Genomic DNA, 72,089 nt, shown 5'->3' with positions numbered 1-72,089 from the left:
AACGTTATATACCATTACGCTATAACGTATAATGTTATATACTATTACTATACAGCGTGTAACGTATTATTGCATTACGCTATAACGTATAACGTTGTATACCATTACGCTATAACGTATAACGTTATATACTATTACTATACAACGTGTAATGTTATATTGCATTACGTTATAACGTATGACGTTATATAGTATTACGTTATAACGTATAACGTTATAGACTATTACTATACAACGGGTAACGTTATATAGTATTTCGTTATAACGTATATCGTTATATAGTACTTCGTTATAACGAATGACGTTATATAGTACTACGTTATAACGTATGACGTTACATAATATTGCTATATACCGTATAACATTGTATACTATTACTATACAACGTGTAACGTTATATAGCACTACGTTATAGCGCATAACATTGTATACCATTACGCTATAACGTATAACGTTATAGACTATTACTATACAACGTGTAACGTTATATAGCACTACGTTATAACGTATAACGTTGTATACCATTCCGCTATAACGTATAACGTTATATACTATTACTATACAACGTGTAACGTTTTATTGTATTACGCTATAACGTATGACTTTATATACTATTACGTTATAACGTATAACGTTATATACTATTACTATACAACGGGTAACGCTTTATTGCATTACGCTGTAACGTATAACGTTGTACACCATTGCGATATAACGTATAACGTTATATACTATTACTATACAACGTGTAACGTTATATAGCACTACGTTATAGCGCATAACATTGTATACCATTACGCTATAACGTATAACGTTATAGACTATTACTATACAACGTGTAACGTTATATAGCACTACGTTATAACGTATAACGTTGTATACCATTCCGCTATAACGTATAACGTTATATACTATTACTATACAACGTGTAACGTTATATTGCATTAAGTTATAACGTATGACGTTATATACTATTACCTTATAACGTATAACGTTATAGACTATTACTATACAACGGGTAACGTTATATAGTATTTCGTTATAACGTATATCGTTATATAGTACTTCGTTATAACGAATGACGTTATATAGTACTACGTTATAACGTATGACGTTACATAATATTGCTATATACCGTATAACATTGTATACTATTACTATACAACGTGTAACGTTATGTAGCACTACGTTAGAACGTATAACGCTATATACCATTACGCTATAACGAATAACATTATATGCTATTATTATACAAGGTGTAACGTTATATAGCCCTACGTTATAACGTATAACGTTATATATCATGACGCTATAACGTATAACGTTATATAGTATTACTATACAACGTGTAACGTTATATTGCATTACGTTATAACGTATGACGTTATATACTATTACGTTATAACGTATAACGTTATATACTACTACTATACAACGTGTAACGTTATATAGCACTACGTTATAACGTATAACGTTATATATCATGACGCTATAACGTATAACGTTATATACTATTACTGTACAACGTGTAACGTTTTATTGCATTACGCTATAACGTATAACGTTGTATACCATTCCGCTATAACGTATAACGTTATATACTATTACTATACAACGTGTAACGTTTTATTGTATTACGCTATAACGTATGACGTTATATACTATTACGTTATAACGTATAACGTTATATACTATTACTATACAACGGGTAACGTTTTATTGCATTACGCTGTAACGTATAACGTTATATACTATTACGTTATAACGTATAACGATATATACTATTACTATACGACGTGTAACGTTATATAGCACTACGCTATAACGTATAACGTTATATATCATGCCGCTGTAACGTATAACGTTATATACTATTACTATACAACGTGTAACGTTTTATTGCATTACGCTATAACGTATAACGTTGTATACCATTACGCTATAACGTATAACGTTATATACTATTACTATACAACGTGCAACGTTTTATTGCATTACGTTATAACGTATAACGTTGTATACCATTACGCTATAACGTATAACGTTATATACTATTACTATACAACGTGTAATGTTATATTGCATTACGTTATAACGTATGACGTTATATACTATTACGTTATAACGTATAACGTTATAGACTATTACTATACAACGGGTAACGTTATATAGTATTTCGTTATAACGCATATCGTTATATAGTACTTCGTTATAACGAATGACGTTATATAGTACTACGTTATAACGTATGACGTTACATAATATTGCTATATACCGTATAACATTGTATACTATTACTATACAACGTGTAACGATATATAGCACTACGTTATAACGTATAACGTTATATATCATGACGCTATAACGTATAACGTTATATACTATTACTATACAACGTGTAACGTTTTATTGCATTACGCTATAACGTATAACGTTGTATACCATTCCGCTATAACGTAAAACGTTATACACTATTACTATACAACGTTGTAACGTTATATTGCATTAAGTTATAACGTATGACGTTATATACTATTACATTATAATGTATAACGTTATAGACTATTACTATACAACGGGTAACGTTATATAGTATTTCGTTATAACGTATATCGTTATATAGTACTTCGTTATAACGAATGACGTTATATAGTACTACGTTATAACGTATGACGTTACATAATATTGCTATATACCGTATAACATTGTATACTATTACTATACAACGTGTAACGTTATGTAGCACTACGTTAGAACGTATAACGCTATATACCATTACGCTATAACGAATAACGTTATATACTATTACTATACAACGTGTAACGTTTTATTGTATTACGCTATAACGTATAACGTTGTATACCATTACGCTATAACGTATAACGTTAGATGCTATTACTATACAACGTGTAACGTTTTATTGTATTACGCTATAACGTATAACGTTGTATACCATTACGCTATAACCTAAAACGTTATATCTTATTACTATAAAACGTGTAACGTTTTATTGCATTACGCTATAACGTATAACGTTGTATACCATTACGCTATAACGTATAACGTTATATAGTATTACTATACAACGTGTAATGTTATATTGCATTACGCTATAACGTATAACGTTGTATACCATTACTATACAACGTGTAACGTTATATAGCCCTACGTTATAACGTATAACGTTATATATCATGACGCTATAACGTATAACGTTATATACTATAACTATACAACGGGTATCGTTATATAGCACTACGTTATAACGCATAACGTTGTATACCATTACGCTATAACGTATAACGTTATATACTATTACTATACAACGTGTAACGTTATATAGCCCTACGTTATAACGTATAACGTTATATATCATGACGCTATAACGTATAACGTTATATACTATAACTATACAACGGGTATCGTTATATAGCACTACGTTATAACGCATAACGTTGTATACCATTACGCTATAACGTATAACGTTATATACTATTACTATACAACGTGTAACGTTATATAGCACTACGTTATAACGCATAACGTTGTATACCATTACGCTATAACGTATAACGTTATATACTATTACTATACAACGGGTAACGTTATATAGCATTACGTTATAACGTACAACGTTATATAGTACTACGTTATAACGTATGACGTTACATAATTTTACTATATACCGTATAACATTGTATAATACTACAATACAACGTGAAACGTTATATAGCACTACGTTATAACGTATGACGTTATGTACTATTACGTTATAACGTATTACGTTATGTAGTGCTTCGTTAGAATGTATAACGTTGTATACCATTACGCTATAACGTATAACGTTATATACTATTACTATACAACGTGTAACGTTATATAGCACTACGTTATAACGCATAACGTTGTATAACATTAGGGTATAACGTATAACGTTATAGACTATTACTACACAACGTGTAACGTTATATAGCACTACGATATAACGTGTAACGTTATATACCATTACGCTATAACTTATAGCGTTATATATTATTACTATAAAACGTGTAACGTTTTATTGCATTACGCTATAACGTATAACGTTGTGTACCATTACGCTATAACGTATAACGTTATATACTATTACTATACAACGTGTAACGTTATATTGCATTACGTTATAACGTATGACGTTATATACTATTTCGTTATAACGTATAACGTTATATACTATTACTATACAACGGGTAACGTTATATAGTATTACGTTATAACGTACAACGTTATATAGTACTACGTTATAACGTATGACGTTACATAATTTTACTATATACCGTATAACGTTATATACTATTACTATACAACGTGTAACGTTATATAGCACTACGCTATAACGTGTATCGTTATATACCATTACGCTATAACTTATAACGTTATATATTATTACTATAAAACCTGTAACGTTTTATTGCATTACGCTATAACGTATAACGTTGTATACCATTACGCTATAACGTATAACGTTATATACTATTACTATACAACGGGTAACGTTATATAGTATTTCGTTATAACGTATAACGTTATATAGTACTTCGTTATAACGAATGACGTTATATACCATTACGCTATAACATATAACGTTATATATTATTACTATAAAACGTGTAACGTTATATAGCACTACGTTATAAGGTATAACGTTATGTACCATTACGCTATAACGTATAACGTTATATACTATTACCATACAACAGGTAACGTTATATAGTATTTCGTTATAACGTATAACGTTATATAGTACTTTGTTATAACGGATGACGTTATATAGTACTACGCTATAACGTATGACGTTACATAATATTACTATATACCGTATAACATTTTATACTATTACTATACAACGTGTAACGTTATATAGCAATACGTTAGAACGTATAACGCTATATACTATTACGCTATAACGTATAACGTTATATAATATTTCTATACAACGTGTAACGTCTTATTGCATTACGTTATAACGTATGACGTTACATGATATTACTATGTACTGTATAACATTATATACTATCACTATACAACGTGTAACGGTATATTGCATTACGTTATAACGTATGACGTTATATACTATTACGTTATAACGTATAACGTTATATAGTATTTTGTTATAACGTATAACGTTATATAGTATTTTGTTATAACGTATAACGTTATATAGTACTTCGTTATAACGAATGACGTTATATACTATTACGATATAACGTATAACGTTATACACTATTACGTTATAACGCAGGACGATACATAATATTACTAAATACCGTGTAACATTATATACTACCACTATACAACGTGTCACGTTATATTGCATTACGTCATAACGTATGACGTTATATACTAATACGTTATATCGTATATCGTTATATAGTATTTCGTTATAACGTATATCGTTATATAGTACTACGTTATAACGTATGACGTTACATAATTTTACTATATACCGTATAACGTTATATACTATTACTATACAACGTGTAACGTTATATAGCCCTACGTTATAACGTATAACGCTATATACCACGACGCTATAACGTATAACGTTATATACTATTACTATACAACGTGTAAAGCTTTATTGCATTACGTTATAACGTATGACGATACATAATATTACTAAATACCGTGTAACATTATATACTACCACTATACAACGTGTAACGTTATATAGCACTACGTTACAACGTATGACGTTATATACTATTACGCTATAACGTATAAGGTTATATAGTGTTTCGTTATAGCGTATAACGTTATATAATATTACTATACAACGGGTAACGTTACATAGTATTACGTTATAACATACAACGTTATACAGTACTACGTTATAATATTACTATATACCGTTACATAATATTACTATATACCGTATAACATTATATAATATCACTATACAAAGTGTAGCGTTATATTGCATTAAGTTATAACGTATGACGTTATATACTATTACGTTATAACGTATAACGTTATATAGTATTTATAATATATACGTTATAACGTTATAACGTATAACGTTATATAGTACTTCGTTATAACGAATGACGTTATATAGTACTACCTTATAACGTATGACGTTACGTAATATTACTATATACCGTGTAACATTATATACTATCACTATACAACGTATAACGTTATATTGCATTACGTTATAACGTATGACGTTATATACTATTACCTTATAGCGTATGACGTTACATAATATTACTATATACCGTATAACATTGTATAATATTACTATACAACGTGTAATGATATATAGCACTACGTTATAACGTATGACGTTGTATACTATTACCTTATAACGTATGACGTTATATAATATTACTATATACCGTATAACATTGTGTACTATTACTATACAACGTGTAATGATATACAGCACTACGTTATAACGTATGACGTTACATAATATTACTATATACCGTGTAACATTATATACTATCACTATACAACGTATAACGTTATATTGCATTAGGCTATAACGTATGACGTTATATACCATTACTTTATAAAGTATAACGTTATATAGTATTTCGTTATAACGTATTACGTTATATAGTACTTCGTTATAACGAATGACGTTATACAGTACTGCGTTATAACGTATGACGTTACATAATATTGCTATATACCGTGTAACATTATATACTATCACTATACAACGTATAACGTTATATTGCATTACGTTATATACTATTACCTTATAACGTATGACGTTACATAATATTACTATATACCGTATAACATTGTATACTATTACTATACAACGTGTAACGATATATAGCACTACGTTATAATGTATGACGTTACATAATATTACTATATGCCGTGTAACATTATATACTATCACTATACAACGTATAACGTTATATTGCATTACGTTATAACGTATAACGTTATATAGTATTTCGTTATAACGTATAATGTTATATAGTACTTCGCTATAGCGAATGACGTTATATAGTACTACGTTATAACGTAAGACGTTACATCATTTTACTATACAACGTGTTACGTTATATAGTATTTCGTTATAACGTATTACGTTATATAGTACTTCGTTATAACGAATGACGTTATACAGTACTGCGTTATAACGTATGACGTTACATAATATTGCTATATACCGTATAACATTATATACTATTAGTATACAACGTGTAACGTTTTATTGCATTACGTTATAACGTATGACGTTACATAATAATACTATATACCGTATAACATTATATAATATTACTATACAACGTATAACATTATATTGCATTACTTTATAACGTATAACGTTATATACTATTACTATACAACGTGTAACGTTATATAGCACTACGTTATAGCGCATAACATTGTATACCATTACGCTATAACGTATAACGTTATAGACTATTACTATACAACGTGTAACGTTATATAGCACTACGTTAAAACGTATAACGTTGTATACCATTCCGCTAAAACGTATAACGTTATATACTATTACTATACAACGTGTAACGTTATATTGCATTACGTTATAACGTATGACGTTATATACTATTACATTATAACGTATAACGTTATAGACTATTACTATACAACGGGTAACGTTATATAGTATTTCGTTATAACGTATATCGTTATATAGTACTTCGTTATACCGAATGACGTTATATAGTACTACGTTATAACGTATGACGTTACATAATATTGCTATATACGGTATAACATTGTATACTATTACTATACAACGTGTAACGTTATGTAGCACTACGTTAGAACGTATAACGCTATATACCATTACGCTATAACGAATAACGTCATATACTATTACTATACAAGATGTAACGTTATATAGCCCTACGTTATAACGTATAACGTTAAATATCATGACGCTATAACGTATAACGTTATATACTATTACTATACAACGTGTAACGTTTTATTGCATTACGCTATAACGTATAAAGTTGTATACCATTGCGCTATAACGTATAACGTTATATACTATTACTATACAACGTGTAACGTTATATTGCATTACGTTATAACGTATGACGTTATATACTATTACGTTATAACGTATAACGTTATATACTATTACTATACAACGTGTAACGTTATATAGCACTACGTTATAGCGCATAACATTGTATACCATTACGCTATAACGTATAACGTTATAGACTATTACTATACAACGTTTAACGTTATATAGCACTACGTTATAACGTATAACGTTGTATACCATTACGCTATAACGTATAACGTTATATACTATTACTATACAACGTGTAACGTTATATTGCATTACGTTATAACGTATGACGTTATATACTATTACGTTATAACGTATAACGTTATATACTATTACTATACAACGTGTTTCTTTTTATTGCATTACGCTATAACGTATAACGTTGTATACCATTACGCTATAACCTATAACGTTATATATTATTACTATAAAACGTGTAACGTTTTATTGCATTACGCTATAACGTATAACGTTGTATACCATTACGCTATAACGTATAACGTTAGATACTATTACTATACAACGTGTTTCGTTTTATTGCATTACGCTATAACGTATAACGTTATATACCATGACGCTATAACGTATAACGTTATATACTATTACTATACAACGTGTAACGTTTTATTGCATTACGCTATAACGTATAAAGTTGTATACCATTGCGCTATAACGTATAACGTTATATACTATTACTATACAACGTGTAACGTTATATTGCATTACGTTATAACGTATGACGTTATATACTATTACGTTATAACGTATAACGTTATATACTATTACTATACAACGTGTAACGTTATATAGCACTACGTTATAGCGCATAACATTGTATACCATTACGCTATAACGTATAACGTTATAGACTATTACTATACAACGTGTAACGTTATATAGCACTACGTTAAAACGTATAACGTTGTATACCATTCCGCTATAACGTATAACGTTATATACTATTACTATACAACGTGTAACGTTATATTGCATTACGTTATAACGTATGACGTTATATACTATTACATTATAACGTATAACGTTATAGACTATTACTACACAACGGGTAACGTTATATAGTATTTCGTTATAACGTATATCGTTATATAGTACTTCGTTATACCGAATGACGTTATATAGTACTACGTTATAACGTATGACGTTACATAATATTGCTATATACGGTATAACATTGTATACTATTACTATACAACGTGTAACGTTATGTAGCACTACGTTAGAACGTATAACGCTATATACCATTACCCTATAACGAATAACGTTATATACTATTACTATACAAGATGTAACGTTATATAGCCCTACGTTATAACGTATAACGTTATATATCATGACGCTATAACGTATAACGTTATATACTATTACTATACAACGTGTAACGTTTTATTGCATTACGCTATAACGTATAAAGTTGTATACCATTGCGCTATAACGTATAACGTTATATACTATTACTATACAACGTGTAACGTTATATTGCATTACGTTATAACGTATGACGTTATATACTATTACGTTATAACGTATAACGTTATATACTATTGCTATACAACGTGTAACGTTATATAGCACTACGTTATAGCGCATAACATTGTATACCATTACGCTATAACGTATAACGTTATAGACTATTACTATACAACGTTTAACGTTATATAGCACTACGTTATAACGTATAACGTTGTATACCATTACGCTATAACGTATAACGTTATATACTATTACTATACAACGTGTAACGTTATATTGCATTACGTTATAACGTATGACGTTATATACTATTACGTTATAACGTATAACGTTATATACTATTACTATACAACGTGTTTCTTTTTATTGCATTACGCTATAACGTATAACGTTGTATACCATTACGCTATAACCTATAACGTTATATATTATTACTATAAAACGTGTAACGTTTTATTGCATTACGCTATAACGTATAACGTTGTATACCATTACGCTATAACGTATAACGTTAGATACTATTACTATACAACGTGTTTCGTTTTATTGCATTACGCTATAACGTATAACGTTGTATACCATTACGCTATAACGTATAACGTTATATACTATTACTATACAACGTGTAACGTTATATAGCACTACGTTATAACGTATAACGTTATATACCATTACGCTATAACGTATAATGTTATATACTATTACTATACAACGTGTAACGTTATATAGCTCTACATTATAACGTATAACGTTATATACCATGACGCTATAACGTATAACGTTATATACTATTACTATTCAACGTGTAACGCTTTATTGCATTACGTTATAACGTATGATTATACATAATATTACTAAATACCGTGTAACATTATATACTACCACTATACAACGTGTAACGTTATATAGCACTACGTTATAACGTATAACGTTATATATCATGACGCTATAACGTATAACGTTATATATTATTACTATAAAACGTGTAACGTTTTATTGCATTACGCTATAACGTATAACGTTGTATACCATTACGCTATAACGTATAACGTTAGATACTATTACTATACAACGTGTAACGTTATATTGCATTACGTTATAACGTATGACGTTATATACTATTACATTATAACGTATAACGTTATAGACTATTACTACACAACGGGTAACGTTATATAGTATTTCGTTATAACGTATATCGTTATATAGTACTTCGTTATACCGAATGACGTTATATAGTACTACGTTATAACGTATGACGTTACATAATATTGCTATATACGGTATAACATTGTATACTATTACTATACAACGTGTAACGTTATGTAGCACTACGTTAGAACGTATAACGCTATATAGCATTACGCTATAACGAATAACGTTATATACTATTACTATACAAGGTGTAACGTTATATAGCCCTACGTTATAACGTATAACGTTATATATCATGACGCTATAACGTATAACGTTATATACTATTACTATACAACGTGTAACGTTATATTGCATTACGTTATAACGTATGACGTTATATACTATTACGTTATAAAGTATAACGTTATATACTATTACTATACAACGTGTAACGTTATATAGCACTACGTTATAACGTATAACGTTATATATCATGACGCTATAACGTATAACGTTATATACTATTACTATACAACGTGTAACGTTTTATTGCATTACGCTATAACGTATAACGTTGTATACCATTCCGCTATAACGTATAACGTTATATACTATTACTATACAACGTGTAACGTTTTATTGTATTACGCTATAACGTATGACGTTATATACTATTACGTTATAACGTATAACGTTATATACTATTACTATACAACGGGTAACGTTTTATTGCATTACGCTGTAACGTATAACGTTGTACACCATTACGATATAACGTATAACGTTATATACTATTACTATACAACGTGTAACGTTATATAGCACTACGTTATAGCGCATAACATTGTATACCATTACGCTATAACGTATAACGTTATATACTACTACTATACAACGTGTAACGTTTTATTGTATTACGCTATAACGTATGACGTTATATACTATTACGTTATAACGTATAACGTTATATACTAATACTATACAACGGGTAACGTTATATAGTATTACGTTATAACGTACAACGTTATATAGTACTACGTTATAACGTATGACGTTACATAATTTTACTATATACCGTATAACGTTATATACTATTACTATACAACGTGTAACGTTATATAGCCCTACGTTATAACGTATAACGTTATATATCATGACGCTGTAACGTATAACGTTATATACTATTACTATACAACGTGTAACGTTTTATTGTATTACGCTATAACCTATAACGTTGTATACCATTACGCTATAACGTATAACGTTAGATACTATTACTATACAACGTGTAACGTTTTATTGTATTACGCTATAACGTATAACGTTGTATACCATTACGCTATAACCTATAACGTTATATATTATTACTATAAAACGTGTAACGTTTTATTGCATTACACTATAAAGTATAACGTTGTATACCATTACGCTATAACGTATAACGTTAGATACTATTACTATACAACGTGTAACGTTATATAGCAATACGTTATAACGTATAACGTTATATATCATGACGCTATAACGCATAACGTTATATACTATTACTATACAACGTATAACGTTGTATACCATTACGCTATAACGTATAACGTTATTTACTATTACTATACAACGTGTAATGTTATATTGCATTACGTTATAACGTATGACGTTATATACTATTACGTTATAACGTATAACGTTATAGACTATTACTATACAACGGGTAACGTTATATAGTATTCCGTTATAACGTATATCGTTATATAGTACTTCGTTATAACGAATGACGTTATATAGTACTACGTTATAACGTATGACGTTACATAATATTGCTATATACCGTATAACATTGTATACTATTACTATACAACGTGTAACGTTATATAGCACTACGTTATAACGTATAACGTTATATATCATGACGCTATAACGTATAACGTTATATACTATTACTATACAACGTGTAACGTTTTATTGTATTACGCTATAACGTATAACGTTGTATACCATTACGCTATAACCTATAACGTTATATATTATTACTATAAAACGTGTAACGTTTTATTGCATTACACTATAAAGTATAACGTTGTATACCATTACGCTATAACGTATAACGTTAGATACTATTACTATACAACGTGTAACGTTTTATTGCATTACGCTATAACGTATAACGTTGTATACCATTACGCTATAACGTATAACGTTATATACTATTACTATACAACGTGTAACGATATATAGCACTACGTTATAACGTATAACGTTATATACCATTACACTATAACGTATAACGTTATATACTATTACTATACAACGTGTAACGTTATATAGCACTACGTTATAACGTATAACGTTATATACCATTACGCTATAACGTATAATGTTATATACTATTACTATACAGCGTGTAACGTATTATTGCATTACGCTATAACGTATAACGTTGTATACCATTACGCTATAACGTATAACGTTATATACTATTACTATACAACGTGTAATGTTATATTGCATTACGTTATAACGTATGACGTTATATACTATTACGTTATAACGTATAACGTTATAGACTATTACTATACAACGGGTAACGTTATATAGTATTTCGTTATAACGTATATCGTTATATAGTACTTCGTTATAACGAATGACGTTATATAGTACTACGTTATAACGTATGACGTTACATAATATTGCTATATACCGTATAACATTGTATACTATTACTATACAACGTGTAACGTTATGTAGCACTACGTTAGAACGTATAACGCTATATACCATTACGCTATAACGTATAACGTTATATACTATTACTATACAAGGTGTAACGTTATATAGCCCTACGTTATAACGTATAACGTTATATATCATGACGCTATAACGTATAACGTTATATACTATTACTATACAACGTGTAACGTTATATTGCATTACGTTATAACGTATGACGTTATATACTATTACGTTATAACGTATAACGTTATATACTATTACTGTACAACGTGTAACGTTTTATTGCATTACGCTATAACGTATAACGTTGTATACCATTCCGCTATAACGTATAACGTTATATACTACTACTATACAACGTGTAACGTTATATTTCATTACGTTATAACGTATGACGTTATATACTATTACGTTATAACGTATAACGTTATATACTATTACTATACAACGGGTAACGTTTTATTGCATTACGCTGTAACGTATAACGTTGTACACCATTACGATATAACGTATAACGTTATATACTATTACTATACAACGTGTAACGTTATATAGCACTACGTTATAGCGCATAACATTGTATACCATTACGCTAGAACGTATAACGTTATAGACTATTACTATACAACGTGTAATGTTATATTGCATTACGTTATAACGTATGACGTTATATACTATTACGTTATAACGTATAACGATATATACTATTACTATACAACGTGTAACGTTATATAGCACTACGTTATAACGTATAACGTTATATATCATGACGCTATAACGAATAACGTTATATATTATTACTATACAACGTGTAACGTTTTATTGCATTACGCTATAACGTGTGACGTTGTATACCATTACGCTATAACGTATAACGTTATATACTATTACTATACAACGTGTAACGTTATATAGCACTACGTTATAACGTATAACGTTATATATCATGACGCTATAACGTATAACGTTATATACTATTACTATACAACGTATAACGTTGTATACCATTACGCTATAACGTATAACGTTATTTACTATTACTATACAACGTGTAATGTTATATTGCATTACGTTATAACGTATGACGTTATATACTATTACGTTATAACGTATAACGTTATAGACTATTACTATACAACGGGTAACGTTATATAGTATTTCGATATAACGTATATCGTTATATAGTACTTCGTTATAACGAATGACGTTATATAGTACTACGTTATAACGTATGACGTTACATAATATTGCTATATACCGTATAACATTGTATACTATTACTATACAACGTGTAACGTTATATAGCACTACGTTATAACGTATAACGTTATATATCATGACGCTATAACGAATAACGTTATATATTATTACTATACAACGTGTAACGTTTTATTGCATTACGCTATAACGTGTGACGTTGTATACCATTACGCTATAACGTATAACGTTATATACTATTACTATACAACGTGTAACGTTATATAGCACTACGTTATAACGTATAACGTTATATATCATGTCGCTATAACGTATAACGTTATATACTATTACTATACAACGTATAACGTTGTATACCATTACGCTATAACGTATAACGTTATTTACTATTACTATACAACGTGTAATGTTATATTGCATTACGTTATAACGTATGACGTTATATAGTACTACGTTATAACGTATGACGTTACATAATATTGCTATATACCGTATAACATTGTATACTATTACTATACAACGTGTAACGTTATATAGCACTACGTTATAACGTATAACGTTATATATCATGACGCTATAACGTATAACGTTATATACTATTACTATACAACGTGTAACGTTTTATTGTATTACGCTATAACGTATAACGTTGTATACCATTACGCTATAACCTATAACGTTATATATTATTACTATAAAACGTGTAACGTTTTATTGCATTACACTATAAAGTATAACGTTGTATACCATGACGCTATAACGTATAACGTTAGATACTATTACTATACAACGTGTAACGTTTTATTGCATTACGCTATAACGTATAACGTTGTATACCATTACGCTATAACGTATAACGTTATATACTATTACTATACAACGTGTAACGTTATATAGCACTACGTTATAACGTATAACGTTATATACCATTACACTATAACGTATAACGTTATATACTATTACTATACAACGTGTAACGTTATATAGCACTACGTTATAACGTATAACGTTATATACCATTACGCTATAACGTATAATGTTATATACTATTACTATACAGCGTGTAACGTATTATTGCATTACGCTATAACGTATAACGTTGTATACCATTACGCTATAACGTATAACGTTATATACTATTACTATACAACGTGTAACGTTATATTGCATTACGTTATAACGTATGACGTTATATACTATTACATTATAACGTATAACGTTATAGACTATTACTATACAACGGGTAACGTTATATAGTATTTCGTTATAACGTATATCGTTATATAGTACTTCGTTATAACGAATGACGTTATATAGTACTACGTTATAACGTATGACGTTACATAATATTGCTATATACCGTATAACATTGTATACTATTACTATACAACGTGTAACGTTATGTAGCACTACGTTAGAACGTATAACGCTATATACCATTACGCTATAACGAATAACGTTATATACTATTACTATACAAGGTGTAACGTTATATAGCCCTACGTTATAACGTATAACGTTATATATCATGACGCTATAACGTATAACGTTATATACTATTACTATACAACGTGTAACGTTATATTGCATTACGTTATAACGTATGACGTTATATACTATTACGTTATAACGTATAACGTTATATACTATTACTGTACAACGTGTAACGTTTTATTGCATTACGCTATAACGTATAACGTTGTATACCATTCCGCTATAACGTATAACGTTATATACTACTACTATACAACGTGTAACGTTATATTTCATTACGTTATAACGTATGACGTTATATACTATTACGTTATAACGTATAACGTTATATACTATTACTATACAACGGGTAACGTTTTATTGCATTACGCTGTAACGTATAACGTTGTACACCATTACGATATAACGTATAACGTTATATACTATTACTATACAACGTGTAACGTTATATAGCACTACGTTATAGCGCATAACATTGTATACCATTACGCTACGACGTATAACGTTATAGACTATTACTATACAACGTGTAATGTTATATTGCATTACGTTATAACGTATGACGTTATATACTATTACGTTATAACGTATAACGATATATACTATTACTATACAACGTGTAACGTTATATAGCACTACGTTATAACGTATAACGTTATATAACATGACGCTATAACGTATAACGTTATATATTATTACTATACAACGTGTAACGTTTTATTGCATTACGCTATAACGTGTGACGTTGTATACCATTACGCTATAACGTATAACGTTATATACTATTACTATACTACGTGTAACGTTATATAGCACTACGTTATAACGTATAACGTTATATACCATTACACTATAACGTATAACGTTATATGCTATTACTATACAACGTGTAACGTTATATAGCACTACGTTATAACGTATAACGTTATATACCATTACGCTATAACGTATAATGTTATATACTATTACTATACAGCGTGTAACGTTTTATTGCATTACGCTATAACGTATAACGTTGTATACCATTACGCTATAACGTATAACGTTATATACTATTACTATACAACGTGTAATGTTATATTGCATTACGTTATAACGTATGACGTTATATACTATTACGTTATAACGTATAACGTTATAGACTATTACTATACAACGGGTAACGTTATATAGTATTTCGTTATAACGTATATCGTTATATAGTACTTCGTTATAACGAATGACGTTATATAGTACTACGTTATAACGTATGACGTTACATAATATTGCTATATACCGTATAACATTGTATACTATTACTATACAACGTGTAACGTTATATAGCACTACGTTATAACGTATAACGTTATATATCATGACGCTATAACGTATAACGTTATATACTATTACTATACAACGGGTAACGTTTTATTGCATTACGCTATAACGTATAACGTTGTATACCATTCCGCTATAACGTATAACGTTATATACTATTACTATACAACGTGTAACGTTTTATTGTATTACGCTATAACGTATGACGTTATATAATATTATGTTATAACGTATAACGTTATATACTATTACTATACAACGTGTAACGTTATATAGCACTACGTTATAACGTATAACGTTATATATCATGACGCTATAACGTATAACGTTATATACTATTACTATACAACGTATAACGTTGTATACCATTACGCTATAACGTATAACGTTATTTACTATTACTATACAACGTGTAATGTTATATTGCATTACGTTATAACGTATGACGTTATATACTATTACGTTATAACGTATAACGTTATAGACTATTACTATACAACGGGTAACGTTATATAGTATTTCGATATAACGTATATCGTTATATAGTACTTCGTTATAACGAATGACGTTATATAGTACTACGTTATAACGTATGACGTTACATAATATTGCTATATACCGTATAACATTGTATACTATTACTATACAACGTGTAACGTTATATAGCACTACGTTATAACGTATAACGTTATATATCATGACGCTATAACGTATAACGTTATATACTATTACTATACAACGTGTAACGTTTTATTGTATTACGCTATAACGTATAACGTTGTATACCTTTACGCTATAACCTATAACGTTATATATTATTACTATAAAACGTGTAACGTTTTATTGCATTACACTATAAAGTATAACGTTGTATACCATTACGCTATAACGTATAACGTTAGATACTATTACTATACAACGTGTAACGTTTTATTGCATTACGCTATAACGTATAACGTTGTATACCATTACGCTATAACGTATAACGTTATATACTATTACTATACAACGTGTAACGTTATATAGCACTACGTTATAACGTATAACGTTATATACCATTACGCTATAACGTATAACGTTATATACTATTACTATACAACGTGTAACGTTATATAGCACTACGTTATAACGTATAACGTTATATACCATTACGCTATAACGTATAATGTTATATACTATTACTATACAGCGTGTAACGTATTATTGCATTACGCTATAACGTATAACGTTGTATACCATTACGCTATAACGTATAACGTTATATACTATTACTATACAACGTGTAATGTTATATTGCATTACGTTATAACGTATGACGTTATATACTATTACGTTATAACGTATAACGTTATAGACTATTACTATACAACGGGTAACGTTATATAGTATTTCGTTATAACGTATATCGTTATATAGTACTTCGTTATAACGAATGACGTTATATAGTACTACGTTATAACGTATGACGTTACATAATATTGCTATATACCGTATAACATTGTATACTATTACTATACAACGTGTAACGTTATGTAGCACTACGTTAGAACGTATAACGCTATATACCATTACGCTATAACGTATAACGTTATATACTATTACTATACAAGGTGTAACGTTATATAGCCCTACGTTATAACGTATAACGTTATATATCATGACGCTATAACGTATAACGTTATATACTATTACTATACAACGTGTAACGTTATATTGCATTACGTTATAACGTATGACGTTATATACTATTACGTTATAACGTATAACGTTATATACTATTACTGTACAACGTGTAACGTTTTATTGCATTACGCTATAACGTATAACGTTGTATACCATTACGCTATAACGTATAACGTTATATACTATTACTATACAACGTGTAACGTTATATAGCCCTACGTTATAACGTATAACGTTATATATCATGACGCTATAACGTATAACGTTATATACTATTACTATACAACGTGTAACGTTATATTGCATTACGTTATAACGTATGACGTTATATACTATTACGTTATAACGTATAACGTTATATACTATTACTGTACAACGTGTAACGTTATATTTCATTACGTTATAACGTATGACGTTATATACTATTACGTTATAACGTATAACGTTATATACTATTACTATACAACGGGTAACGTTTTATTGCATTACGCTGTAACGTATAACGTTGTACACCATTACGATATAACGTATAACGTTATATACTATTACTATACAACGTGTAACGTTATATAGCACTACGTTATAGCGCATAACATTGTATACCATTACGCTAGAACGTATAACGTTATAGACTATTACTATACAACGTGTAATGTTATATTGCATTACGTTATAACGTATGACGTTATATACTATTACGTTATAACGTATAACGATATATACTATTACTATACAACGTGTAACGTTATATAGCACTACGTTATAACGTATAACGTTATATATCATGACGCTATAACATATAACGTTATATATTATTACTATACAACGTGTAACGTTTTATTGCATTACGCTATAACGTGTGACGTTGTATACCATTACGCTATAACGTATAACGTTATATACTATTACTATACTACGTGTAACGTTATATAGCACTACGTTATAACGTATAACGTTATATACCATTACACTATAACGTATAACGTTATATACTATTACTATACAACGTGTAACGTTATATAGCACTACGTTATAACGTATAACGTTATATACCATTACGCTATAACGTATAATGTTATATACTATTACTATACAGCGTGTAACGTTTTATTGCATTACGCTATAACGTATAACGTTGTATACCATTACGCTATAACGTATAACGTTATATACTATTACTATACAACGTGTAATGTTATATTGCATTACGTTATAACGTATGACGTTATATACTATTACGTTATAACGTATAACGTTATAGACTATTACTATACAACGGGTAACGTTATATAGTATTTCGTTATAACGTATATCGTTATATAGTACTTCGTTATAACGAATGACGTTATATAGTACTACGTTATAACGTATGACGTTACATAATATTGCTATATACCGTATAACATTGTATACTATTACTATACAACGTGTAACGTTATGTAGCACTACGTTAGAACGTATAACGCTATATACCATTACGCTATAACGAATAACGTTATATACTATTACTATACAAGGTGTAACGTTATATAGCCCTACGTTATAACGTATAACGTTATATATCATGACGCTATAACGTATAACGTTATATACTATTACTATACAACGTGTAACGTTATATTGCATTACGTTATAACGTATGACGTTATATACTATTACGTTATAACGTATAACGTTATATACTATTACTGTACAACGTGTAACGTTTTATTGCATTACGCTATAACGTATAACGTTGTATACCATTACGCTATAACGTATAACGTTATATACTATTACTATACAACGTGTAACGTTATATAGCCCTACGTTATAACGTATAACGTTATATATCATGACGCTATAACGTATAACGTTATATACTATTACTATACAACGTGTAACGTTATATTGCATTACGTTATAACGTATGACGTTATATACTATTACGTTATAACGTATAACGTTATATACTATTACTATACAACGTGTAACGTTATATTGCATTACGTTATAACGTATGACGTTATATACTATTACGTTATAACGTATAACGTTATATACTATTACTATACAACGGGTAACGTTTTATTGCATTACGCTGTAACGTATAACGTTGTACACCATTACGATATAACGTATAACGTTATATACTATTACTATACAACGTGTAACGTTATATAGCACTACGTTATAGCGCATAACATTGTATACCATTACGCTAGAACGTATAACGTTATAGACTATTACTATACAACGTGTAATGTTATATTGCATTACGTTATAACGTATGACGTTATATACTATTACGTTATAACGTATAACGATATATACTATTACTATACAACGTGTAACGTTATATAGCACTACGTTATAACGTATAACGTTATATATCATGACGCTATAACATATAACGTTATATATTATTACTATACAACGTGTAACGTTTTATTGCATTACGCTATAACGTGTGACGTTGTATACCATTACGCTATAACGTATAACGTTATATACTATTACTATACTACGTGTAACGTTATATAGCACTACGTTATAACGTATAACGTTATATACCATTACACTATAACGTATAACGTTATATGCTATTACTATACAACGTGTAACGTTATATAGCACTACGTTATAACGTATAACGTTATATACCATTACGCTATAACGTATAATGTTATATACTATTACTATACAGCGTGTAACGTTTTATTGCATTACGCTATAACGTATAACGTTGTATACCATTACGCTATAACGTATAACGTTATATACTATTACTATACAACGTGTAATGTTATATTGCATTACGTTATAACGTATGACGTTATATACTATTACGTTATAACGTATAACGTTATAGACTATTACTATACAACGGGTAACGTTATATAGTATTTCGTTATAACGTATATCGTTATATAGTACTTCGTTATAACGAATGACGTTATATAGTACTACGTTATAACGTATGACGTTACATAATATTGCTATATACCGTATAACATTGTATACTATTACTATACAACGTGTAACGTTATATAGCACTACGTTATAACGTATAACGTTATATATCATGACGCTATAACGTATAACGTTATATACTATTACTATACAACGGGTAACGTTTTATTGCATTACGCTATAACGTATAACGTTGTATACCATTCCGCTATAACGTATAACGTTATATACTATTACTATACAACGTGTAACGTTTTATTGTATTACGCTATAACGTATGACGTTATATAATATTATGTTATAACGTATAACGTTATATACTATTACTATACAACGGGTAACGTTTTATTGCATTACGCTGTAACGTATAACGTTGTACACCATTACGATATAACGTATAACGTTATATACTATTACTATACAACGTGTAACGTTATATAGCACTACGTTATAGCGCATAACATTATATACCATTACGCTATAACGTATAACGTTATAGACTATTACTATACAACGTGTAACGTTATATAGCACTACGTTATAACGTATAACGTTGTATACCATTACGCTATAACGTATAACGTTATATACTACTACTATACAACGTGTAACGTTATATTTCATTACGTTATAGCGTATGACGTTATATACTATTACGTTATAACGTATAACGTTATATACTAATACTATACAACGGGTAACGTTATATAGTATTACGTTATAACGTACAACGTTATATAGTACTACGTTATAACGTATGACGTTACATAGTTTTACTATATACCGTATAACGTTATATACTATAACTATACAACGTGTAACGTTATATAGCCCTACGTTATAACGTATAACGTTATATATCATGACGCTATAACGTATAACGTTATATACTATTACTATACAACGTGTAACGTTTTATTGTATTACGCTATAACGTATAACGTTGTATACCATTACGCTATAACGTATAACGTTAGATACTATTACTATACAACGTGTAACGTTTTATTGTATTACGCTATACCGTATAACGTTGTATACCATTACGCTATAACCTATAACGTTATATATTATTACTATAAAACGTATAACGTTTTATTGCATTACGCTGTAACGTATAACGTTGTATACCATTACGCTATGACGTATAACGTTATATACTATTACTATACAACGTGTAACGTTATATTGCATTACGTTATAACGTATGACGTTATATACTATTACGTTATAACGTATAGCGATATATGCTATTACTATACAACGTGCAACGTTATATAGCACTACGTTATAACGTATAACGTTATATATCATGACGCTATAACGTATAACGTTATATACTATTACTATACAACGTGTAACGTTTTATTGCATTACGCTATAACGTATAACGTTGTATACCATTACGCTATAACGTATCACGTTATATACTATTACTATACAACGTGTAACGTTTTATTGTATTACGCTATAACGTATGACGTTGTATACGATTACGCTATGACGTATAACGTTATATACTATTACTATACAACGTGTAACGTTTTATTGCATTACGCTGTAACGTATGACTTTATATACTATTACATTATAACGTATAACGTTATAGACTATTACTATACAACGGGTAACGTTATATAGTATTTCGTTATAACGTATAACGTTATATAGTACTTCGTTATAACGAATGACGTTATATAGTACTACGTTATAACGTACGACGTTAGATAATATTGCTATATACCGTATAACATTGTATACTATTACTATACAACGTGTAACGTTATATTGCATTACGTTATAACGTATGACGTTATATACCATTACGCTATAACATATAACGTTATATATTATTACTATAAAACGTGTAACGTTATATAGCACTACGTTATAAGGTATAACGTTATATACCATTACGCTATAACGTATAACGTTATATACTATTACTATACAACGTGTAACGTTATATAGCACTACGTTATAACGCATAACGTTGTATAACATTAGGGTATAACGTATAACGTTATAGACTATTACTACACAACGTGTAACGTTATATAGCACTACGATATAACGTGTAACGTTATATACCATTACGCTATAACTTATAGCGTTATATATTATTACTATAAAACGTGTAACGTTTTATTGCATTACGCTATAACGTATAACGTTGTGTACCATTCCGCTATAACGTATAACGTTATATACTATTACTATACAACGTGTAACGTTTTATTGTATTACGCTATAACGTATAACGTTGTATACCATTACGCTATAACCTATAACGTTATATATTATTACTATAAAACGTGTAACGTTTTATTGCATTACACTATAAAGTATAACGTTGTATACCATTACGCTATAACGTATAACGTTAGATACTATTACTATACAACGTGTAACGTTTTATTGCATTACGCTATAACGTATAACGTTGTATACCATTACGCTATAACGTATAACGTTATATACTATTACTATACAACGTGTAACGTTATATAGCACTACGTTATAACGTATAACGTTATATACCATTACGCTATAACGTATAACGTTATATACTATTACTATACAACGTGTAACGTTATATAGCACTACGTTATAACGTATAACGTTATATACCATTACGCTATAACGTATAATGTTATATACTATTACTATACAGCGTGTAACGTATTATTGCATTACGCTATAACGTATAACGTTGTATACCATTACGCTATAACGTATAACGTTATATACTATTACTATACAACGTGTAATGTTATATTGCATTACGTTATAACGTATGACGTTATATACTATTACGTTATAACGTATAACGTTATAGACTATTACTATACAACGGGTAACGTTATATAGTATTTCGTTATAACGTATATCGTTATATAGTACTCCGTTATAACGAATGACGTTATATAGTACTACGTTATAACGTATGACGTTACATAATATTGCTATATACCGTATAACATTGTATACTATTACTATACAACGTGTAACGTTATGTAGCACTACGTTAGAACGTATAACGCTATATACCATTACGCTATAACGAATAACGTTATATACTATTACTATACAAGGTGTAACGTTATATAGCCCTACGTTATAACGTATAACGTTATATATCATGACGCTATAACGTATAACGTTATATACTATTACTATACAACGTGTAACGTTATATTGCATTACGTTATAACGTATGACGTTATATACTATTACGTTATAACGTATAACGTTATATACTATTACTGTACAACGTGTAACGTTTTATTGCATTACGCTATAACGTATAACGTTGTATACCATTCCGCTATAACGTATAACGTTATATACTACTACTATACAACGTGTAACGTTATATTTCATTACGTTATAACGTATGACGTTATATACTATTACGTTATAACGTATAACGTTATGTACTATTACTATACAACGGGTAACGTTTTATTGCATTACGCTGTAACGTATAACGTTGTACACCATTACGATATAACGTATAACGTTATATACTATTACTATACAACGTGTAACGTTATATAGCACTACGTTATAGCGCATAACATTGTATACCATTACGCTAGAACGTATAAAGTTATAGACTATTACTATACAACGTGTAATGTTATATTGCATTACGTTATAACGTATGACGTTATATACTATTACGTTATAACGTATAACGATATATACTATTACTATACAACGTGTAACGTTATATAGCACTACGTTATAACGTATAACGTTATATATCATGACGCTATAACGTATAACGTTATATATTATTACTATACAACGTGTAACGTTTTATTGCATTACGCTATAACGTGTGACGTTGTATACCATTACGCTATAACGTATAACGTTATATACTATTACTATACTACGTGTAACGTTATATAGCACTACGTTATAACGTATAACGTTATATACCATTACACTATAACGTATAACGTATATACTATTACTATACAACGTGTAACGTTATATAGCACTACGTTATAACGTATAACGTTATATACCATTACGCTATAACGTATAATGTTATATACTATTACTATACAGCGTGTAACGTTTTATTGCATTACGCTATAACGTATAACGTTGTATACCATTACGCTATAACGTATAACGTTATATACTATTACTATACAACGTGTAATGTTATATTGCATTACGTTATAACGTATGACGTTATATACTATTACGTTATAACGTATAACGTTATAGACTATTACTATACAACGGGTAACGTTATATAGTATTTCGTTATAACGTATATCGTTATATAGTACTTCGTTATAACGAATGACGTTATATAGTACTACGTTATAACGTATAACGTTACATAATATTGCTATATACCGTATAACATTGTATACTATTACTATACAACGTGTAACGTTATATAGCACTACGTTATAACGTATAACGTTATATATCATGACGCTATAACGTATAACGTTATATACTATTACTATACAACGGGTAACGTTTTATTGCATGACGCTATAACGTATAACGTTGTATACCATTCCGCTATAACGTATAACGTTATATACTATTACTATACAACGTGTAACGTTATATTGCATTAAGTTATAACGTATGACGTTATATACTATTACATTATAACGTATAACGTTATATACTATTACTATACAACGTGTAACGTTATATAGCACTACGTTATAACGTATAACGTTATATATCATGACGCTATAACGTATAACGTTATATACTATTACTGTACAACGTGTAACGTTTTATTGCATTACGCTATAACGTATAACGTTGAGTACCATTCCGCTATAACGTATAACGTTATATACTATTACTATACAACGTGTAACGTTTTATTGTATTATGCTATAACGTATGACGTTATATAATATTACGTTATAACGTATAACGTTATATACTATTACTATACAACGGGTAACGTTTTATTGCATTACGCTGTAACGTATAACGTTGTACACCATTACGATATAACGTATAACGTTATATACTATTACTATACAACGTGTAACGTTATATAGCACTACGTTATAGCGCATAACGCTATATACCATTACGCTATAACGTATAACGTTATAGACTATTACTATACAACGTGTAACGTTATATAGCACTACGTTATAACGTATAACGTTGTATACCATTACGCTATAACGTATAACGTTATATACTACTACTATACAACGTGTAACGTTATATTTCATTACGTTATAACGTATGACGTTATATACTATTACGTTATAACGTATAACGTTATATACTAATACTATACAACGGGTAACGTTATATAGTATTACGTTATAACGTACAACGTTATATAGTACTACGTTATAACGTATGACGTTACATAGTTTTACTATATACCGTATAACGTTATATACTATAACTATACAACGTGTAACGTTATATAGCCCTACGTTATAACGTATAACGTTATATATCATGACGCTATAACGTATAACGTTATATACTATTACTATACAACGTGTAACGTTTTATTGTATTACGCTATAACGTATAACGTTGTATACCATTACGCTATAACGTATAACGTTAGATACTATTACTATACAACGTGTAACGTTTTATTGTATTACGCTATACCGTATAACGTTGTATACCATTACGCTATAACCTATAACGTTATATATTATTACTATAAAACGTATAACGTTTTATTGCATTACGCTATAACGTATAACGTTGTATACCATTACGCTATGACGTATAACGTTATATACTATTACTATACAACGTGTAACGTTATATTGCATTACGTTATAACGTATGACGTTATATACTATTACGTTATAACGTATAGCGATATATGCTATTACTATACAACGTGTAACGTTATATAGCACTACGTTATAACGTATAACGTTATATATCATGACGCTATAACGTATAACGTTATATATTATTACTATACAACGTGTAACGTTTTATTGCATTACGCTATAACGTGTGACGTTGTATACCATTACGCTATAACGTATAACGTTATATACTATTACTATACTACGTGTAACGTTATATAGCACTACGTTATAACGTATAACGTTATATACCATTACACTATAACGTATAACGTATATACTATTACTATACAACGTGTAACGTTATATAGCACTACGTTATAACGTATAACGTTATATACCATTACGCTATAACTTATAATGTTATATACTATTACTATACAGCGTGTAACGTTTTATTGCATTACGCTATAACGTATAACGTTGTATACCATTACGCTATAACGTATAACGTTATATACTATTACTATACAACGTGTAATGTTATATTGCATTACGTTATAACGTATGACGTTATATACTATTACGTTATAACGTATAACGTTATAGACTATTACTATACAACGGGTAACGTTATATAGTATTTCGTTATAACGTATATCGTTATATAGTACTTCGTTATAACGAATGACGTTATATAGTACTACGTTATAACGTATAACGTTACATAATATTGCTATATACCGTATAACATTGTATACTATTACTATACAACGTGTAACGTTATATAGCACTACGTTATAACGTATAACGTTATATATCATGACGCTATAACGTATAACGTTATATACTATTACTATACAACGGGTAACGTTTTATTGCATTACGCTATAACGTATAACGTTGTATACCATTCCGCTATAACGTATAACGTTATATACTATTACTATACAACGTGTAACGTTTTATTGTATTACGCTATAACGTATGACGTTATATAATATTATGTTATAACGTATAACGTTATATACTATTACTATACAACGGGTAACGTTTTATTGCATTACGCTGTAACGTATAACGTTGTACACCATTACGATATAACGTATAACGTTATATACTATTACTATACAACGTGTAACGTTATATAGCACTACGTTATAGCGCATAACATTATATACCATTACGCTATAACGTATAACGTTATAGACTATTACTATACAACGTGTAACGTTATATAGCACTACGTTATAACGTATAACGTTGTATACCATTACGCTATAACGTATAACGTTATATACTACTACTATACAACGTGTAACGTTATATTTCATTACGTTATAGCGTATGACGTTATATACTATTACGTTATAACGTATAACGTTATATACTAATACTATACAACGGGTAACGTTATATAGTATTACGTTATAACGTACAACGTTATATAGTACTACGTTATAACGTATGACGTTACATAGATTTACTATATACCGTATAACGTTATATACTATAACTATACAACGTGTAACGTTATATAGCCCTACGTTATAACGTATAACGTTATATATCATGACGCTATAACGTATAACGTTATATACTATTACTATACAACGTGTAACGTTTTATTGTATTACGCTATAACGTATAACGTTGTATACCATTACGCTATAACGTATAACGTTAGATACTATTACTATACAACGTGTAACGTTTTATTGTATTACGCTATACCGTATAACGTTGTATACCATTACGCTATAACCTATAACGTTATATATTATTACTATAAAACGTATAACGTTTTATTGCATTACGCTGTAACGTATAACGTTGTATACCATTACGCTATGACGTATAACGTTATATACTATTACTATACAACGTGTAACGTTATATTGCATTACGTTATAACGTATGACGTTATATACTATTACGTTATAACGTATAGCGATATATGCTATTACTATACAACGTGCAACGTTATATAGCACTACGTTATAACGTATAACGTTATATATCATGACGCTATAACGTATAACGTTATATACTATTACTATACAACGTGTAACGTTTTATTGCATTACGCTATAACGTATAACGTTGTATACCATTACGCTATAACGTATCACGTTATATACTATTACTATACAACGTGTAACGTTTTATTGTATTACGCTATAACGTATGACGTTGTATACGATTACGCTATGACGTATAACGTTATATACTATTACTATACAACGTGTAACGTTTTATTGCATTACGCTGTAACGTATGACTTTATATACTATTACATTATAACGTATAACGTTATAGACTATTACTATACAACGGGTAACGTTATATAGTATTTCGTTATAACGTATAACGTTATATAGTACTTCGTTATAACGAATGACGTTATATAGTACTACGTTATAACGTACGACGTTAGATAATATTGCTATATACCGTATAACATTGTATACTATTACTATACAACGTGTAACGTTATATTGCATTACGTTATAACGTATGACGTTATATACCATTACGCTATAACATATAACGTTATATATTATTACTATAAAACGTGTAACGTTATATAGCACTACGTTATAAGGTATAACGTTATATACCATTACGCTATAACGTATAACGTTATATACTATTACTATACAACGTGTAACGTTATATAGCACTACGTTATAACGCATAACGTTGTATAACATTAGGGTATAACGTATAACGTTATAGACTATTACTACACAACGTGTAACGTTATATAGCACTACGATATAACGTGTAACGTTATATACCATTACGCTATAACTTATAGCGTTATATATTATTACTATAAAACGTGTAACGTTTTATTGCATTACGCTATAACGTATAACGTTGTGTACCATTCCGCTATAACGTATAACGTTATATACTATTACTATACAACGTGTAACGTTTTATTGTATTACGCTATAACGTATAACGTTGTATACCATTACGCTATAACCTATAACGTTATATATTATTACTATAAAACGTGTAACGTTTTATTGCATTACACTATAAAGTATAACGTTGTATACCATTACGCTATAACGTATAACGTTAGATACTATTACTATACAACGTGTAACGTTTTATTGCATTACGCTATAACGTATAACGTTGTATACCATTACGCTATAACGTATAACGTTATATACTATTACTATACAACGTGTAACGTTATATAGCACTACGTTATAACGTATAACGTTATATACCATTACACTATAACGTATAACGTTATATACTATTACTATACAACGTGTAACGTTATATAGCACTACGTTATAACGTATAACGTTATATACCATTACGCTATAACGTATAATGTTATATACTATTACTATACAGCGTGTAACGTATTATTGCATTACGCTATAACGTATAACGTTGTATACCATTACGCTATAACGTATAACGTTATATACTATTACTATACAACGTGTAATGTTATATTGCATTACGTTATAACGTATGACGTTATATACTATTACGTTATAACGTATAACGTTATAGACTATTACTATACAACGGGTAACGTTATATAGTATTTCGTTATAACGTATATCGTTATATAGTACTTCGTTATAACGAATGACGTTATATAGTACTACGTTATAACGTATAACGTTACATAATATTGCTATATACCGTATAACATTGTATACTATTACTATACAACGTGTAACGTTATATAGCACTACGTTATAACGTATAACGTTATATATCATGACGCTATAACGTATAACGTTATATACTATTACTATACAACGGGTAACGTTTTATTGCATGACGCTATAACGTATAACGTTGTATACCATTCCGCTATAACGTATAACGTTATATACTATTACTATACAACGTGTAACGTTATATTGCATTACGTTATAACGTATGACGTTATATACTATTACATTATAACGTATAACGTTATATACTATTACTATACAACGTGTAACGTTATATAGCACTACGTTATAACGTATAACGTTATATATCATGACGCTATAACGTATAACGTTATATACTATTACTGTACAACGTGTAACGTTTTATTGCATTACGCTATAACGTATAACGTTGAGTACCATTCCGCTATAACGTATAACGTTATATACTATTACTATACAACGTGTAACGTTTTATTGTATTATGCTATAACGTATGACGTTATATAATATTACGTTATAACGTATAACGTTATATACTATTACTATACAACGGGTAACGTTTTATTGCATTACGCTGTAACGTATAACGTTGTACACCATTACGATATAACGTATAACGTTATATACTATTACTATACAACGTGTAACGTTATATAGCACTACGTTATAGCGCATAACATTATATACCATTACGCTATAACGTATAACGTTATATACTATTACTATACAACGTGTAACGTTATATAGCACTACGTTATAACGTATAACGTTGTATACCATTACGCTATAACGTATAACGTTATATACTACTACTATACAACGTGTAACGTTATATTTCATTACGTTATAACGTATGACGTTATATACTATTACGTTATAACGTATAACGTTATATACTATTACTATACAACGGGTAACGTTATATAGTATTACGTTATAACGTACAACGTTATATAGTACTACGTTATAACGTATGACGTTACATAGTTTTACTATATACCGTATAACGTTATATACTATAACTATACAACGTGTAACGTTATATAGCCCTACGTTATAACGTATAACGTTATATATCATGACGCTATAACGTATAACGTTATATACTATTACTATACAACGTGTAACGTTTTATTGTATTACGCTATAACGTATAACGTTGTATACCATTACGCTATAACGTATAACGTTAGATACTATTACTATACAACGTGTAACGTTTTATTGTATTACGCTATACCGTATAACGTTGTATACCATTACGCTATAACCTATAACGTTATATATTATTACTATAAAACGTATAACGTTTTATTGCATTACGCTATAACGTATAACGTTGTATACCATTACGCTATGACGTATAACGTTATATACTATTACTATACAACGTGTAACGTTATATTGCATTACGTTATAACGTATGACGTTATATACTATTACGTTATAACGTATAGCGATATATGCTATTACTATACAACGTGTAACGTTATATAGCACTACGTTATAACGTATAACGTTATATATCATGACGCTATAACGTATAACGTTATATATTATTACTATACAACGTGTAACGTTTTATTGCATTACGCTATAACGTGTGACGTTGTATACCATTACGCTATAACGTATAACGTTATATACTATTACTATACTACGTGTAACGTTATATAGCACTACGTTATAACGTATAACGTTATATACCATTACACTATAACGTATAACGTATATACTATTACTATACAACGTGTAACGTTATATAGCACTACGTTATAACGTATAACGTTATATACCATTACGCTATAACTTATAATGTTATATACTATTACTATACAGCGTGTAACGTTTTATTGCATTACGCTATAACGTATAACGTTGTATACCATTACGCTATAACGTATAACGTTATATACTATTACTATACAACGTGTAATGTTATATTGCATTACGTTATAACGTATGACGTTATATACTATTACGTTATAACGTATAACGTTATAGACTATTACTATACAACGGGTAACGTTATATAGTATTTCGTTATAACGTATATCGTTATATAGTACTTCGTTATAACGAATGACGTTATATAGTACTACGTTATAACGTATAACGTTACATAATATTGCTATATACCGTATAACATTGTATACTATTACTATACAACGTGTAACGTTATATAGCACTACGTTATAACGTATAACGTTATATATCATGACGCTATAACGTATAACGTTATATACTATTACTATACAACGGGTAACGTTTTATTGCATGACGCTATAACGTATAACGTTGTATACCATTCCGCTATAACGTATAACGTTATATACTATTACTATACAACGTGTAACGTTATATTGCATTACGTTATAACGTATGACGTTATATACTATTACATTATAACGTATAACGTTATATACTATTACTATACAACGTGTAACGTTATATAGCACTACGTTATAACGTATAACGTTATATATCATGACGCTATAACGTATAACGTTATATACTATTACTGTACAACGTGTAACGTTTTATTGCATTACGCTATAACGTATAACGTTGAGTACCATTCCGCTATAACGTATAACGTTATATACTATTACTATACAACGTGTAACGTTTTATTGTATTATGCTATAACGTATGACGTTATATAATATTACGTTATAACGTATAACGTTATATACTATTACTATACAACGGGTAACGTTTTATTGCATTACGCTGTAACGTATAACGTTGTACACCATTACGATATAACGTATAACGTTATATACTATTACTATACAACGTGTAACGTTATATAGCACTACGTTATAGCGCATAACATTATATACCATTACGCTATAACGTATAACGTTATAGACTATTACTATACAACGTGTAACGTTATATAGCACTACGTTATAACGTATAACGTTGTATACCATTACGCTATAACGTATAACGTTATATACTACTACTATACAACGTGTAACGTTATATTTCATTACGTTATAACGTATGACGTTATATACTATTACGTTATAACGTATAACGTTATATACTAATACTATACAACGGGTAACGTTATATAGTATTACGTTATGACGTACAACGTTATATAGTACTACGTTATAACGTATGACGTTACATAGATTTACTATATACCGTATAACGTTATATACTATAACTATACAACGTGTAACGTTATATAGCCCTACGTTATAACGTATAACGTTATATATCATGACGCTATAACGTATAACGTTATATACTATTACTATACAACGTGTAACGTTTTATTGTATTACGCTATAACGTATAACGTTGTATACCATTACGCTATAACGTATAACGTTAGATACTATTACTATACAACGTGTAACGTTTTATTGTATTACGCTATACCGTATAACGTTGTATACCATTACGCTATAACCTATAACGTTATATATTATTACTATAAAACGTATAACGTTTTATTGCATTACGCTATAACGTATAACGTTGTATACCATTACGCTATGACGTATAACGTTATATACTATTACTATACAACGTGTAACGTTATATTGCATTACGTTATAACGTATGACGTTATATACTATTACGTTATAACGTATAACGATATATACTGTTACTATACAACGTGCAACGTTATATAGCACTACGTTATAACGTATAACGTTATATATCATGACGCTATAACGTATAACGTTATATACTATTACTATACAACGTGTAACGTTTTATTGCATTACGCTATAACGTATAACGTTGTATACCATTACGCTATAACGTATAACGTTATATACTATTACTATACAACGTGTAACGTTTTATTGTATTACGCTATAACGTATGACGTTGTATACGATTACGCTATGACGTATAACGTTATATACTATTACTATACAACGTGTAACGTTTTATTGCATTACGCTGTAACGTATGACTTTATATACTATTACATTATAACGTATAACGTTATAGACTATTACTATACAACGGGTAACGTTATATAGTATTTCGTTATAACGTATAACGTTATATAGTACTTCGTTATAACGAATGACGTTATATAGTACTACGTTATAACGTACGACGTTAGATAATATTGCTATATACCGTATAACATTGTATACTATTACTATACAACGTGTAACGTTATATAGCACTACGTTAGAACGTATAACGCTATATACCATTACGCTATAACGTATAACGTTATATACTATTACCATACAACGTGTAACGTTTTATTGCATTACGCTATAACGTATGACGTTATATACTATTACGTTATAACGTATAACGTTATATACTATTACTATACAACGGGTAACGTTTTATTGCATTACGCTGTAACGTATAACGTTGTACACCATTACGATATAACGTATAACGTTATATACTATTACTATACAACGTGTAACGTTTTATTGTATTACGCTATAACGTATAACGTTGTATACCATTACGCGATAACGTATAACGTTATATACTATTACTATACAACGGGTAACGTTATATAGCATTACGTTATAACGTACAACGTTATATAGTACTACGTTATAACGTATGACGTTACATAATTTTACTATATACCGTATAACATTGTATAATACTACAATACAACGTGTAACGTTATATAGCACTACGTTATAACGTATGACGTTATGTACTATTACGTTATAACGTATTACGTTATGTACTATTACGTTATTACGTATTACGTTATGTAGTGCTTCGTTAGAACGTATAACGTTATATATCATGACGCTATAACGTATAACGTTATATACTATTACTATACAACGTGTAACGTTTTATTGCATTACGCTATAACGTATAACGTTGTATACCATTACGCTATAACGTATAACGTTATATACTATTACTATACAACGTGTAACGTTATATAGCACTACGTTATAACGCATAACGTTGTATAACATTAGGGTATAACGTATAACGTTATAGACTATTACTACACAACGTGTAACGTTATATAGCACTACGATATAACGTGTAACGTTATATACCATTACGCTATAACTTATAGCGTTATATATTATTACTATAAAACGTGTAACGTTTTATTGCATTACGCTATAACGTATAACGTTGTGTACCATTACGCTATAACGTATAACATTATATACTATTACTATACAACGTGTAACGTTATATTGCATTACGTTATAACGTATGACGTTATATACTATTACGTTATAACGTATAACGTTATATACTATTACTATACAACGGGTAACGTTATATAGTATTACGTTATAACGTACAACGTTATATAGTACTACGTTATAACATATGACGTTAAATAATATTACTATATACCGTATAACATTGTATAATACTACTATACAACGTGTAACGTTATATAGCACTACGTTATAACGTATGACGTTATATACTACTACGCTATAACGTATAACGTTATATACTATTACTATACAACGGGTAACGTCTTATTGCATTACGTTATAACGTATGACGTTACATAATATTACTATGTACCGTATAACATTATATACTATCACTATACAACGTGTAACGGTATATTGCATTACGTTATAACGTATGACGTTATATACTATTACGTTATAACGTATAACGTTATATAGTATTTTGTTATAACGTATAACGCTATATAGTATTTTGTTATAACGTATAACGTTATATAGTATTTTGTTATAACGTATAACGTTATATAGTATTTTGCTATAACGTATAACGTTATATAGTACTTCGTTATAACGAATGACGTTATATGCTATTACGATATAACGTATAACGTTATACAATATTACGTTATAACGCAGGACGATACATAATATTACTAAATACCGTGTAACATTATATACTACCACTATACAACGTGTCACGTTATATTGCATTACGTCATAACGTATGACGTTATATACTAATACGTTATATCGTATATCGTTATATAGTATTTCGTTATAACGTATATCGTTATATAGTACTACGTTATAACGTATGACGTTACATAATTTTACTATATACCGTATAACGTTATATACTATTACTATACGACGTGTAACGTTATATAGCCCTACGTTATAACGTATAACGTTATATACCATGACGCTATAACGTATAACGTTATAAACTATTACTATACAACGTGTAACGCTTTATTGCATTACGTTATAACGTATGACGATACATAATATTACTAAATACCGTGTAACATTATATACTACCACTATACAACGTGTAACGTTATATAGCACTACGTTACAACGTATGACGTTATATACTATTACGCTATAACGTATAATGTTATATACTATTACTATACAGCGTGTAACGTATTATTGCATTACGCTATAACGTATAACGTCGTATACCATTACGCTATAACGTATAACGTTATATACTATTACTATACAACGTGTAACGTTTTATTGTATTACGCTATAACGTATGACGTTATATAATATTACGTTATAACGTATAACGTTATATACTATTACTATACAACGGGTAACGTTTTATTGCATTACGCTGTAACGTATAACGTTGTACACCATTACGATATAACGTATAACGTTATATACTATTACTATACAACGTGTAACGTTATATAGCACTACGTTATAGCGCATAACATTATATACCATTACGCTATAACGTATAACGTTATAGACTATTACTATACAACGTGTAACGTTATATAGCACTACGTTATAACGTATAACGTTGTATACCATTACGCTATAACGTATAACGTTATATACTACTACTATACAACGTGTAACGTTATATTTCATTACGTTATAACGTATGACGTTATATACTATTACGTTATAACGTATAACGTTATATACTAATACTATACAACGGGTAACGTTATATAGTATTACGTTATAACGTACAACGTTATATAGTACTACGTTATAACGTATGACGTTACATAGATTTACTATATACCGTATAACGTTATATACTATAACTATACAACGTGTAACGTTATATAGCCCTACGTTATAACGTATAACGTTATATATCATGACGCTATAACGTATAACGTTATATACTATTACTATACAACGTGTAACGTTTTATTGTATTACGCTATAACGTATAACGTTGTATACCATTACGCTATAACGTATAACGTTAGATACTATTACTATACAACGTGTAACGTTTTATTGTATTACGCTATACCGTATAACGTTGTATACCATTACGCTATAACCTATAACGTTATATATTATTACTATAAAACGTATAACGTTTTATTGCATTACGCTATAACGTATAACGTTGTATACCATTACGCTATGACGCATAACGTTATATACTATTACTATACAACGTGTAACGTTATATTGCATTACGTTATAACGTATGACGTTATATACTATTACGTTATAACGTATAGCGATATATGCTATTACTATACAACGTGCAACGTTATATAGCACTACGTTATAACGTATAACGTTATATATCATGACGCTATAACGTATAACGTTATATACTATTACTATACAACGTGTAACGTTTTATTGCATTACGCTATAACGTATAACGTTGTATACCATTACGCTATAACGTATAACGTTATATACTATTACTATACAACGTGTAACGTTTTATTGTATTACGCTATAACGTATAACGTTGTATACGATTACGCTATAACGTATAACGTTATATACTATTACTATACAACGTGTAACGTTTTATTGCATTACGTTATAACGTATGACGTTATATACTATTACATTATAACGTATAACGTTATAGACTATTACTATACAACGGGTAACGTTATATAGTATTTCGTTATAACGTATAACGTTATATAGTACTTCGTTATAACGAATGACGTTATATAGTACTACGTTATAACGTACGACGTTAGATAATATTGCTATATACCGTATAACATTGTATACTATTACTATACAACGTGTAACGTTATATAGCACTACGTTAGAACGTATAACGCTATATACCATTACGCTATAACGTATAACGTTATATACTATTACTATACAACGTGTAACGTTATATAGCCCTACGTTATAACGTATAACGTTATATATCATGACGCTATAACGTATAACGTTATATACTATTACTATACAACGTGTAACGTTTTATTGCATTACGCTATAACGTATGACGTTATATACTATTACGTTATAACGTATAACGTTATATACTATTACTATACAACGGGTAACGTTTTATTGCATTACGCTGTAACGTATAACGTTGTACACCATTACGATATAACGTATAACGTTATATAATATTACTATACAACGTGTAACGTTATATAGCACTACGTTATAACGCATAACGTTGTATACCATTACGCTATAACGTATAGCGTTATATACTATTACTATACAACGTGTAACGTTATATAGCTCTACGTTATAACGCATAACGTTGTATACCATTCCGCTATAACGTATAACGTTATATACTATTACTATACAACGTGTAACGTTTTATTGTATTACGCTATAACGTATAACGTTGTATACCATTACGCGATAACGTATAACGTTATATACTATTACTATACAACGGGTAACGTTATATAGCATTACGATATAACGTACAACGTTATATAGTACTACGTTATAACGTATGACGTTACATAATTTTACTATATACCGTATAACATTGTATAATACTACAATACAACGTGTAACGTTATATAGCACTACGTTATAACGTATGACGTTATGTACTATTACGTTATAACGTATTACGTTATGTACTATTACGTTATAACGTATTACGTTATGTAGTGCTTCGTTAGAACGTATAACGTTATATATCATGACGCTATAACGTATAACGTTATATACTATTACTATACAACGTGTAACGTTTTATTGCATTACGCTATAACGTATAACGTTGTATACCATTACGCTATAACGTATAACGTTATATACTATTACTATACAACGTGTAATGTTATATTGCATTACGATATAACGTATGACGTTATATACTATTACGTTATAACGTATAACGTTAGATACTATTACTATACAACGTGTAACGTTTTATTGTATTACGCTATAACGTATAACGTTGTATACCATTACGCTATAAGCTATAACGTTATATATTATTACTATAAAACGTGTAACGTTTTATTGCATTACGCTATAACGTATAACGTTGTATACCATTACGCTATGACGTATAACGTTATATACTATTACTATACAACGTGTAACGTTATATTGCATTACGTTATAACGTATTACGTTATATACTATTACGTTATAACGTATAACGATATATACTATTACTATACAACGTGTAACGTTATATAGCACTACGTTATAACGTATAACGTTATATATCATGACGCTATAACGTATAACGTTATATACTATTACTATACAACGTGTAACGTTTTATTGCATTACGCTATAACGTATAACGTTGTATACCATTACGCTATAACGTATAACATTATATACTATTAGTATACAACGTGTAACGTTTTATTGCATTACGTTATAACGTATGACGTTACATAATATTACTATATACCGTATAACATTATATACTATCACTATACAACGTGTAACGTTATATTGCATTACGTTATAACGTATGACGTTATATACTATTACCTTATAACGTATGACGTTACATAATATTACTATATACCGTATAACATTGTGTACTATTACTATACAACGTGTAATGATATACAGCACTACGTTATAACGTATGACGTTACATAATATTACTATATACCGTGTAAGATTATATACTATCACTATGCAACGTATAACGTTATATTGCATTAGGTTATAACGTATGACGTTATATACCATTACCTTATAACGTATGACGTTATATACTATTACTATACAACGTGTAACGTTATATTGCATTAAGTTATAACGTATGACGTTATATACTATTACATTATAACGTATGACGTTATATACTATTACATTATAACGTATAACGTTATATACTATTACTATACAACGTGTAACGTTATATAGCACTACGTTATAACGTATAACGTTATATATCATGACGCTATAACGTATAACGTTATATACTATTACTGTACAACGTGTAACGTTTTATTGCATTACGCTATAACGTATAACGTTGTGTACCATTCCGCTATAACGTATAACGTTATATACTATTACTATACAACGTGTAACGTTTTATTGTATTACGCTATAACGTATGACGTTATATAATATTACGTTATAACGTATAACGTTATATACTATTACTATACAACGGGTAACGTTTTATTGCATTACGCTGTAACGTATAACGTTGTATACCATTACGCTATGACGTATAACGTTATATACTATTACTATACAACGTGTAACGTTATATTGCATTACGTTATAACGTATTACGTTATATACTATTACGTTATAACGTATAACGATATATACTATTACTATACAACGTGTAACGTTATATAGCACTACGTTATAACGTATAACGTTATATATCATGACGCTATAACGTATAACGTTATATACTATTACTATACAACGTGTAACGTTTTATTGCATTACGCTATAACGTATAACGTTGTATACCATTACGCTATAACGTATAACATTATATACTATTAGTATACAACGTGTAACGTTTTATTGCATTACGTTATAACGTATGACGTTACATAATATTACTATATACCGTATAACATTATATACTATCACTATACAACGTGTAACGTTATATTGCATTACGTTATAACGTATGACGTTATATACTATTACCTTATAACGTATGACGTTACATAATATTACTATATACCGTATAACATTGTATACTATTACTATACAACGTGTAATGATATACAGCACTACGTTATAACGTATGACGTTACATAATATTACTATATACCGTGTAACATTATATACTATCACTATGCAACGTATAACGTTATATTGCATTAGGTTATAACGTATGACGTTATATACCATTACCTTATAACGTATGACGTTACATAATATTACTATATACCGTATAACATTGAGTACTATTACTATACAACGTGTAATGATATATAGCACTACGTTATAACGTATGACGTTACATAATATTACTATATACCGTATAACATTGCATGCTATTACTATACAACGTGTAACGATATATAGCACTACGTTATAACGTATGACGTTATAGACTATTACGTTATAACGTATAACGTTATATAGTATTTCGTTATAACGTATAACGTTATATAGTATTTCGTTATAACGAATGACGTTATATAGTACTACGTTATAACGTATGACGTTACATAATTTTACTATACAACGTGTAACGTTATATAGTATTACGTTATAACGTACAACGTTATATAGTACTACGTTATAACGTATGACGTTACATAATTTTACTATATACCGTATAACATTGTATACTATTACTATACAACGTGTAACGTTTTATTGCATTACCTTATAACGTATGATGTTACATAATATTACTATATACCGTATAACATTATATACTATCACTATACAAAGTGTAACGTTATATTGCATTAAGTTATAACGAATGACGTTATATACCATTACGTTATAACGTATAACGTTATATAGTATTTCGTTATAACGTATAACGTTATATAGTACTTCGTTATAACGTATGACGTTATATAGTACTACGTTATAACGTATGACGTTACATAATATTACTATATACCGTATAACATTATATACTATCACTATACAAAGTGTAACGTTATATTGCATTAAGTAATAACGTATGACGTTATATACTATTACGTTATAACGTATAACGTTATATAGTATTTCGTTATAACGTATAACGTTATATAGTACTTCGTTATAACGAATGACGTTATATAGTGCTACGTTATAACGTATGACGTTACATAATATTACTATATACCGTATAACATTGTATGCTATTACTATACAACGTGTAATGATATATAGCACTACGTTATAACGTATGACGGTACATAATATTACTATATACCGTATAACATTATATACTATCACTATACAACGTATAACGTTATATTGCATTACGTTATAACGTATGACGTTATATACTATTACGTTATAACGTATAACGTTGTATAGTCTTTCGTTATAACGTATAACGTTATATAGTACTTCGTTATAACGAATGACGTTATATAGCACTACGTTATAACGTATAACGTTATATACCATTACGCTATAACGTATAATGTTATATACTATTACTATACAGCGTGTAACGTTTTATTGCATTACGCTATAACGTATAACGTTGTATACCATTACGCTATAACGTATAACGTTATATACTATTACTATACAACGTGTAATGTTATATTGCATTACGTTATAACGTATGACGTTATATACTATTACGTTATAACGTATAACGTTATAGACTATTACTATACAACGGGTAACGTTATATAGTATTTCGTTATAACGTATATCGTTATATAGTACTTCGTTATAACGAATGACGTTATATAGTACTACGTTATAACGTATAACGTTACATAATATTGCTATATACCGTATAACATTGTATACTATTACTATACAACGTGTAACGTTATATAGCACTACGTTATAACGTATAACGTTATATATCATGACGCTATAACGTATAACGTTATATACTATTACTATACAACGGGTAACGTTTTATTGCATGACGCTATAACGTATAACGTTGTATACCATTCCGCTATAACGTATAACGTTATATACTATTACTATACAACGTGTAACGTTATATTGCATTAAGTTATAACGTATGACGTTATATACTATTACATTATAACGTATAACGTTATATACTATTACTATACAACGTGTAACGTTATATAGCACTACGTTATAACGTATAACGTTATATATCATGACGCTATAACGTATAACGTTATATACTATTACTGTACAACGTGTAACGTTTTATTGCATTACGCTATAACGTATAACGTTGTGTACCATTCCGCTATAACGTATAACGTTATATACTATTACCATACAACGTGTAACGTTTTATTGTATTATGCTATAACGTATGACGTTATATAATATTACGTTATAACGTATAACGTTATATACTATTACTATACAACGGGTAACGTTTTATTTCATTACGCTGTAACGTATAACGTTGTACACCATTACGATATAACGTATAACGTTATATACTATTACTATACAACGTGTAACGTTATATAGCACTACGTTATAGCGCATAACATTATATACCATTACGCTATAACGTATAACGTTATAGACTATTACTATACAACGTGTAACGTTATATAGCACTACGTTATAACGTATAACGTTGTATACCATTACGCTATAACGTATAACGTTATATACTACTACTATACAACGTGTAACGTTATATTTCATTACGTTATAACGTATGACGTTATATACTATTACGTTATAACGTATAACGTTATATACTAATACTATACAACGGGTAACGTTATATAGTATTACGTTATAACGTACAACGTTATATAGTACTACGTTATAACGTATGACGTTACATAGATTTACTATATACCGTATAACGTTATATACTATAACTATACAACGTGTAACGTTATATAGCCCTACGTTATAACGTATAACGTTATATATCATGACGCTATAACGTATAACGTTATATACTATTACTATACAACGTGTAACGTTTTATTGTATTACGCTATAACGTATAACGTTGTATACCATTACGCTATAACGTATAACGTTATATACTATTACTATACAACGTGTAACGTTTTATTGTATTACGCTATACCGTATAACGTTGTATACCATTACGCTATAACCTATAACGTTATATATTATTACTATAAAACGTATAACGTTTTATTGCATTACGCTATAACGTATAACGTTGTATACCATTACGCTATGACGTATAACGTTATATACTATTACTATACAACGTGTAACGTTATATTGCATTACGTTATAACGTATGACGTTATATACTATTACGTTATAACGTATAGCGATATATGCTATTACTATACAACGTGCAACGTTATATAGCACTACGTTATAACGTATAACGTTATATATCATGACGCTATAACGTATAACGTTATATACTATTACTATACAACGTGTAACGTTTTATTGCATTACGCTATAACGTATAACGTTGTATACCATTACGCTATAACGTATAACGTTATATACTATTACTATACAACGTGTAACGTTTTATTGTATTACGCTATAACGTATAACGTTGTATACGATTACGCTATAACGTATAACGTTATATACTATTACTATACAACGTGTAACGTTTTATTGCATTACGCTGTAACGTATGACTTTATATACTATTACATTATAACGTATAACGTTATAGACTATTACTATACAACGGGTAACGTTATATAGTATTTCGTTATAACGTATAACGTTATATAGTACTTCGTTATAACGAATGACGTTATATAGTACTACGTTATAACGTATGACGTTAGATAATATTGCTATATACCGTATAACATTGTATACTATTACTATACAACGTGTAACGTTATATAGCACTACGTTAGAACGTATAACGCTATATACCATTACGCTATAACGTATAACGTTATATACTATTACTATACAACGTGTAACGTTTTATTGTATTACGCTATAACGTATGACGTTGTATACGATTACGCTATGACGTATAACGTTATATACTATTACTATACAACGTGTAACGTTTTATTGCATTACGCTATAACGTATGACGTTATATACTATTACGTTATAACGTATAACGTTATATACTATTACTATACAACGGGTAACGTTTTATTGCATTACGCTGTAACGTATAACGTTGTACACCATTACGATATAACGTATAACGTTATATACTATTACTATACAACGTGTAACGTTTTATTGTATTACGCTATAACGTATAACGTTGTATACCATTACGCGATAACGTATAACGTTATATACTATTACTATACAACGGGTAACGTTATATAGCATTACGTTATAACGTACAACGTTATATAGTACTACGTTATAACGTATGACGTTACATAATTTTACTATATACCGTATAACATTGTATAATACTACAATACAACGTGTAACGTTATATAGCACTACGTTATAACGTATGACGTTATGTACTATTACGTTATAACGTATTACGTTATGTACTATTACGTTATTACGTATTACGTTATGTAGTGCTTCGTTAGAACGTATAACGTTATATATCATGACGCTATAACGTATAACGTTATATACTATTACTATACAACGTGTAACGTTTTATTGCATTACGCTATAACGTATAACGTTGTATACCATTACGCTATAACGTATAACGTTATATACTATTACTATACAACGTGTAACGTTATATAGCACTACGTTATAACGCATAACGTTGTATAACATTAGGGTATAACGTATAACGTTATAGACTATTACTACACAACGTGTAACGTTATATAGCACTACGATATAACGTGTAACGTTATATACCATTACGCTATAACTTATAGCGTTATATATTATTACTATAAAACGTGTAACGTTTTATTGCATTACGCTATAACGTATAACGTTGTGTACCATTACGCTATAACGTATAACATTATATACTATTACTATACAACGTGTAACGTTATATTGCATTACGTTATAACGTATGACGTTATATACTATTTCGTTATAACGTATAACGTTATATACTATTACTATACAACGGGTAACGTTATATAGTATTACGTTATAACGTACAACGTTATATAGTACTACGTTATAACATATGACGTTAAATAATATTACTATATACCGTATAACATTGTATAATACTACTATACAACGTGTAACGTTATATAGCACTACGTTATAACGTATGACGTTATATACTACTACGCTATAACGTATAACGTTATATACTATTACTATACAACGGGTAACGTCTTATTGCATTACGTTATAACGTATGACGTTACATAATATTACTATGTACCGTATAACATTATATACTATCACTATACAACGTGTAACGGTATATTGCATTACGTTATAACGTATGACGTTATATACTATTACGTTATAACGTATAACGTTATATAGTATTTTGTTATAACGTATAACGCTATATAGTATTTTGTTATAACGTATAACGTTATATAGTATTTTGTTATAACGTATAACGTTATATAGTATTTTGCTATAACGTATAACGTTATATAGTACTTCGTTATAACGAATGACGTTATATGCTATTACGATATAACGTATAACGTTATACAATATTACGTTATAACGCAGGACGATACATAATATTACTAAATACCGTGTAACATTATATACTACCACTATACAACGTGTCACGTTATATTGCATTACGTCATAACGTATGACGTTATATACTAATACGTTATATCGTATATCGTTATATAGTATTTCGTTATAACGTATATCGTTATATAGTACTACGTTATAACGCATGACGTTACATAATTTTACTATATACCGTATAACGTTATATACTATTACTATACAACGTGTAACGTTATATAGCCCTACGTTATAACGTATAACGTTATATACCATGACGCTATAACGTATAACGTTATATGCTATTACTATACAACGTGTAACGCTTTATTGCATTACGTTATAACGTATGACGATACATAATATTACTAAATACCGTGTAACATTATATACTACCACTATACAACGTGTAACGTTATATAGCACTACGTTACAACGTATGACGTTATATACTATTACGCTATAACGTATAATGTTATATACTATTACTATACAGCGTGTAACGTATTATTGCATTACGCTATAACGTATAACGTCGTATACCATTACGCTATAACGTATAACGTTATATACTATTACTATACAACGTGTAACGTTTTATTGTATTACGCTATAACGTATGACGTTATATAATATTACGTTATAACGTATAACGTTATATACTATTACTATACAACGGGTAACGTTTTATTGCATTACGCTGTAACGTATAACGTTGTACACCATTACGATATAACGTATAACGTTATATACTATTACTATACAACGTGTAACGTTATATAGCACTACGTTATAGCGCATAACATTATATACCATTACGCTATAACGTATAACGTTATAGACTATTACTATACAACGTGTAACGTTATATAGCACTACGTTATAACGTATAACGTTGTATACCATTACGCTATAACGTATAACGTTATATACTACTACTATACAACGTGTAACGTTATATTTCATTACGTTATAACGTATGACGTTATATACTATTACGTTATAACGTATAGCGATATATGCTATTACTATACAACGTGCAACGTTATATAGCACTACGTTATAACGTATAACGTTATATATCATGACGCTATAACGTATAACGTTATATACTATTACTATACAACGTGTAACGTTTTATTGCATTACGCTATAACGTATAACGTTGTATACCATTACGCTATAACGTATAACGTTATATACTATTACTATACAACGTGTAACGTTTTATTGTATTACGCTATAACGTATGACGTTGTATACGATTACGCTATGACGTATAACGTTATATACTATTACTATACAACGTGTAACGTTTTATTGCATTACGCTGTAACGTATGACTTTATATACTATTACATTATAACGTATAACGTTATAGACTATTACTATACAACGGGTAACGTTATATAGTATTTCGTTATAACGTATAACGTTATATAGTACTTCGTTATAACGAATGACGTTATATACTATTACTATACAACGTGTAACGTTTTATTGTATTACGCTATAACGTATAACGTTGTATACCATTACGCTATAACGTATAACGTTAGATACTATTACTATACAACGTGTAACGTTTTATTGTATTACGCTATACCGTATAACGTTGTATACCATTACGCTATAACCTATAACGTTATATATTATTACTATAAAACGTATAACGTTTTATTGCATTACGCTATAACGTATAACGTTGTATACCATTACGCTATGACGCATAACGTTATATACTATTACTATACAACGTGTAACGTTATATTGCATTACGTTATAACGTATGACGTTATATACTATTACGTTATAACGTATAGCGATATATGCTATTACTATACAACGTGCAACGTTATATAGCACTACGTTATAACGTATAACGTTATATATCATGACGCTATAACGTATAACGTTATATATCATGACGCTATAACGTATAACGTTATATACTATTACTATACAACGTGTAACGTTTTATTGCATTACGCTATAACGTATAACGTTGTATACCATTACGCTATAACGTATAACGTTATATACTATTACTATACAACGTGTAACGTTTTATTGTATTACGCTATAACGTATGACGTTGTATACGATTACGCTATGACGTATAACGTTATATACTATTACTATACAACGTGTAACGTTTTATTGCATTACGCTGTAACGTATGACTTTATATACTATTACATTATAACGTATAACGTTATAGACTATTACTATACAACGGGTAACGTTATATAGTATTTCGTTATAACGTATAACGTTATATAGTACTTCGTTATAACGAATGACGTTATATAGTACTACGTTATAACGTACGACGTTAGATAATATTGCTATATACCGTACAACATTATATACTATTACTATACAACGTGTAACGTTATATAGCACTACGTTAGAACGTATAACGCTATATACCATTACGCTATAACGTATAACGTTATATACTATTACTATACAACGTGTAACGTTATATAGCCCTACGTTATAACGTATAACGTTATATATCATGACGCTATAACGTATAACGTTATATACTATTACTATACAACGTGTAACGTTTTATTGCATTACGCTATAACGTATGACGTTATATACTATTACGTTATAACGTATAACGTTATATACTATTACTATACAACGGGTAACGTTTTATTGCATTACGCTGTAACGTATAACGTTGTACACCATTACGATATAACGTATAACGTTATATAATATTACTATACAACGTGTAACGTTATATAGCACTACGTTATAACGCATAACGTTGTATACCATTACGCTATAACGTATAGCGTTATATACTATTACTATACAACGTGTAACGTTATATAGCTCTACGTTATAACGTATAACGTTGTATACCATTCCGCTATAACGTATAACGTTATATACTATTACTATACAACGTGTAACGTTTTATTGTATTACGCTATAACGTATAACGTTGTATACCATTACGCGATAACGTATAACGTTATATACTATTACTATACAACGGGTAACGTTATATAGCATTACGATATAACGTACAACGTTATATAGTACTACGTTATAACGTATAACGTTATATAATATTACTATACAACGTGTAACGTTATATAGCACTACGTTATAACGCATAACGTTGTATACCATTACGCTATAACGTATAGCGTTATATACTATTACTATACAACGTGCAACGTTATATAGCACTACGTTATAACGTATAACGTTATATATCATGACGCTATAACGTATAACGTTATATACTATTACTATACAACGTGTAACGTTTTATTGCATTACGCTATAACGTATAACGTTGTATACCATTACGCTATAACGTATAACGTTATATACTATTACTATACAACGTGTAACGTTTTATTGTATTACGCTATAACGTATGACGTTGTATACGATTACGCTATGACGTATAACGTTATATACTATTACTATACAACGTGTAACGTTTTATTGCATTACGCTGTAACGTATGACTTTATATACTATTACATTATAACGTATAACGTTATAGACTATTACTATACAACGGGTAACGTTATATAGTATTTCGTTATAACGTATAACGTTATATAGTACTTCGTTATAACGAATGACGTTATATACTATTACTATACAACGTGTAACGTTTTATTGTATTACGCTATAACGTATAACGTTGTATACCATTACGCTATAACGTATAACGTTAGATACTATTACTATACAACGTGTAACGTTTTATTGTATTACGCTATACCGTATAACGTTGTATACCATTACGCTATAACCTATAACGTTATATATTATTACTATAAAACGTATAACGTTTTATTGCATTACGCTATAACGTATAACGTTGTATACCATTACGCTATGACGCATAACGTTATATACTATTACTATACAACGTGTAACGTTATATTGCATTACGTTATAACGTATGACGTTATATACTATTACGTTATAACGTATAGCGATATATGCTATTACTATACAACGTGCAACGTTATATAGCACTACGTTATAACGTATAACGTTATATATCATGACGCTATAACGTATAACGTTATATACTATTACTATACAACGTGTAACGTTTTATTGCATTACGCTATAACGTATAACGTTGTATACCATTACGCTATAACGTATAACGTTATATACTATTACTATACAACGTGTAACGTTTTATTGTATTACGCTATAACGTATGACGTTGTATACGATTACGCTATGACGTATAACGTTATATACTATTACTATACAACGTGTAACGTTTTATTCCATTACGCTGTAACGTATGACTTTATATACTATTACATTATAACGTATAACGTTATAGACTATTACTATACAACGGGTAACGTTATATAGTATTTCGTTATAACGTATAACGTTATATAGTACTTCGTTATAACGAATGACGTTATATAGTACTACGTTATAACGTACGACGTTAGATAATATTGCTATATACCGTACAACATTGTATACTATTACTATACAACGTGTAACGTTATATAGCACTACGTTAGAACGTATAACGCTATATACCATTACGCTATAACGTATAACGTTATATACTATTACTATACAACGTGTAACGTTATATAGCCCTACGTTATAACGTATAACGTTATATATCATGACGCTATAACGTATAACGTTATATACTATTACTATACAACGTGTAACGTTTTATTGCATTACGCTATAACGTATGACGTTATATACTATTACGTTATAACGTATAACGTTATATACTATTACTATACAACGGGTAACGTTTTATTGCATTACGCTGTAACGTATAACGTTGTACACCATTACGATATAACGTATAACGTTATATACTATTACTATACAACGTGTAACGTTATATAGCACTACGTTATAACGCATAACGTTGTATACCATTACGCTATAACGTATAGCGTTATATACTATTACTATACAACGTGTAACGTTATATAGCTCTACGTTATAACGTATAACGTTGTATACCATTCCGCTATAACGTATAACGTTATATACTATTACTATACAACGTGTAACGTTTTATTGTATTACGCTATAACGTATAACGTTGTATACCATTACGCGATAACGTATAACGTTATATACTATTACTATACAACGGGTAACGTTATATAGCATTACGATATAACGTACAACGTTATATAGTACTACGTTATAACGTATGACGTTACATAATTTTACTATATACCGTATAACATTGTATAATACTACAATACAACGTGTAACGTTATATAGCACTACGTTATAACGTATGACGTTATGTACTATTACGTTATAACGTATTACGTTATGTACTATTACGTTATAACGTATTACGTTATGTAGTGCTTCGTTAGAACGTATAACGTTATATATCATGACGCTATAACGTATAACGTTATATACTATTACTATACAACGTGTAACGTTTTATTGCATTACGCTATAACGTATAACGTTGTATACCATTACGCTATAACGTATAACGTTATATACTATTACTATACAACGTGTAATGTTATATTGCATTACGATATAACATATGACGTTATATACTATTACGTTATAACGTATAACGTTAGATACTATTACTATACAACGTGTAACGTTTTATTGTATTACGCTATAACGTATAACGTTGTATACCATTACGCTATAAGCTATAACGTTATATATTATTACTATAAAACGTGTAACGTTTTATTGCATTACGCTATAACGTATAACGTTGTATACCATTACGCTATGACGTATAACGTTATATACTATTACTATACAACGTGTAACGTTATATTGCATTACGTTATAACGTATTACGTTATATACTATTACGTTATAACGTATAACGATATATACTATTACTATACAACGTGTAACGTTATATAGCACTACGTTATAACGTATAACGTTATATATCATGACGCTATAACGTATAACGTTATATACTATTACTATACAACGTGTAACGTTTTATTGCATTACGTTATAACGTATAACGTTGTATACCATTACGCTATAACGTATAACATTATATACTATTAGTATACAACGTGTAACGTTTTATTGCATTACGTTATAACGTATGACGTTACATAATATTACTATATACCGTATAACATTATATACTATCACTATACAACGTGTAACGTTATATTGCATTACGTTATAACGTATGACGTTATATACTATTACCTTATAACGTATGACGTTACATAATATTACTATATACCGTATAACATTGTATACTATTACTATACAACGTGTAATGATATACAGCACTACGTTATAACGTATGACGTTACATAATATTACTATATACCGTGTAACATTATATACTATCACTATGCAACGTATAACGTTATATTGCATTAGGTTATAACGTATGACGTTATATACCATTACCTTATAACGTATGACGTTATATACTATTACTATACAACGTGTAACGTTATATTGCATTAAGTTATAACGTATGACGTTATATACTATTACATTATAACGTATAACGTTATATACTATTACTATACAACGTGTAACGTTATATAGCACTACGTTATAACGTATAACGTTATATATCATGACGCTATAACGTATAACGTTATATACTATTACTGTACAACGTGTAACGTTTTATTGCATTACGCTATAACGTATAACGTTGTGTACCATTCCGCTATAACGTATAACGTTATATACTATTACTATACAACGTGTAACGTTTTATTGTATTACGCTATAACGTATGACGTTATATAATATTACGTTATAACGTATAACGTTATATACTATTACTATACAACGGGTAACGTTTTATTGCATTACGCTGTAACGTATAACGTTGTACACCATTACGATATAACGTATAACGTTATATACTATTACTATACAACGTGTAACGTTATATAGCACTACGTTATAGCGCATAACATTATATACCATTACGCTATAACGTATAACGTTATAGACTATTACTATACAACGTGTAACGTTATATAGCACTACGTTATAACGTATAACGTTGTATACCATTACGCTATAACGTATAACGTTATATACTACTACTATACAACGTGTAACGTTATATTTCATTACGTTATAACGTATAACGTTATATACTATTACGTTATAACGTATAACGTTATATACTAATACTATACAACGGGTAACGTTATATAGTATTACGTTATAACGTACAACGTTATATAGTACTACGTTATAACGTATGACGTTACATAGTTTTACTATATACCGTATAACGTTATATACTATAACTATACAACGTGTAACGTTATATAGCCCTACGTTATAACGTATAACGTTATATATCATGACGCTATAACGTATAACGTTATATACTATTACTATACAACGTGTAACGTTTTATTGTATTACGCTATAACGTATAACGTTGTATACCATTACGCTATAACGTATAACGTTAGATACTATTACTATACAACGTGTAACGTTTTATTGTATTACGCTATAACGTATAACGTTGTATACCATTACGCTATAACCTATAACGTTATATATTATTACTATAAAACGTGTAACGTTTTATTGCATTACGCTATAACGTATAACGTTGTATACCATTACGCTATGACGTATAACGTTATATACTATTACTATACAACGTGTAACGTTATATTGCATTACGTTATAACGTATGACGTTATATACTATTACGTTATAACGTATAACGATATATACTGTTACTATACAACGTGTAACGTTATATAGCACTACGTTATAACGTATAACGTTACATATCATGACGCTATAACGTATAACGTTATATACTATTACTATACAACGTGTAACGTTTTATTGCATTACGTTATAACGTATAACGTTGTATACCATTACGCTATAACGTATAACGTTATATACTATTACTATACAACGTGTAACGTTTTATTGCATTACGTTATAACGTATGACGTTACATAATATTACTATATACCGTATAACATTATATACTATCACTATACAACGTGTAACGTTATATTGCATTACGTTATAACGTATGACGTTATATACTATTACCTTATAACGTATGACGTTACATAATATTACTATATACCGTATAACATTGTATACTATTACTATACAACGTGTAATGATATACAGCACTACGTTATAACGTATGACGTTACATAATATTACTATATACCGTGTAACATTATATACTATCACTATGCAACGTATAACGTTATATTGCATTAGGTTATAACGTATGACGTTATATACCATTACCTTATAACGTATGACGTTACATAATATTACTATATACCGTATAACATTGAGTACTATTACTATACAACGTGTAATGATATATAGCACTACGTTATAACGTATGACGTTACATAATATTACTATATACCGTATAACATTGCATGCTATTACTATACAACGTGTAACGATATATAGCACTACGTTATAACGTATGACGTTATAGACTATTACGTTATAACGTATAACGTTATATAGTATTTCGTTATAACGTATAACGTTATATAGTATTTCGTTATAACGAATGACGTTATATAGTACTACGTTATAACGTATGACGTTACATAATTTTACTATAAAACGTGTAACGTTATATAGTATTACGTTATAACGTACAACGTTATATAGTACTACGTTGTAACGTATGACGTTACATAATTTTACTATATACCGTATAACATTGTATACTATTACTATACAACGTATAACGTTTTATTGCATTACCTTATAACGTATGATGTTACATAATATTACTATATACCGTATAACATTATATACTATCACTATACAAAGTGTAACGTTATATTGCATTAAGTTATAACGAATGACGTTATATACCATTACGTTATAACGTATAACGTTATATAGTATTTCGTTATAACGTATAACGTTATATAGTACTTCGTTATAACGTATGACGTTATATAGTACTACGTTATAACGTATGACGTTACATAATATTACTATATACCGTATAACATTATATACTATCACTATACAAAGTGTAACGTTATATTGCATTAAGTTATAACGTATGACGTTATATACTATTACGTTATAACGTATAACGTTATATAGTATTTCGTTATAACGTATAACGTTATATAGTACTTCGTTATAACGAATGACGTTATATAGTGCTACGTTATAACGTATGACGTTACATAATATTACTATATACCGTATAACATTGTATGCTATTACTATACAACGTGTAATGATATATAGCACTACGTTATAACGTATGACGTTACATAATATTACTATATACCGTATAACATTATATACTATCACTATACAACGTATAACGTTATATTGCATTACGTTATAACGTATGACGTTATATACTATTACGTTATAACGTATAACGTTATATAATCTTTCGTTATAACGTATAACGTTATATAGTACTTCGTTATAACGAATGACGTTATATAGTACTACGTTATAACGTATGACGTTACATAATATTACTATATACCGTATAACATTGTATACTATTACTATACAACGTGTAATGATATACAGCAATACGTTATAACGTATGACGTTACATAACATTACTATATACCGGATAACATTGTGTACTATTACTATACAACGTGTAATGATATATAGCACTACGTTATAACGTATGACGTTACATAATATTACTATATACCGTATAACATTATATACTATCACTATACAACGTATAACGTTATATTGCATTACGTTATAACGTATGACGTTATATACTATTACGTTATAACGTATAACGTTATATAATCTTTCGTTATAACGTATAACGTTATATAGTACTTCGTTATAACGAATGACGTTATATAGTGCTACGTTATAACGTATGACGTTACATAATATTACTATATACCGTATAACATTGTATGCTATTACTATACAACGTGTAATGATATATAGCACTACGTTATAACGTATGACGTTACATAATATTACTATATTCCGTGTAACATTATATACTATCACTATACAACGTATAACGTTATATTGCATTAGGTTAAAGCGTATGACGCTATATACCATTACTTTATAACCTATAACGTTTTATAGTATTTCGTTATAACGTATTACGTTATATAGTACTTCGTTATAACGAATGACGTTATACAGTACTGCGTTATAACGTATGACGTTACATAATTTTACTATACAACGTGTTACGTTATATAGTATTACGTTATAACGTACAACGTTATATAGTACTACGTTATAACGTATGACGTTACATAATTTTACTATATACCGTATAACATTGTATACTATTACTATACAACGTGTAAAGTTATATAGCACTACGTTTTGACGTATATCGGTATATACCATTACTTTATAACGTATAACGTTATATAGTATTTCGTTATAACGTATTACGTTACATAGTACTTCGTTATAACGAATGACGTTATACAGTACTGCGTTATAACGTATGACGTTACATAATATTACTATGTACCGTGTAACATTATATACTATCACTATACAACGTATAACGTTATATTGCATTACGTTATAACGTATAACGTTATATACCATTACGCTATAACGTATAACGTTATATACTATTACTATACAACGTGTAACGTTATATTGCATTAGGTTAAAGCGTATGACGTTAAATACCATTACTTTATAACATATAACGTTTTATAGTATTTCGTTATAACGTATTACGTTATATAGTACTTCGTTATAACGAATGACGTTATACAGTACAGCGTTATAACGTATGACGTTACATAATATTACTATATACCGTGTAACATTATATACTATCACTATACAACGTGTAACGTTATATTGCAGTAGGTTATAACGTATGACGTTATATACCATTACTTTATAACGTATATCGTTATATAGTATTTCGTTATAACGTATTACGTTATATAGTACTTCGTTATAACGAATGACGTTATACAGTACTGCGTTATAACGTATGACGTTACATAATATTACTATATACCGTGTAACATTATATACTATCACTATACAACGTATAATGTTATATTGCATTACGTTATAACGTATGACGTTATATACTATTACGTTATAACGTATAACGTTATATAGTATTTCGTTATAACGTATAACGTTATATAGTACTTCGTTATAACGAATGACGTTATATAGTACTACGTTATAACGTAAGACGTTACATAATTTTACTATACAACGTGTTACGTTATATAGTATTACGTTATAACGTACAACGTTATATAGTACTACGTTATAACGTATGACGTTACATAATTTTACTATATACCGTATAACATTGTATACTATTACTATACAACGTGTAAAGTTATATAGCACTACGTTTTGACGTATATCGTTATATACCATTACTTTATAACGTATAACGTTATATAGTATTTCGTTATAACGTATTACGTTACATAGTACTTCGTTATAACGAATGACGTTATACAGTACTGCGTTATAACGTATGACGTTACATAATATTACTATATACCGTGTAACATTATATACTATCACTATACAACGTACAACGTTATATAGTATTTCGTTATAACGTATAACGTTATATAGTACTTCGTTATAACGAGTGACGTTATATAGTACTACGTTATAACGTAAGACGTTACATAATATTACTATATACCGTGTAACATTATATACTATCACTATACAACGTGTAACGTTATATTGCATTAGGTTATAACGTATGACGTTATATACTATTACCTTATAACGTATGACGTTACACTATATTACTATATACCGTATAACATTGTATACTATTACTATACAATGTGTAACGTTATATAGCACTACGTTATAACGTATAACGTTATATACCATTACGCTATAACGTATAACGTTATATACTATTACTATACAACGTGTAACGTTATATTGCATTAGGTTAAAGCGTATGACGTTATATACCATTACTTTATAACGTATAACGTTTTATAGTATTTCGTTATAACGTATTACGTTATATAGTACTTCGTTATAACGTATGACGTTATACAGTACTGCGTTATAACGTATGACGTTACATAATATTACTATATACCGTGTAACAATATATACTATCACTATACAACGTATAACGTTATATTGCATTACGTTATAACGTATGACGTTATATACTATTACGTTATAACGTATAACGTTATATAGTATTTCGTTATAACGTATAACGTTATATAGTACTTCGTTATAACGAATGACGTTATATAGTACTACGTTATAACGTAAGACATTACATAATTTTACTATACAACGTGTTACGTTATATACTATTACCATACAACGTGTAACGTTTTATTGCATTACGTTATAACGTATGACGTTACATAATTTTACTATATACCGTATAACACTGTATACTATTACTATACAACGTGCAATGTCATAAAGCGCTACGTTATAACGTATAACGTTATACACCATTCCGCTGTAACGTATAACGTTATATACTATTACTATACAACGTGCAACGTTTTATTGCATTACGCTATAACGTATAACGTTGTATACCATTACGCTATAACGTATAACGTTATATACTATTACTATACAACGTGTAACGTTTTATTGCATTACGCTATAACGTATAACGTTGTATACCATTACGCTATAACGTATATCGTTATATACTATTACTATGCAACGTGTAACGTTATATAGCACTACGTTATAACGTATAACGTTATATATCATGACGCTATAACGTATAACGTTATATACTATTACTATACAACGTGTAACGTTTTATTGCATTACGCTATAACGTATAACGTTGTATACCATTACGCTATAACGTATAACATTATATACTATTAGTATACAACGTGTAACGTTTTATTGCATTACGTTATAACGTATGACGTTACATAATATTACTATATACCGTATAACATTATATACTATCACTATACAACGTGTAACGTTATATTGCATTACGTTATAACGTATGACGTTATATACAATTACCTTATAACGTATGACGTTACATAATATTACTATATACCGTATAACATTGTATACTATTACTATACAACGTGTCATGATATACAGCACTACGTTATAACGTATGACGTTACATAATATTACTATATACCGTGTAACATTATATACTATCACTATGCAACGTATAACGTTATATTGCATTAGGTTATAACGTATGACGTTATATACCATTACCTTATAACGTATGACGTTATATACTATTACTATACAACGTGTAACGTTATATTGCATTAAGTTATAACGTATGACGTTATATACTATTACATTATAACGTATAACGTTATATACTATTACTATACAACGTGTAACGTTATATAGCACTACGTTATAACGTATAACGTTATATATCATGACGCTATAACGTATAACGTTATATACTATTACTGTACAACGTGTAACGTTTTATTGCATTACGCTATAACGTATAACGTTGTGTACCATTCCGCTATAACGTATAACGTTATATACTATTACTATACAACGTGTAACGTTTTATTGTATTACGCTATAACGTATGACGTTATATAATATTACGTTATAACGTATAACGTTATATACTATTACTATACAACGGGTAACGTTTTATTGCATTACGCTGTAACGTATAACGTTGTACACCATTACGATATAACGTATAACGTTATATACTATTACTATACAACGTGTAACGTTATATAGCACTACGTTATAGCGCATAACATTATATACCATTACGCTATAACGTATAACGTTATAGACTATTACTATACAACGTGTAACGTTATATAGCACTACGTTATAACGTATAACGTTGTATACCATTACGCTATAACGTATAACGTTATATACTATTACTATACAACGTGTAACGTTATATTTCATTACGTTATAACGTATGACGTTATATACTATTACGTTATAACGTATAACGTTATATACTAATACTATACAACGGGTAACGTTATATAGTATTACGTTATAACGTACAACGTTATATAGTACTACGTTATAACGTATGACGTTACATAGTTTTACTATATACCGTATAACGTTATATACTATAACTATACAACGTGTAACGTTATATAGCCCTACGTTATAACGTATAACGTTATATATCATGACGCTATAACGTATAACGTTATATACTATTACTATACAACGTGTAACGTTTTATTGTATTACGCTATAACGTATAACGTTGTATACCATTACGCTATAACGTATAACGTTAGATACTATTACTATACAACGTGTAACGTTTTATTGTATTACGCTATAACGTATAACGTTGTATACCATTACGCTATAACCTATAACGTTATATATTATTACTATAAAACGTGTAACGTTTTATTGCATTACGCTATAACGTATAACGTTGTATACCATTACGCTATGACGTATAACGTTATATACTATTACTATACAACGTGTAACGTTATATTGCATTACGTTATAACGTATGACGTTATATACTATTACGTTATAACGTATAACGATATATACTATTACTATACAACGTGTACCGTTATATAGCACTACGTTATAACGTATAACGTTATATATCATGACGCTATAACGTATAACGTTATATACTATTACTATACAACGTGTAACGTTTTATTGCATTACGCTATAACGTGTGACGTTGTATACCATTACGCTATAACGTATAACATTATATACTATTAGTATACAACGTGTAACGTTTTATTGCATTACGTTATAACGTATGACGTTACATAATATTACTATATACCGTATAACATTATATACTATCACTATACAACGTGTAACGTTATATTGCATTACGTTATAACGTATGACGTTATATACTATTACCTTATAACGTATGACGTTACATAATATTACTATATACCGTATAACATTGTATACTATTACTATACAACGTGTAATGATATACAGCACTACGTTATAACGTATGACGTTACATAATATTACTATATACCGTGTAACATTATATACTATCACTATGCAACGTATAACGTTATATTGCATTAGGTTATAACGTATGACGTTATATACCATTACCTTATAACGTATGACGTTACATAATATTACTATATACCGTATAACATTGAGTACTATTACTATACAACGTGTAATGATATATAGCACTACGTTATAACGTATGACGTTACATAATATTACTATATACCGTATAACATTGCATGCTATTACTATACAACGTGTAACGATATATAGCACTACGTTATAACGTATGACGTTATAGACTATTACGTTATAACGTATAACGTTATATAGTATTTCGTTATAACGTATAACGTTATATAGTATTTCGTTATAACGAATGACGTTATATAGTACTACGTTATAACGTATGACGTTACATAATTTTACTATAAAACGTGTAACGTTATATAGTATTACGTTATAACGTACAACGTTATATAGTACTACGTTGTAACGTATGACGTTACATAATTTTACTATATACCGTATAACATTGTATACTATTACTATACAACGTATAACGTTTTATTGCATTACCTTATAACGTATGATGTTACATAATATTACTATATACCGTATAACATTATATACTATCACTATACAAAGTGTAACGTTATATTGCATTAAGTTATAACGAATGACGTTATATACCATTACGTTATAACGTATAACGTTATATAGTATTTCGTTATAACGTATAACGTTATATAGTACTTCGTTATAACGTATGACGTTATATAGTACTACGTTATAACGTATGACGTTACATAATATTACTATATACCGTATAACATTATATACTATCACTATACAAAGTGTAACGTTATATTGCATTAAGTTATAACGTATGACGTTATATACTATTACGTTATAACGTATAACGTTATATAGTATTTCGTTATAACGTATAACGTTATATAGTACTTCGTTATAACGAATGACGTTATACAGTACTACGTTATAACGTATGACGTTACATAATTTTACTATATACCGTATAACATTGTATACTATTACTATACAACGTGTAATGATATATAGCACTACGTTATAACGTATGACGTTACATAATATTACTATATACCGTATAACATTATATACTATCACTATACAACGTATAACGTTATATTGCATTACGTTATAACGTATGACGTTATATACTATTACGTTATAACGTATAACGTTATATATTATTTCGTTATAACGTATAACGTTATATAGTACTTCGTTATAACGAATGACGTTATATAGTACTACGTTATAACGTATGACGTTACATAATATTACTATATACCGTATAACATTGTATACTATTACTATACAACGTGTAATGATATATAGCACTACGTTATAACGTATGACGTTACATAACATTACTATATACCGGATAACATTGTGTACTATTACTATACAACGTGTAATGATATATAGCACTACGTTATAACGTATGACGTTACATAATATTACTATATACCGGATAACATTGTATAATATATGTATACAACGTGTAATGATATATAGCACTACGTTATGACGTATGACGTTACATAATATTACTATATTCCGTGTAACATTATATACTATCACTATACAACGTATAACGTTATATTGCATTAGGTTAAAGCGTATGACGCTATATACCATTACTTTATAACCTATAACGTTTTATAGTATTTCGTTATAACGTATTACGTTATATAGTACTTCGTTATAACGAATGACGTTATACAGTACTGCGTTATAACGTATGACGTTACATAATTTTACTATACAACGTGTTACGTTATATAGTATTACGTTATAACGTACAACGTTATATAGTACTACGTTATAACGTATGACGTTACATAATTTTACTATATACCGTATAACATTGTATACTATTACTATACAACGTGTAAAGTTATATAGCACTACGTTTTGACGTATATCGGTATATACCATTACTTTATAACGTATAACGTTATATAGTATTTCGTTATAACGTATTACGTTACATAGTACTTCGTTATAACGAATGACGTTATACAGTACTGCGTTATAACGTATGACGTTACATAATATTACTATATACCGTGTCACATTATATACTATCACTATACAACGTGTAACGTTATATTGCATTACGTTATAACGTATAACGTTATATACCATTACGCTATAACGTATAACGTTATATACTATTACCATACAACGTGTAACGTTATATTGCATTAGGTTAAAGCGTATGACGTTAAATACCATTACTTTATAACATATAACGTTTTATAGTATTTCGTTATAACGTATTACGTTATATAGTACTTCGTTATAACGAATGACGTTATACAGTACAGCGTTATAACGTATGACGTTACATAATATTACTATATACCGTGTAACATTATATACTATCACTATACAACGTGTAACGTTATATTGCAGTAGGTTATAACGTATGACGTTATATACCATTACTTTATAACGTATATCGTTATATAGTATTTCGTTATAACGTATTACGTTATATAGTACTTCGTTATAACGAATGACGTTATACAGTACTGCGTTATAACGTATGACGTTACATAATATTACTATATACCGTGTAACATTATATACTATCACTATACAACGTATAATGTTATATTGCATTACGTTATAACGTATGACGTTATATACTATTACGTTATAACGTATAACGTTATATAGTATTTCGTTATAACGTATAACGTTATATAGTACTTCGTTATAACGAATGACGTTATATAGTACTACGTTATAACGTAAGACGTTACATAATTTTACTATACAACGTGTTACGTTATATAGTATTACGTTATAACGTACAACGTTATATAGTACTACGTTATAACGTATGACGTTACATAATTTTACTATATACCGTATAACATTGTATACTATTACTATACAACGTGTAAAGTTATATAGCACTACGTTTTGACGTATATCGTTATATACCATTACTTTATAACGTATAACGTTATATAGTATTTCGTTATAACGTATTACGTTACATAGTACTTCGTTATAACGAATGACGTTATACAGTACTGCGTTATAACGTATGACGTTACATAATATTACTATATACCGTGTAACATTATATACTATCACTATACAACGTACAACGTTATATAGTATTTCGTTATAACGTATAACGTTATATAGTACTTCGTTATAACGAGTGACGTTATATAGTACTACGTTATAACGTAAGACGTTACATAATATTACTATATACCGTGTAACATTATATACTATCACTATACAACGTGTAACGTTATATTGCATTAGGTTATAACGTATGACGTTATATACTATTACCTTATAACGTATGACGTTACACTATATTACTATATACCGTATAACATTGTATACTATTACTATACAATGTGTAACGTTATATAGCACTACGTTATAACGTATAACGTTATATACCATTACGCTATAACGTATAACGTTATATACTATTACTATACAACGTGTAACGTTATATTGCATTAGGTTAAAGCGTATGACGTTATATACCATTACTTTATAACGTATAACGTTTTATAGTATTTCGTTATAACGTATTACGTTATATAGTACTTCGTTATAACGTATGACGTTATACAGTACTGCGTTATAACGTATGACGTTACATAATATTACTATATACCGTGTAACAATATATACTATCACTATACAACGTGTAACGTTATATTGCATTACGTTATAACGTATGACGTTATATACTATTACGTTATAACGTATAACGTTATATAGTATTTCGTTATAACGTATAACGTTATATAGTACTTCGTTATAACGAATGACGTTATATAGTACTACGTTATAACGTAAGACATTACATAATTTTACTATACAACGTGTTACGTTATATACTATTACCATACAACGTGTAACGTTTTATTGCATTACGTTATAACGTATGACGTTACATAATTTTACTATATACCGTATAACACTGTATACTATTACTATACAACGTGCAATGTCATAAAGCGCTACGTTATAACGTATAACGTTATACACCATTCCGCTGTAACGTATAACGTTATATACTATTACTATACAACGTGCAACGTTTTATTGCATTACGCTATAACGTATAACGTTGTATACCATTACGCTATAACGTATAACGTTATATACTATTACTATACAACGTGTAACGTTTTATTGCATTACGCTATAACGTATAACGTTGTATACCATTACGCTATAACGTATATCGTTATATACTATTACTATGCAACGTGTAACGTTATATAGCACTACGTTATAACGTATAACGTTATATATCATGACGCTATAACGTATAACGTTATATACTATTACTATACAACGTGTAACGTTTTATTGCATTACGCTATAACGTATAACGTTGTATACCATTACGCTATAACGTATAACGTTATATACTATTAGTATACAACGTGTAACGTTTTATTGCATTACGTTATAACGTATGACGTTACATAATATTACTATATACCGTATAACATTATATACTATCACTATACAACGTGTAACGTTATATTGCATTACGTTATAACGTATGACGTTATATACAATTACCTTATAACGTATGACGTTACATAATATTACTATATACCGTATAACATTGTATACTATTACTATACAACGTGTCATGATATACAGCACTACGTTATAACGTATGACGTTACATAATATTACTATATACCGTGTAACATTATATACTATCACTATGCAACGTATAACGTTATATTGCATTAGGTTATAACGTATGACGTTATATACCATTACCTTATAACGTATGACGTTATATACTATTACTATACAACGTGTAACGTTATATTGCATTAAGTTATAACGTATGACGTTAGATACTATTACTATACAACGTGTAACGTTTTATTGTATTACGCTATAACGTATAACGTTGTATACCATTACGCTATAAGCTATAACGTTATATATTATTACTATAAAACGTGTAACGTTTTATTGCATTACGCTATAACGTATAACGTTGTATACCATTACGCTATGACGTATAACGTTATATACTATTACTATACAACGTGTAACGTTATATTGCATTACGTTATAACGTATTACGTTATATACTATTACGTTATAACGTATAACGATATATACTATTACTATACAACGTGTAACGTTATATAGCACTACGTTATAACGTATAACGTTATATATCATGACGCTATAACGTATAACGTTATATACTATTACTATACAACGTGTAACGTTTTATTGCATTACGCTATAACGTATAACGTTGTATACCATTACGCTATAACGTATAACATTATATACTATTAGTATACAACGTGTAACGTTTTATTGCATTACGTTATAACGTATGACGTTACATAATATTACTATATACCGTATAACATTATATACTATCACTATACAACGTGTAACGTTATATTGCATTACGTTATAACGTATGACGTTATATACTATTACCTTATAACGTATGACGTTAAATAATATTACTATATACCGTATAACATTGTATACTATTACTATACAACGTGTAATGATATACAGCACTACGTTATAACGTATGACGTTACATAATATTACTATATACCGTGTAACATTATATACTATCACTATGCAACGTATAACGTTATATTGCATTAGGTTATAACGTATGACGTTATATACCATTACCTTATAACGTATGACGTTACATAATATTACTATATACCGTATAACATTGAGTACTATTACTATACAACGTGTAATGATATATAGCACTACGTTATAACGTATGACGTTACATAATATTACTATATACCGTATAACATTGCATGCTATTACTATACAACGTGTAACGATATATAGCACTACGTTATAACGTATGACGTTATAGACTATTACGTTATAACGTATAACGTTATATAGTATTTCGTTATAACGTATAACGTTATATAGTATTTCGTTATAACGAATGACGTTATATAGTACTACGTTATAACGTATGACGTTACATAATTTTACTATAAAACGTGTAACGTTATATAGTATTACGTTATAACGTACAACGTTATATAGTACTACGTTGTAACGTATGACGTTACATAATTTTACTATATACCGTATAACATTGTATACTATTACTATACAACGTATAACGTTTTATTGCATTACCTTATAACGTATGATGTTACATAATATTACTATATACCGTATAACATTATATACTATCACTATACAAAGTGTAACGTTATATTGCATTAAGTTATAACGAATGACGTTATATACCATTACGTTATAACGTATAACGTTATATAGTATTTCGTTATAACGTATAACGTTATATAGTACTTCGTTATAACGTATGACGTTATATAGTACTACGTTATAACGTATGACGTTACATAATATTACTATATACCGTATAACATTATATACTATCACTATACAAAGTGTAACGTTATATTGCATTAAATTATAACGTATGACGTTATATACTATTACGTTATAACGTATAACGTTATATAGTATTTCGTTATAACGTATAACGTTATATAGTACTTCGTTATAACGAATGACGTTATATAGTACTACGTTATAACGTATGACGTTACATAATATTACTATATACCGTATAACATTGTATACTATTACTATACAACGTGTAATGATATATAGCACTACGTTATAACGTATGACGTTACATAATATTACTATATACCGTATAACATTATATACTATCACTATACAACGTATAACGTTATATTGCATTACGTTATAACGTATGACGTTATATACTATTACGTTATAACGTATAACGTTATATAATATTTCGTTATAACGTATAACGTTATATAGTACTTCGTTATAACGAATGACGTTATATAGTACTACGTTATAACGTATGACGTTACATAATATTACTATATACCGTATAACATTGTATACTATTACTATACAACGTGTAATGATATATAGCACTACGTTATAACGTATGACGTTACATAACATTACTATATACCGTATAACATTGTGTACTATTACTATACAACGTGTAATGATATATAGCACTACGTTATAACGTATGACGTTACATAATATTACTATATACCGGATAACATTGTATAATATATGTATACAACGTGTAATGATATATAGCACTACGTTATGACGTATGACGTTACATAATATTACTATATTCCGTGTAACATTATATACTATCACTATACAACGTATAACGTTATATTGCATTAGGTTAAAGCGTATGACGCTATATACCATTACTTTATAACCTATAACGTTTTATAGTATTTCGTTATAACGTATTACGTTATATAGTACTTCGTTATAACGAATGACGTTATACAGTACTGCGTTATAACGTATGACGTTACATAATTTTACTATACAACGTGTTACGTTATATAGTATTACGTTATAACGTACAACGTTATATAGTACTACGTTATAACGTATGACGTTACATAATTTTACTATATACCGTATAACATTGTATACTATTACTATACAACGTGTAAAGTTATATAGCACTACGTTTTGACGTATATCGGTATATACCATTACTTTATAACGTATAACGTTATATAGTATTTCGTTATAACGTATTACGTTACATAGTACTTCGTTATAACGAATGACGTTATACAGTACTGCGTTATAACGTATGACGTTACATAATATTACTATATACCGTGTAACATTATATACTATCACTATACAACGTGTAACGTTATATTGCATTACGTTATAACGTATAACGTTATATACCATTACGCTATAACGTATAACGTTATATACTATTACTATACAACGTGTAACGTTATATTGCATTAGGTTAAAGCGTATGACGTTAAATACCATTACTTTATAACATATAACGTTTTATAGTATTTCGTTATAACGTATTACGTTATATAGTACTTCGTTATAACGAATGACGTTATACAGTACAGCGTTATAACGTATGACGTTACATAATATTACTATATACCGTGTAACATTATATACTATCACTATACAACGTGTAACGTTATATTGCAGTAGGTTATAACGTATGACGTTATATACCATTACTTTATAACGTATATCGTTATATAGTATTTCGTTATAACGTATTACGTTATATAGTTCTTCGTTATAACGAATGACGTTATACAGTACTGCGTTATAACGTATGACGTTACATAATATTACTATATACCGTGTAACATTATATACTATCACTATACAACGTATAATGTTATATTGCATTACGTTATAACGTATGACGTTATATACTATTACGTTATAACGTATAACGTTATATAGTATTTCGTTATAACGTATAACGTTATATAGTACTTCGTTATAACGAATGACGTTATATAGTACTACGTTATAACGTAAGACGTTACATAATTTTACTATACAACGTGTTACGTTATATAGTATTACGTTATAACGTACAACGTTATATAGTACTACGTTATAACGTATGACGTTACATAATTTTACTATATACCGTATAACATTGTATACTATTACTATACAACGTGTAAAGTTATATAGCACTACGTTTTGACGTATATCGTTATATACCATTACTTTATAACGTATAACGTTATATAGTATTTCGTTATAACGTATTACGTTACATAGTACTTCGTTATAACGAATGACGTTATACAGTACTGCGTTATAACGTATGACGTTACATAATATTACTATATACCGTGTAACATTATATACTATCACTATACAACGTACAACGTTATATAGTATTTCGTTATAACGTATAACGTTATATAGTACTTCGTTATAACGAGTGACGTTATATAGTACTACGTTATAACGTAAGACGTTACATAATATTACTATATACCGTGTAACATTATATACTATCACTATACAACGTGTAACGTTATATTGCATTAGGTTATAACGTATGACGTTATATACTATTACCTTATAACGTATGACGTTACACTATATTACTATATACCGTATAACATTGTATACTATTACTATACAATGTGTAACGTTATATAGCACTACGTTATAACGTATAACGTTTTATAGTATTTCGTTA

The sequence above is a fragment of the Bombus terrestris genome, unplaced genomic scaffold, assembly GCF_910591885.1.
Source record: "Bombus terrestris unplaced genomic scaffold, iyBomTerr1.2, whole genome shotgun sequence".
Classification (NCBI taxonomy): Eukaryota; Metazoa; Arthropoda; class Insecta; order Hymenoptera; family Apidae; genus Bombus; species Bombus terrestris.
Note: the sequence above shows the minus strand (reverse complement) of the source record.